This window comes from Salmo salar, chromosome 20 (genome assembly GCF_965601325.2).
Source record: "Salmo salar chromosome 20, fSalSal1, whole genome shotgun sequence".
In the NCBI taxonomy this organism is placed as follows: domain Eukaryota; kingdom Metazoa; phylum Chordata; class Actinopteri; order Salmoniformes; family Salmonidae; genus Salmo; species Salmo salar.
In genome coordinates, this window is record NC_138310.1 from 54474110 (window position 1) to 54534295 (window position 60186).

Below are 60186 nucleotides of genomic sequence, written 5' to 3' on the forward strand. Positions count from 1 at the left end.
ATCCCATTGAGCAAGACACCATCCCACATAGATCAGTAGTATTTGTGTGTATATTCACACCCAGTCACACACATGATGGAGTATGAGACACACAGACATACAGTATGGATGATTAGTGAAACAGTGAAAACATGGTTAGAGAAACACAATGCTCTGACAAGGTTACTTTTCTCAAAGTCTTAACTGATGACATAGCTGACAGACAGCCATATGTGTCTTCTGGCTCTGTACACTCAGGATTCCATCACAGGACTGACAGACAGACAGACATCCCTCTCAGTAAGGTGTTCCTCTGACTGGAACCCAAAAGCAGCGACAGTAAAGAGATATACTCACTGTGTTAAAGTATGAAGCGAAGAGTCTTTCCTCTGTACAAGCGCTGGGTCAGGAGGTGTGTGTGTGTCCGTGTGTGTGTGACTGAGTGTTTGTATACTTCTAGCTCCAGCAAAGTCCTCCCTCGGAAAAGTGCTGGCTTAAAAGGACCAGACAAGCTGAAATGACTTCACTTCTCGTAAGCCTTGTTTACACCTTGTGCTAACATGTGAGTTTCATGATCTCATCAATATGATCCTACCACTATCTGATAAAGGTTTGTCACGTCTACACATTATATTAAAATGTGTCTCCTATCCGTCCACTGTGTCCGCATTGTGACTATATTAGTTGGTGGCTCCCTGTATGCAAATTATTTGACAGAAATTATTTCAAAATAATATGATTTTATTTATTTTAAGACAATTACGGAAGCCATAAATCAATGGTGCTACCTGTCAATGATGGTATAATGATGAGTTAAATGCTTTGACCACTCAGATCTGTTGACACTTGATTGATATCCAGACATGATGCATGTCTGACTACCTCCTAAGATGGTCAGGAAGATCTGATCACTATCAGATCACAATGTGTCTTTTAATCTACACCAATCAAAACATTTGGGCACAATCGGAATGTGGACAAGAACAGGACTCAGGGCGCATGTTAGCACCATGTATAAACGTGGATTTAGCTAAGGAGAGAGGGAGAGAGAGAGTAAATAGGAAACCACAGCCTTAAAAGGGCATGGGCTTTCTGTCTACTCTCCTTCCATCCCTCCCTTCTTTTGTCTAGTGCTTTCCCTCTCTCCTCCCCTGTCTTTCTTGATTTTTATTTTTTTCTTGTCTGTTTAAAAAAGTGCATCCTTATTTGGGAAGGCCTGTTCAGTGCGAGGGGAGCTCTGCCAGGAGGCTCTGGTTTGGTCAGCAGGAATACTCCAAATACTTCACCACGCCACTCCATCAGCAGAGGGAGAGAGAGAGAGAGAGAGAGAGAGGCGCTGCCTGGGAAGAGAGAAAAAGAGAGGATGGAAAGGGAGGCTTGAGCTAGAGTAGGAGGCGGTGATGAATAGAGGTGGTCGTTAAGGGCCCATCAGGATATCAGGCCCATGGATAGTGGCACAGATTGTTTCAACAGACCACATCCGTTCTTTCCCCCCCTTCATATTTCGCCAAAGTCTGTTATTGATGTCAGAAATTTGATGAGAGGGGGGGGGGGGGTGACCACAGAGATGGGAGGAGGAGCGGGAGGAGTAGTAAAGGGAGGAGGAGGAGAGGGAATCTGAGGTTGAGAGAGATAAATGAGTGAAGACAAGAGTCATCTCACCATCAGAGCACAGCAGACCTTTTATGTCCAGGATGCTCCTCAACTGGCCTGCTGAGTTGTGTTTGGGCGAACGTGTGTGTGTGTGTGTGTGTGTGTGTGTGTGTGTGTGTGTGTGTGTGTGTGTGTGTGTGTGTGTGTGTGTGTGTGTGTGTGTGTGTGTGTGTGTGTGTGTGTGGTGAGAGAGAAATGGGGGTGGGCAACCGAGGATGCGTGGATGTCATAGTTAGTAACACATTCCCTTCTTATTACCAACACTCCTTCTCTTGCCAGACCCCAGTAGTGTAAACTCACTTTGCCTCACACCCAATGCCAACCATTGTTTCCTACATTAAGTCAGTTGTTGTGGCTTCTGTCTCAGTGTCTCCTCCTATCTAACCAAGGTATCACAAGCCCCTTTTAAACCTGGTGCTAACATGCACCCTTTGTTCTTATCTTGTCTACATTCTGAATGTGCACACATTTTTGGAGAGGTGTAGAAGATTAAACGATACATTGTGATCTGATCTTCCTGACCACTTCTGGAGGTAGTCAGGAATGCATTGTGTCTGGAATCTGGAAATCAATCAAATGGAATATTTCCAGAAAGATCACCAGTCTCAGTAACCAGACTTTGTAAAACACAAAAGGCCTTCAGGTATGTAAGTAAGCTTCGGACAAATTTACATTTTCAAATGTATTTATTTATAAAGCTCTTTTTACATCAGCAGTTGTCACAAGGTGCTTATACAGAAACAAAGCCTAACCCCCAAACAGCAAGCAGTGTAGATGTAGATGTAGAAGAACGGTGGCTAGGAAAAACTCCCTAGAAAGGCAGGAACCAGGAGGAAACCTAGAGAGGAACCAGGCTCTGAGGGGTGGCCAGTCATATTCTGGCTGTGCCGGGTAGAGATTCTAAGATTGCATGGCCATTAAGGCCAGATAGTTCATCAAGATGTTTGAGACAGATGGAAGAATTAGAGGAAGCATATAAGTTCACACAGGACACCAGATAAGACAGGATAATTACACCAGATAGGACAGACTGACCTTAGCCCCCCACACAGACTATTGCAGCATAGGAACTGTAGACTATTGCAGCATAGATACTGGAGAGTGAGTCTGGGGTCAGAGGACACTGTGGCACCGTTCTATAATACCCCTGGACAGGGCAAACCAGACAGGATATAACCCCACCCACTTTGCCAAAGCATAGCCCCAACACCGCTAGAGGGATATCAACAGACCACCAACTTACTACCCTGAGACAAGGTTGAGTATAGCCCACGAACATCTCCACAGCACGAGCCAGAGGGGGCAACCCACTCAAATCGAGCGAAAAAAGGCTGGCACGGAGTGACGCACCACTCCTACAAGTAAGCTTTGCCCTAGCCAGAATGGCCCATATGGCAGTAGCCTACAGTTTGCAGCACGAGGCAGCTTTAATATACAACTCCTGGACAGGATGGTAGTCTGTCGCAGGGCCTTACCCCCAATCCATCTATTTAATGCTGATTGCCAAGCAGGTCCCATTTTTAGTCTGGTATGACTCGACCAGGACCTCTCCACTCTCTCCATGTGAAGCAGTGCCGCAACGCCTTATATTTTAGCGTGAATGCTGCAGCAGAAGCTAAACTCCTTCGTCCCTGTGCGCCCACGTCAGTTTCCCGTCCAAATAATTGTACAAACCGCAACCGCTGACGAGTTTTGCTTGACTAAAAGACACACAGCCTTTCTATGCAACCAGAGTGTTCTTACGGTTGTCATCACCTTCGGAATGGTAAATGTACAGGGGTGCCTTAGCATATGATACTGTGCACTATGGATCTATTACCATTCAATAATCATCAATTCATTTATTGAAACAAGACGAACCTGTAACAGTATGCATATTGTCATGTCAAAGCAGCACTCTCTCATTCACTTTAAATCCCAGTCTCCTGGAATGATCGCCATGTCTCTGTTTAAACCCTCACACTCTGAGATTTTAATCTGATGTGTGCATGTGTGTGGATGTTCGGCATTTGTGTATGTGTGCGTAGGGTCATACGTCAGAGTGAGTTTATAAGAGTGGAGGAGTTTGCTTACATCTAGCCCCTCGCTGGTTTATAATAAATTAGGATAAACAGTGAGAGACGACATATGTTTACAGGGTTACACAATGCCGCCAGAGGACATGTACACTATGTCATCCAATATCCCCCATAATCTCTCGAGCTCAACATCTCATTGCTTTTTTTCCATTTCAGGAAATACAGTATTTGGGGTTACATGTGCCCTCTAGTGGGCAAAATGAGTCAACAGTTAAACAGTACACAGTGAGTGTATTATGTATCTGGAATGGCTACTAACATTACACTGGGGCCTATTCAATCAAAGCTGGTTTCTGGGTTTGTCTGGCATTCTTTTATACACTGCATGAATGAGCATTTGTATTATTTTGGTGAATAAAACAGTGTTAAATATGTTTAGGTTTACATTATTTTAGATTCTAAGATATACTTATTTTAACCAACTCAGTGGCCTTGTGGTTAGAGTGTCTGCACTGAGATTGGAAGGTTGGAGGTTTTATACCCGGTTTGAGTCATACCAAAAACTCAAAAAATGGTACCCGATGCCTTTCTGCTTGGCTCTCAGCATTAAGGAGATGGTTTGTTGGTAAGGCCCAGCAATAGTCTAGTGTCCTATCCAGGGGGTATACTTGTACATCAAACTGCGTCACGCTACAGAATCAGATAGGGTTACAGATAGGGTTCCTGCCCTATGGACCATTCTGCCTCAGGCAACGCTTACTTACTTATACCGTATCTGATTTAATAGGGCTCAAGGTGTTTTATCACACTTGGGTTCAAGCATACATTACCTTTAGAAGTCAAGTGCAGTGTGCTTGTTCGACAATGCTCCATTGATTGAATCCTGGCCCAAATTTGTTGAAATTGTTTTCAATTATTATGATTCGTTTATGTACTGTTTTGTAGCCTACTTTATCACACATGATTTGTGTACGTAATCGCCTCACATAACTGAATTTGGTACCAATGAACACTTTGATTATAAATTGTTTTGGTTTGATTCGTTTTTTGAGAACAATTAAAATGCTTCTACTTACATGTTGCGGTCCCTTTCACCAATATCTACATTCAATGCATCCCTCTTTTCAACCAGTTTACTGTAATACTCTCATGATGTCATGGGTCTCATCCCAGCTCTTGGTGGAATCCATAACAGATCTGTAAAAGTCCTCCAGGCAGGTAGCCTAGTGGTTAGAGTGTTGGGCCAGTAACCGCAAGGTTGCTAGATCAAATCCCTGAGCTGACAAGGTAAAAATCTGTTGTTCTGAACAAGGCAGTTAACCCACTGTTCCTAGGCTGTCATTGTAAATAACAATTTGTTCTTAACTGACTTTCCTAGTTAAATATTTTTTTTTACAAATAAAAACATGGTAGAGGCAACAACATCAAAATCATAGTCGCTCTCCTCACTGGCAATAGTGAAGATCACATTCTGAGATCTTCCAGTAGCTCCACAATGCTCATGAGGCAGTGAGTGGACTGTGTAACCCTGCAAGGGGCCCTTACCAGGTACGGACAGCCAGGCCAGCTGACCCTGGGACTTGCATAGGGCAGAGAGGTCACTCCCTGAAGTAGTTTGTTTGTAAACACTCACAAACTACCTGCTACTCAAAGAAAAAGCAACAAAGAAAACCTTAGAAACATAGAAAAACCCACAACCAGTAGTAGTACGTTTTTCTCATTGTTATTACTGTGCATAACATTATCATCTATTACACATGGAATACGTAAGAGGTATGAGCTGCATTATATTCCTTACCTAGTGGATCTTTCTTGACTCAGGCTTAACTGTCAACATCCACAGGGCGGCGACAGAGTCCATCAGGCAGAACGTGGTGAATAAACTCTAGTCATTCCGAGGAGGCAATATCCTTTTATTTTTTAGCCAACCACCTCTTTTCATTCAGACGACATTTGTTCTTTATTTGATCAAGCTGAATAAATATTTGTATGATAAAATGTTGCATTACGATTATAACTATTGTATGCCCAGCCTGATGGTCCCCAAGGTACAGTTCCACCGCTGCTGCTGTAGCGATTTTAGCAAACAGTGACAGTGCAACTCCTCTTGCAGATCTTTTGGTAGGGATTGCCTACGTACCCCATTATGTAGGCAGACCTGCAAACCACTGCGACAATGACAGTTAACCCTTTGGGGAGGGATTGAAACAGGTTTCCGGTGTATGGTTTGTTACACTATCCCCTCTGTTCGGTGGAGTGTGTTCCCATATGTCACTATCGCAAGTCCCTACGTCACGTAGGCACACCACTCCAATGGCCCCGAAGAGACCATCCCACCACTGCCACCAGTGTAGCGATTTTAGCAAATAGCAATAGTGCAACAATCCTTGCGGATCTCTCAGCCCATAGGCATACCTGCTACCCACAATTGGAGCAGTGGCGGTAGCTATTAAAAGTGTAGAAACGGGTTGCTGACTAATTGTAAGCACGTTGGCTAACTGTAGGGCGAAGCAGTTAACTTATTTACAGTTAATTAGAAACCGCACCACTCTTTGCTAGGAAACACGACACTATCACAAAAAAATACACAAACAAAAATGTGTTGAGGTGTTCCATGATGTCTGGAGGGTTTGTCTCCACGCTTCACAATAGCAAGTCGCTCACGTGAGCACACCTCTCCAATGGCCCCTAATAGACTAACTTCTCGCTGCCACACAGGTAGCGATTTTAGCGAACACCAATAGAGCAACTCCCCTTGGGGATCTCAAACCTGGATATCCCAGTACCGGGGGATTGTAAACTGGCCTTCCAATCTAGTTATTGTTATGTAGCCTACTTTACATGATTTGATGTTTGTAATCACTACGGTGGACTCCACAACACATTTGTAAAAACTCCTCCAGAGAAATGGGAGAAGCAACAAACATAACAATCATACTCACCTTCACTCTTACCTGTGCCAATGGTGAAGATCACAGGCTCAAACTTTCCAATGATGTTGAAATTGCAAGAACATAATTGATTCAAGTTGTTCCAATGACGCTCTGTAATAATCCACCAGAGAGACTGAAAAGTCAGATGAATATTAGCTTGCCCCAGTGAGGTTGAATTCAGATTTCACAACTTCTCTGCTTTTCTCGGTGTTCTAGGCATGATGCAACAATGCTACTACAATGTGGGCCATTTGCTCTGATCTGATCTATTTCTATGGTTCTATGGGTCTTCGTCAATGAATTTCAATGTCAAGACTTTAATATTAACAAAATAATCAATAGATAAGTGTTTAGTCCATTTTAAATTATGACACCAAGTCCTATAGGCCATTAACTAAGAGAAACTGCTCATTTGGCTAGCAGTAAATACATACAATTCCCTAAATCAGAGATAAACTTCTAAAAACATAGGCTTATCTCTCGCCTGTCCCGGGGGACAAGGTCAGGCGGATAAAGCCATATTATTTACTCAAGTAGCCTACTGCCAATCTTAAAGGGTCTCGAACCATTTCCGCAGCAGCAGGGCACTGTCCACCAATGAATTGACACGTGTCGAACTATAGCACACTCACACAGTTGATACCAATTGTATTGGTATTGTAGCCTATGCAAATATACACTGCTCAAAAAAATAAAGGGAACACTTAAACAACACAATGTAACTCCAAGTCAATCACACTTCTGTGAAATCAAACTGTCCACTTAGGAAGCAACACTGATTGACAATACATTTCACATGCTGTTGTGCAAATGGAATAGACAACAGGTGGAAATTATAGGCAATTAGCAAGACACCCTCAATAAAGGAGTGGTTCTGCAGGTGGGGACCACAGACCACTTCTCAGTTCCTATGCTTCCTGGCTGATGTTTTGGTCACTTTTGAATGCTGGCGGTGCTTTCACTCTAGTGGTAGCATGAGACGGAGTCTACAACCCACACAAGTGGCTCAGGTAGTGCAGCTCATCCAGGATGGCACATCAATGCGAGCTGTGGCAAGAAGGTTTGCTGTGTCTGTCAGCGTAGTGTCCAGAGCATGGAGGCGCTACCAGGAGACAGGCCAGTACATCAGGAGACGTGGAGGAGGCCGTAGGAGGGCAACAATCCAGCAGCAGGACCGCTACCTCCGCCTTTGTGCAAGGAGGAGCAGGAGAAGCACTGACAGAGCCCTGCAAAATGACCTCCAGCAGGCCACAAATGTGCATGTGTCTGCTCAAACGGTCAGAAACAGACTCCATGAGGGTGGTATGAGGGCCCGACGTCCACAGGTGGGGGTTGTGCTTACAGCCCAACACCGTGCAGGACGTTTGGCATTTGCCAGAGAAGACCAAGATTGGCAAATTCGCCACTGGCGCCCTGTGCTCTTCACAGATGAAAGCAGGTTCACACTGAGCACCTGACAGATGTGACAGAGTCTGGAGACGCCGTGGAGAACGTTCTGCTGCCTGCAACATCCTCCAGCATGACCGGTTTGGCGGTGGGTCAGTCATGGTGTCGGGTGGCATTTCTTTGGGGGGCCGCACAGCCCTCCATGTGCTCGCCAGAGGTAGCCTGACTGCCATTAGGTACCGAGATGAGATCCTCAGACCCCTTGTGAGACCATATGCTGGTGCGGTTGGCCCTGGGTTCCTCCTAATGCAAGACAATGCTAGACGTCATGTGGCTGGAGTGTGTCAGCAGTTCCTGCAAGAGGAAGGCATTGATGCTATGGACTGGCCCGCCCGTTCCCCAGACCTGAATCCAATTGAGCACATCTGGGACATCATGTCTCGCTCCATCCACCAACGCCACGTTGCACCACAGACTGTCCAGGAGTTGGCGGATGCTTTAGTCCAGGTCTGGGAGGAGATCCCTCAGGAGACCATCCGCCACCTCATCAGGAGCATGCCCAGGCATTGTAGGGAGGTCATACAGGCACGTGGAGGCCACACACACTACTGAGCCTCATTTTGACTTGTTTTAAGGACATTACATCCAAGTTGGATCAGCCTGTAGTGTGGTTTTCCACTTTAATTTTGAGTGTGACTCCAAATCCAGACCTCAATGGGTTGATAAATTGGATTTCCATTGATTATTTTTGTGTGATTTTGTTGTCAGCACATTCAACTATGTAAAGAAAAAGTATTTTATAAGATTATTTCTTTCATTCAGATCTAGGATGTGTTGTTTAAGTGTTCCCTTTATTTTTTTGAGCAGTATATTTTCCCTTTCTCTGAGCGAGACCTGCGCTTTTCCCGAGAGCTTTGCCGCCTTTTCCCCCCCATTAAAATTATATTCACCAAATTAAAATGTAGGCCTACATCACGTGTCTTGTTACATACTTAATTTGCAAACTTAAGTTATTGACTACAATCATTATCCTGCTGTTTTGATCGGAACTTGAGGCAAACACCCCTGCCCTGAGCCAGCCTGCTCTGATCTGACTTTCGGCCGCGACAACCATTTTGCTGTCAAATGAAAGCGTTATGAGTCTGTGTGGTCAAAACAGAGGTGGCCGTGGTTTTGAATCAGAATTCCCTTCTGCAGATGAACGAATGCGGTCTCATCTAAATTTGGTCTCGATTTGTTGTCTTAAATAAATGGACTGGTGGTCTTTAGCGATCCATATTAAACAGGTTTCCCAATCATACATAAAAAAGTTATTGACTTGCGAACTACAGATAAGAATTTTCAAGACGAAGACCAAAAGCACACTGGACAATGCAATGTGAAAAAACGACCGAAAATACAAGACAGGCTCAATTCATTTCCAAACAGGGATCCGTATGTAGACCTATAATTCCCCAATTTTCTGAAATTATTAAATTACATCGCATGACTTTTTCAGTCTGAAATGCACATTTAAAAATGCCAAGATATTACAGAAATTCCATGACTTGTCGGAACCCTGACTAAATTCAAAATAATAATGCTAACTACAACAAAATACAAGCCAATCATAATAACACTTAGGTTAGCTAGCCTAAGGCTCATTATCATCAACTTGTATACCTATTTGGTTGTAGGTATCATTATTATTCATTAACTCAGCATTCATTTAGAGATAAATTAATTAATTTAGACCCTATGGAAAGACCACACCTGTGAAGGACCATTTAAAAAAACAATAAACAGAACACGATGTGTCCTGCTTCATGTAACAAACCAGCTTTTATTTTGTTCAAAGCAATACTATTTCAAAGGAAGACTGTCTGAATTTCACTGTACATGGAATATTATTGGTTACAATGGTACACACACACACACACACACACACACACACACACACACACACACACACACAATAGACACACTTGGAACATTGTAATTGCATGATTTATTTGAGGCTCTGGCTCTTTGTAGAATTCCATTTGAGTTTAGATGTCGATCAATGTTTGAATATCTGCCTCCATAATTTCATCACATTTGTATTGTCATGCTCAGTATGCCAGTGAGTTGATCTGTTACAAAGAATGTGTATGTGTCTGCATGTATGTGTGCGTGTTTATGTGTTTGTGCGTGCCATATCCGTATGTCTTTGCACATGCATGTATGAATTTATGTGTGTGTGTGTGTGTATTCATGCATGTACTGTACGTGTGTGTTCATGTGTGTATGACTCTCCCCTCTACTCCTGTGTGAAGGGGTAGACCAGGTATCCACTGAACTTGTTGAACTCCTTGGTGTTGCCACACAGACTTCTGCCAGAGAGCAGCTCCACGTACACCTTGTCGCCCTGGCGCCGAGACACCAGCACCGACTGGGTGCCGCTGTCCTCCGTGTCCTCCCGGTTGTCCTCCCACACAGAGGCCACCACTTCGTTGTTCTTCATCAGCTGCACCTTGTGGTAGAGACGCTCGCAGTCCACGCCCACGTTGGAGAAGGAGTGGGGGGCGGTGAAGGTAACTGGATAGAGGACACACACAGGGAGATGTGAGTGTAGGTGTGTGTGAGTCTAGGTGTGTGTGGGGGTGAGTGCGAGTATGTGTGTTTTAGGTTGTGTTATGTTATTTATCCAGTAAGTATGTGGGGAAATGATGTGACAACGCAGTGTGGCGTCCTACCCAGAGCGTCATTGTATCCGTTGCCCTGGTTGAGAGAGATGAAGTAGTAGCGGATTGGCACGTTGCTGGTGAAGGGCCCGAAGCAGTCGCATCTAGGAGTCATCGCCACGGTAAACGTAATCTTATTGTTGCCTGAGTCACAGAAAGAGGGAAGGAAAACAGAAGAAGTTAGGAGCCTGTGACATGAACATTAGGGATATGTCAAGCTTTCTACCATGGTTCCTGACTTATTCTGACTAGGAAACAGACATATTTTCCAGTACCTGTGACTTCCTCGATGTCGTTGTCCAATCAGGTGAGCTGCTCCCATTTGTCCACCATGCGCGTGAAGGTGTGGTCCTCCAGCATACTCATCTCATTGGCCACACAGCAGCAGCCCGGCTGGCTCTTGAAGGCACACTCACAATCCCACTTCCCACAGGGCAGGGCCCCAGTCCAGCCTACTGGGGACAAGGGGGAGGAAGGTGGGAGGGGAGGTAGAGGGAGGATGGGCAGAGAGTAAGGGTCAAAAGTTGTCAAATGAGTCGAAGCAGGACCAGTAGTTTGACATTACGTTTGATTGTTAAGATATGTTTGGGGTGGATAACATACAAAAATAAAAGAGAAAAATTGAGGCGTCATGAGGTTTTCTGTTACCTGCTGCATCTCGCATCAGCTCTAAAGTCCCCATGCCCCCCCCCCCTCCCCCCACAGATCAGACACGGCAACTAACTTAATTCTCTGAAATACTTAAATAGTTACTGTTGGTCATACAGCATTTCTTGAAATTACAATGAAAAGAGACTTTGTTTAGCAGCATTGCACGGCTATGTTCTCTGCTAAGAACCAGCTGTATGTAACAGAATATCTTTGTAGTTCATGTTCTGGTCATGATGACTAACTTTCCCAGTCTACTCAACCAATTCCGAACTCTGAAGTTTATGGAGTATGCCTTGTCAAGATGGTGCTCTAAAGTTACATCAACTTCCTTAATTTCCATACTGGTTTAGTCAACCGCAAAATGGTTGACATTCATCGGTCATTACACCATCTTTGATCTATTTTTTTAAATTAATAGTTGATCTCAGTACCCAGATTTGATTTTCTGCGTATGAAGCCTTTTGCTAAAGCAGCCTACATCTATACTGAAACTTGTTTTTTTTAACAAATGGATTGGTTTCACATTTCAAATAACATATCATATTATTCTTGCTTATCCAAAGCTGTCTCTCATCAAAATAGACAATATAGAACTTCAGTATCATTAGCTTTATGTATATTCCATAATCATTGGATAGCTCCTATCTCACCAGACCTGAGAGCCTCCAGACAGTCTGAGTGTAAAGGGACCAAAGGCAGTAGGTACTTACTGTATTGCTGTAAGAAGCCCAAGTCTCGTTTCCTCGTTCTTACAGTAGGTGAGCAGACTTGGGAATCCTCCTAAGACTATGTTTGAGTTTAATGCAGGGGGGTGGTGCTGCCGCGCTATTGATTCGCAGTCTGAGGTCCCACTCCTCCGCAGGTGGATGAGGAAAGCTCCACGCCCATTCCCTGTACACAAACCCCAACCCCAAAAACACAGGCTGAGTGGAGTTCCTAACAGAGGGCACCTAGAACACATTCAATACCCTCCCATGTGACAAGTGAAAGATGATGTCATGTCAGTGTTTCTTCCTTGGGTGTGAAAGAGAAGCCAGCTCATCTTTGCTGTTGTGTGAAAATAGTAGGTTTTAATAGGACACCGGTGTCTGGTTACCCTAAAACTCCCAGTGGACACAACATTGTGTGCTAAACTTGAATAGATTGTTATGGAGGATTTCGAATGGAGTTTCCCAGAGATACGTGGGTTTATTGCTGTCTCATTGAGAGGAATGTTCAGTGGATCAGGAGACCCAGATATAAGAGAGAATGAGATATAGAGGGTCATCTGGTTCTCACACCTGGGAGTGGGCTGAGGTAGTGGGCTGAGGTAGTGGGCTGAGGTAGTGGGCTGAGGTAGTGGAGAGAGCTTCTGTTCTCCACTTAATGTTGACCACCATACACAGTATTGATTGTTGTTTTGTCGGCGTTGCTGACAGTCACATGTCCACTGTTGAGCAACCTGGTTATTTAGATGCTATGCATTTCCTTTGAGGGGAAATCAGAGAATGGAGGTCAAAGTATTGTGTTGGTTTATGTCATTAGATAACCTCATCCAACTGCGACTCTACAGAGAATAAACAGGGAGGTATACCCTCAAACTATTAAGTGTCAACTTAGTTTGAAAGTGTTTATGAATTTAAAAGCTCCAGTGTAGGTGATTATTTAAAAGTAGTTTGATATGAAAATGAAATGTATGTTTGACATAGGTTTGTAGAACCACAAAATAAGTATTTGTCTATGCAGGGTTGAGTACTGCAGCTGATGATAATTACTGATTACTTTTTTAAGTGCACATACATACAGTATATGTTTCTATAAATGTTGCATTGTATGTCTGTATGTTGAATTTGTATGCTATATGACACATACATAGAATGTGACATAAGAAAACCTGTAAAGATATTTATATGTCAGAGGCACGCCACTATTGTTTAGCCAAATACACATTGTGTTGTACTTGTGCGCCTCTATTGTCAGATTCATGCAAATTATATTCTAGTCCATATCAGACTCCTTCCTGGATGTTCTGTTACATTATCTCTGATTCACTGAGGTCACTGTCTCATGTGGAGTCTGATGGCAATAGCGATTGATACTGATACAGAGATAGATACAGAATTTGTATTTATTATGGATCCCTATTAGCTGGTGCCAAGGCAGCAGCTACTCTTGCTGGGGTCCAGCAAAATTAAAGCAGTTTTATACAACTTTAAAAACATTACAACACATTTCACAACACATTAAGTGTGTGCCCTCAGGCCACTACTCTACTACCACATATTTACAACACAAAATATATGTGTACGTGTGTTTTTTAAAACTTTTTTATTTAACCTGTATTTAACTAGGGAAGTCCGTTAAGAACAAATTCTTATTTACAATGACGGCCTACCCCGGCCAAACCAGAACCCGGACAACGCTGGGCCAATTGTGGGCCGCCCTATGGGACTCCCAATCAAGGCCAGTTGTGATGCGGCCTGGAATCGAACCAGGGTCTGTAGTGACACCTCTAGCACTGAGATGCAGTGCCTTAGAGTAAGTATGTGTAACGGCTGTCTGAGGAAGAAGTGGACCAAAATGCGGCGGAGTTAGGGTTCGTCATATTTAATTAAACGAACACTATGCAATTTACAAAACAATAAAACTGACAGCCAACACAGTCCTGTCAGGTGCAACCACAATGACAAGAACAATTACCCACGAAACACAAAGGAAACGTAGGCTTAACTTATGTGTGACTCCCAATCAACCACAACCCTCTACAGCTGTGCCTGATTGGAAGTCACACGGCCAAAATCAATGAAACAATAAAACACACACTCCCTTCTGCCACATCCTGACCCAACTACACCCTCTACTGGTCAGGCCGTGACAGTATGTTATCATATGTGTGCGTGTATGCGCATGTCTATGCCTGTGTGTGTTCGTCTCTTCACAGTCCCCACTATCCCATGAGGTGTCTTTTTTACCTCCTTTTTCGATCTTGTCTCATCGCTGCAAGTCCCAAACGGGTTCGAGAGGCAAAGGTCGAGTCATGCATCCTCTGAAACATGACCCGCCAAACCACGCTTCTTAATACATGCCCGCTTTACCCGGAAGCCAGCCGCATCAATGTGTCGGAGGAAACACTGTTCAACTGATGACGAGGTCAGCCTGCAGGCACCCAGCCCGCCACAAGGAGTTGCTAGAGCGCAATGAGCCAAATAAAGCCCCCCGGCCAAACCCTCTTCTAACCCGGACGATGCTGGGCCAATTGTGCCTATAGGACTCCGGATCACGGGCGGTTGTGATACAGCCAGGGATTGAACTCGGGTCTTTAGTGACACCTCTAGCAATGAGATGTAGTGCATTAGACTGCTGCGCCACTCGGGGAGCCGCATAAGGTGTATTATTATCTGTTTTTAAATCTGATTTTACTGCTTGCACGAGTTACTTGATGTGGAATAGAGTTCCATGTAGTCATGGCTCTATGTACTACTGTGGGCCTCCCATAGTCTGTTCTGGACTTGGGGACTGTGAAGAGACCTCTGGTGGCATGTCTTGTGGGGTATGCATGGGTGTCTGAGCTGTGTGCTAGTAGTGTGAACAGACATGCCACCAGAGACAATCAACATGTGAATACTTCTCACAAATACAAGTAGTGATGAATCTCTCTTCTACTTTGAGCCATAAGAGATTAACATGCATGTTATTAATGTTAGCTCTCCGTGTACATTTAAGGGCCAGTTATGCTGCCCAGTGGCGATTTTAGCATGTAAATCAGGGTGGGGCAAAAAAAAATTATGTTTTAGGTGCATGCCAGCAAAACCACAACACTAAACACTGTTACACCTGGCTATCAGCAGAGCCTTGTCTCGCAGCGAAACAGTTAATTCAGCCTCATTTGCTGCCTTTTAAAAAAACATAGCTGATATAGCTGACTTACTATTTCTGCTGACAATTGAGATGTACAAATTATGGCATAAGGGGACGACAAGTGGATACGAGGCAATCTGTAATTTCGATAAGACAATAATGAGTGAGCTAGGACCGACATAATCAATATAACTATTTGTTCAGTACTTTTGAAATGTACAGCGACAGAATTCAGAACATGGGTCATTCTTAAAGCATTCTCCCTGTAGGCCAAGTCAGAACCATAGGATTAAAAAAGGGGGCATATAAGCAGACAATGAAAGCTCGTACAATATTCGATGATGACCCCATGGCCGCAACACGCTCACATAACCGTGGTTACATACGTAACCTTCGTTATGTTTCACTATATTGGATCAGTCCAATATATTGGTATACCCGTACCAGATTTAGTCGGTGGTAGATGGACCTGGCCAGCCAGCGGCGAAGTCCCAGCGCGGGACTGAGACGCAGGGGCCGCCAATGTGTAAGGGGGGTCCTGGCACAGTCCCCAGAAGGGGAGGCGACGCCCAGGACCGCTGAACCAACCGCAGAGAGAGGTGCCACATTTACCCGATAGTACCTAGCAAAGGTGCAATAGGAAGCCCAGCTGGCCACAGCACAGATATCAGTGAGGGGCACTCATCTCAGTAGAGCCCAGGACGCAGCCACACCTCGTGTTGAATGTGCCACCACAGATCCCAGCACTGGCCTACCAGCCAGGCGGTATGCTATCGTAATCGTGTCCACGATCCAGTGAGAGAGCCTCTGCTTTGATAACCCAACCCCCAGGACTCAGTGGGAGCCCCCAGGACCGAGCCTGACCGACCCACTCGCGCATGGCCTCCAGGCATTCTGAGAACACCACACAAAACAGGCATCCACTAGGGCGTTCCACCGCCCTCTCCATGTGGCTGAAACCCAGGCAGTGCATACACGAGGTATGCAGATCCCCAGCGGGGATGCCACCATCACACCTGTCATAAAAGGAAGCCATGAGCTCAGCCAAGCCAACAAGGCCACGGAGCAGGGGTCCGACGCCCTGGGAGAGCTTATGTGGTGACCCGCCTGGAGGAATAGGAACCCGGTGAGGGATAAATTACCCAGTAACTCTGCCAAAAAATGGGGAAGACCCGTGTGGGAAAAACAGGCAGACATAAAAAACATCAAGCAGGTAAAGGATTTGATTTATTATTTTTACGCCAGCTGCAATATTACCTCGGGTTTAATATCAAAGCAGTAAAAACAGCAACGTATGATGGAGTAACTCTGTTAAGTGAGAAAACCACTCTGGAAAAGGGCGGAACAGCTCCTCCGGATGTGAGCATGAAAAAGATTTTAAATTCACTGTCTAGTGATATGAAGAACCAGAGAAGTGTAAGCAAGAGATAATAAAGAAATATTCCATCATTGTTGACAAAGATGGAATATGGAGTCTGTCTGATGAACAAAAAGCTTGGGGGAAAATACAGAGAATGTCTAACTCATTGACAAAAACAAGATGGTCTTTAACGGTATTAGCCAAAATAAGAAAAAGGATGAGAAGTTCTGTCTTGATAACCGTGATAGGACATTGCAGAGAGATAAAGATAGTTTGAGGGCTCTTGGTGAACAGATAAAAACATTTAAAAGAAGAAATTCAACAATTGCAGGCAAGGGTCGTAACAACAGACTTGGGCCCCAACATGTGGACCCTCAATCTACCCTCAGGCTGAGTTGCGCAAGGATGGTCGGGTTTCAAGCGTCTGGTTCGCATTGCCTGGCTTTGAGTCAATAGACTCTGACAGCGGTGACAAACGATGTCTTGACTTAGGCCAACCAGAACACAGGCTGTAAAAGGAAGTAAAGACAAACCCCCAGTGGCAGTAATCACATATAAATCAGCATCTCCAAATGTGTCCAAAAACCGAAAGAACCCTTTGTTGAATTTGAAGAAAGGTTTAGAGCAGAAGTGGTTGGACACAGTGAGTTACCCAACATGGAATATGAAGATGCACTCACGTCCTCCAAAAATGGGTCATTCACCCATCAGTTGATGCAACCCATACATGATGATTTGCGAAAAACTTTTGTTTCCACAACTACTGATTTGGAGAGACAAAACTACGGCGACATCATCGACAGGTTGTCACGACTGGACAAGGACATCAATCAACATAATAAACCTGCTGTCATCAGAGTTGTGCAGGTTCCAAGTGGAACCAACAGCATTTTTAGTTCAGCAGAAGAGAAACCTGGTGTATGTCATTATTGCGGGATTTCTGTTTTTATGAGGAATGGCCAGGAAAGCAGGGTCCGTCTAAGGGAAAATGGAAACAGGTCAACAGCCCCAATGACACACTACTGATGCAGAAATATAAGGAGCTCTCTCTGGCTCAGCAGCAGAGTTTGCTGGATGCTGTGGGGGGAAACTAATAGACCTCCTTCTTACGTCCCATCTCAGCTGGTGTACATATGAAATCGGATGGAATATATGTGAACATGATGGTTAACAACGTTGCAATAGATTTTTTAGTAGGGTAGGTAGCAACACATCTGCCACGCTGATCCTCAACACTGGAGCCCCCCAGGGGTGCGTGCTCAGTCCCCTCCTGTACTCCCTGTTTACCCACGACTGCATGGCCAGGCACGACTCCAACACCATCATTAAGTTTGCAGACGACACAACAGTGGTAGGCCTGATCACCGACAATGACGAGACAGCCTATAGGGAGGAGGTCAGAGACCTGGCCTGGTGGTGCCAGAATAACAACCTATCCCTCAACGTAACCGAGACTAAGGAGATGATTGTGGACTACAGGAAAAGGAGGACCGAGCACGCCCCCATTCTCATCGACGGGGCTGTAGTGGAGCAGTTTGAAAGCTTCAAGTTCCTTGGTGTCCACATCACCAACAAACTAGAATGGTCCAAACACACCAAGACAGTCGTGAAGAGGGCATGACAAAGCCTATTCCCCCTCAGGAAACTAAAAATATTTGGCATGGGTCCTGAGATCCTCAAAAGGTTCTACAGCTGCAACATCGAGAGCATCCTGACTGGTTGCATCACTGCCTGGTACGGCAATTACTCGGCCTCCGACCACAAGGCACTACAGAGGGTAGTGCGTACAGCCCAGTACATCACTGGGGCTAAACTGCCTGCCATCCAGGACCTCTACACCAGGCGGTATCAGAAGAAGGCCCTAAAAATTGTCAAAGACCCCAGCCACCCCAGTCATAGACTGTTCTCTCTACTACCGCATGGCAAGCGGTACCGGAGTGCCAAGTCTAGGACAAAAAGGCTTCTCAACAGTTTTTACCCCCAAGCCATAAGACTCCTGAACAGGTAGTCAAATGGCTACCCGGACTATTTGCATTGTGTGCCCCCCCCCCCCCCCAAACCCTCTTTTACGCTGCTTCTACTCTCTGTTTATCATATATGCATAGTCACTTTAACCATATCTACATGTACATACTACCTCAATCAGCCCGACTAACCGGTGCCTGTATGCAGCCACGCTACTGTTATAGCCTCGCTACTGTATATAGCCTCGCTACTGTTATTTTTCATTGTCTTTTTACTGTTGTTTTTAATTCTTTACTTACCTATTGTTCACATAATACCTTTTTTGCACTATTGGTTAGAGCCTGTAAGTAAGCATTTCACTGTAAGGTGAAATGCTTACTTATATTTAACACCTTACTTACATTTAACACCTGTTGTATTCGGCGCACGTGACAAATACATTTTGATTTGATTTGAGATTCGGGTGCTGAAGTCACTGTATTGATCATATCTTACGCAAAACATATGTCCTGAGTACACGGGCAAGAAGATAAGAGCAACAGGAGTGGGAGGGGGAGACAAATATGAAACAGACCAAACCAGGCTGGGCAGTTACTACAATGGACAATGTGAGTAGTACCAGGCACGTAGATTTTTAGAAAAGCAGACGTTCACTTTATGAGTGACACAATGCTTAATTATTGCATACAACTCTCTAATGCAGTAGGGGAATCAGACAGACAAGTAAATAAGGCGTGGGGAATAACTCCCGAGGGGGGACATGACGTAGTACCTGGACAGTGGGTGATGGTAAGAGAATATGTAACAGAGTTTTGCTCATAACGAGGTTAGCAGTGAAAGTCCAGGGAAAATCACGATGGATACATGTCACTCATTGCAAGGTTGTCCATTTAGGGAGTCGGCCCGAGAATTGAACCCTGTGGCACCCCCATAGAGACTGCCAGAGGTCCGGACAACAGGCCCTCCGATTTGACACACTGAACTCTATCAGAGAAGTAGTTGGTGAACCAGGCGAGGCAATCATTTGAGAAACCAAGGCTGTTGAGTCTGTCAATAAGAATGTGGTGATTGACAGAGTCGAAAGCCTTGGCCAGGTCGATGAATACGGCTGCACAGTAATGTCTCTTATCGATGGCGGTTATGATATCGTTTAGGACCTTGAGCGTGGCTGAGGTGCACCCATGACCAGCTCTGAAACCAGATTGCATAGTGGAGAAGGTACGGTGGGATTCGAAATGGTCGGTAATCTGTCCAACACCTCAGGGGAGATGGAGAATTGTTTCGAATAAATAATGTTAAACAGCATCCGAATGTTTAAAAAAATCATGTCTGTCCTTTATAAAGCCGGTTTGTTCCTGTGATATGAGTCCTGGTAAGACTACTTCCAGACGCCTCGCTATCACCTTCGCCAGCACCTTTACATCCACATTAACCTCTCTGGGCTAGGTGGGACGTTTGCGTCCCACCCTAGTCAACAGCCAGTGGAATCACGTGGCGCGAAATACAAATACCTCAAAAATGCTATAACTTCAATTTCTCAAACATATGACTATTTTACACCACTTTAAAGAGAAGACTCTCGTTAATCGAACCACATTTTCCGATTTCAAAAAGGCTTTACAGCGAAAGGAAAACATTAGATTATGTCAGGAGAGTACCCTGCCAAAAATAATCACACAGCCATTTTCAAAGCAAGCATATATGTCACAAAAACCAAAACCACAGCTAAATGCAGCACTAACCTTTGATCTTCATCAGATGACACTCCTAGGACATTATGTTATACAATACATGCATGTTTTGTTCAATCAAGTTCATATTTATATCAAAAACCAGCTTTTTACATTAGCATGTGATGTTCAGAACTAGCATACCCACCGAAAACTTCCGGTGAATTTACTAAATTACTCATGATAAACGTTGACAAAATACATAACAATTATTTTAAGAATTATAGATACAGAACTCTTTTATGCAAACGCTATGTCAGACTTTAAAATAGATTTTCGGCGAAAGCACATTTTGCAATATTCTGTGTACATAGCTCGGCCATTACAGGCTAGCTAATTTGACACCCACCAAGTTTGGGGCTCACTAAACTCAGAATTACTATTAGAAAAATTGGATTACCTTTGCTGTTCTTCGTCAGAATGCACTCCCAGGACTTCTACTTCAACAACAAATGTTGTTTTGGTTCCAAATAATCCATAGTTATATCCAAATACCTTGTTCACGCATTCAGGTCACTATCCGAAGGGTAACGCGCGAGCGCATTTCGTGACAAAACATTTCAAAATATTCCATTACCGTACTTAGAAGCATGTCAAACGCTGTTTAAAATCAATTTTTATGCTATTTTTCTCGTAAAATAGCGATAATATTCCAACCGGGCAACGTTGTATTCATTCAAAGACTGAAAGAAAAAAATGGAGAAGTCTCGTGACCGCGCATCTCAGTCTCACTGTCCCCAGGCTGACCACTTACAAACTCTGCTCCTATACTTTGCCCAGATACAGCAGACACCCCATTCCACTTTCTGGCGGCTTTAGAGAGCCAATGGAAGCCTTAGAAAGTGTCACGTTACAGCACAGATGCTGTATTTTCGATAGAGATGCAACAGAAGGACAACAAATTGTCATACAGGGCAATTCCTGTATGGAATCTTCTCAGGTTTTGGCCTGCTATATGAGTTCTGTTATACTCACAGACACCATTCAAACAGTTTTAGAAACTTTAGAGTGTTTTCTATCCAAATCTACTAATTATATGCATATTCTCGTTTCTGGGCAAGAGTAGTAACCAGTTTAAATCGGGTACGTTTTCTATCCGGCTGTGAAAAATACTGCCCCCTAGCCCCAACAGGTTAAGGAGACTTAGGGGCCTAAATGAAGAACAAGAAGTGGGGTCTTTCCCCTTCTTAAGGAGAAGCGCTATTGAAGCCTGTGTTAGGGTAAGTGGCAACGGGCCACGTTCAAGTGACTCATTATACATAGATAAATGTAAAGAGGCCAACTTGGTATAGAATTTCTTAAAGAATTCAGTTGGAAACCCATCAGGCCCTGGAGCCTTGCTGCTCTGCATTGACTTGATAGACTGAATAACTTCTTCAAGGCTGAGAGGAGAATCAAGGTCATTTGCAGTTTCAACTGTGGGAGTCTCCAGTTCACCCCAAAATGTAGTCATATTGGCAATATCTGATGGAAATTCAGACGTATACAGGGAGGAATAGAAAGTTTTGAAGGTTGATCCCCGTCATTGATCCCCATAGGGTCAGAAATCAAGCTATGAGAGGAATCTTTAATTTGGGGAATCAGATGGGTAGCAGCACTGCATTTTAATTGATGTGCGAGCAGGCAACTTGCCCTGTCGCGATGTTCGTAGTAGGTTCCATGTGAATGCAATAGTAACCGTTCTGCATCTGTAGTGGACAAGCTCTGGGGATGGCGTCAGGGCATATTGATGGTCTAAGTCAAGGATGGCTTTAGTGAGTTCTTCTAGTTTAGCATTCCGAGTTTTGTTTAAATGAGAAGAATAAGAAAACATTTATCTTCTAAGATAGGCCTTAAGTGATTCCCATAAGAGAGAATGAGAGGTTGAGCTTGTCTGATTTGAAAAAATACAATTATCAACAGATGTGTAGATAACATTACAGAAGTCTGCATCAGACAGGAGAAGAGAATCTCCAGAGAGGAGTACAAGTTTGTCCTGATAGGACTGTGTTTATTTTACCAGGTAAGTTGACTGAGAACACATTCCCATTTACAGCAACAACCTGGGGAATAGTTACAGGGGAGAGGATGAATGAGCTAATTGTAAGCTGGGGATGACTAGGGGACCATGATGGTATGAGGTACAGCTTGGGAATTTAGCCAGGACACCAGGGTTAACACCCCTACTCTTATGATAAGTGCCATGGGATCTTTAATGATCTCAGGACACCCATTTAACATCCCTCTACACAGGGCAGTGTTCCCAATCACTACCCTGGGGCATTGGGATATTTTTTTAGACCAGAGGAAAGACGGCCTCCTACTGGCCCTCCAACAGCATCTGGTCTCCCATCCAGGGACTGACCAGGACCAACCCTGCTTAGCTTCAGAAACAAGCCAGCAGTGGGATGCAGGGTGGTATGCTGAGGGCTAAAGGTCCATGGTCAGAAATTACAATGGGTAAATATTCAGAAGAGGGTGACATTTGGAAGTAACATGATCAATAAAGAAATAGTCAATACGAGAACAATAATGGTGTACATGTGAAAAGAAAGAATACTCTCTTGCCTGGGGATTCTGAAATCTCCAGGGATCTGTACACCCATTCTGAACCATAAAATCATAGTTCTGGGGTTGGAGCGGTCAAAAGCCGGGCTGATAGCACAATTCAGATCCCTGCCAAATATCAGAAGATGGGTGTTCAGAGAAGGGATTTTCCCCCGCAACCCATTTACAAATTCAACATCATCAAAATCGGGAGGATATACATTGACCAATACCACAGGTGTGTGCCAAATTGTGCCAATTATGATTAAATATCTCCCATTACTGTCTGAAATATCATTAGTAGTTGAGAAATGTATTATTTTAGTAACCACAATTGCAACCCCTCTGGCTTCGGAGTTAAAATCTGAATAGAAAACCTGACTAAACCTGGAGTTTTGTAGCCTTGAGTGATCTTAAATGCGTAAATGGGTCTCTTGTAAAAATAGCACATCTGCTTTTAGCTTTTTCAAATGAGAGAAGACCCTAGACCTCTTGACAGGATTGTTCATTGTCTTAGTATTCCAAGATAAAAACTTTATAGGATTAGGCCTACCTATAGTACTATTATTAGCGTTGTTTGCCATCTAAAATATTGAAATGAAAAAGGTGTGAAAACAGACCAAGCATTTGCAAAGAAAACCGAGAAAACTGATGAAAATAGCAAATAAAAAAACAAAAATGTTAAAATAGGACCGGAAATGGTCACTCTCACTCCCCTCCACTCATGCTCCCACCCAAACCCAAAGTCTCCTTCCCCAGCGAATGGAGACAGCAGGTTGAAGTTTGCGCAGCTTCGGTGCATATAAACAGAAAACCTTCCTATCCTAACACGGAGAGTCTCGATAGCACCAGTCGTGAAATACATTTGAAAAGGCATTCACAAAATGATAAAGTAGGTCAACAGATAACCAAAACAAACACCCCATAACAGAGAAATGGAACTGTCCTGACTCAGGGAGTCTTCAATCAGTGCAACACGTACAATGTGTTATAGACCTATATCCATCCTGCCCTGCCTTTCTAAAGTCTTTGAAAGCCAAGTTAATAAACAGATCACTGACCATTTCGAATCCCACCGTACCTTCTCCGCTGTGCAATCTGGTTTCCGAGCTGGTCATGGGTGCACCTCAGCCACGCTCAAGGTACTAAACGATATCATAACCGCCATCGATAAAAAAACAGTACTGTGCAGCCGTCTTCATCGACCTGGCCAAGGCTTTCGACTCTGTCAATCACCACATTCTTATCGGCAGACTCAATAGCCTTGGTTTCTCAAATGACTGCCTCGCCTTGTTCACCAACTACTTCGCAGACAGAGTTCAGTGTGTCAAATCGGAGGGCCTGTTGTCCGGACCTCTGGCAGTCTCTATGGGGGTACCACAGGGTTCAATTCTCGTGCCGACTCTTTTCTCTGTATATATATCAACGATGTCGCTCTTGCTGCGGGTGATTCCCTGATCCACATCTACGCAGACGACACCATTCTGTATACATCTGGCCCTTCTTTGGACACTGTGTTAACTAACCTCCAAATGAGCTTCAATGCCATACAACACTCCTTCCGTGGCCTCCAACTGCTCTTAAACGCTAGCAAAACCAAATGCATGCTTTTCAACCATTCACTGCCCGCACCCGCCCGCCCAACTAGCATCACTACTCTGGACGGTTCTGACCTAGAATACGTGGACAACTACAAATACCTAGGTGTCTGGCTAGACTGTAAACTCTCCTTCCAGACTCACATCAAACATCTCCAATCCAAAATCAAATCTAGAATAGGCTTTCTATTTCGCAACAAAGCCTCCTTCACTCATGTCGCCAAACTTACCCTAGTAAAACTGACTATCCTACCGATCCTCGACTTTGGCGATGTCATCTACAAAATAGCTTCCAATACTCTACTCAGCAAATTAGATGTAGTCTATCACAGTGCCATCCGTTTTGTTACCAAAGCACCTTATACCACCCAGCACTGCGACCTGTATGCTCCAGTCGGCTGGCCCTCGCTACATATTCGTCGCCAGACCCACTGGCTCCAGGTCATCTATAAGTCTATGCTAGGTAAAGCTCCGCCTTATCTCAACTCACTGTTCACGATAACAACACCAAACAGTAGCACGCGCTCCAGCAGGTATATCTCACTGGTCATCCCCAAAGCCAACACCTCTTTTGGCCGCCTTTCCTTCTAGTTCTCTGCTGCCAGTGACTGGAACGAATTGCAAAAATCACTGAAGCTGGAGACTTACATTTCCCTCACTAACTTTAAACATCAGCTATCTGAGCAGCTAACCGATCGCTGCAGCTGTACATAGTCCATCTGTAAATTGCCCACCCAATCTACCTACCTCATCCCCATATTGTTTTTATTTACTTTGCTGCTCTTTTGAACACCAGTATCACTACTTACACACCATCATCTGCTCATAATCATCTGCTCATCTATCACTCCAGTGTTAATCTGCTAAATTGTAATTACTTTGCTACTATGGCCTATTTATTGCCTTACCTCCTCATGCCATTTGCACACACTGTATATAGACTTTCTTTTTTTCTATTGTGTTATTGACTGTACGCTTGTTTATTCCATGTGTAACTCTGTGTTGTTGTTTCTGTCGCACTGCTTTGCTTTATCTTGGCCAGGTCGCAGGTTGGCGCAGGCGGCCAGGGTGACACTGGGGGCGCCTGAGTCGCTGTACACGGTCAGGGCCAGGCTGTAGACACCAGAGCGGGGCGCGGTGAAGATGCCGGTGCGGTTGTTATAGCCCTCGCCCAGGTTGATGAAGACGTGCTGGTAAACAATGGTCTTAGCTTCACGGAAGGGGCCCTCGCAACGTCGTGCGTTAGTCAGGGCCACGGAGAAGGCACTGCGGCTAGCTGCAGATGGAAAGAGAGAGAGAGAGAGAGAGAGAAAGATAAAGAAATGAATAAACAATTAGACAAAATAACAGCAAGTCAAATGGTTTCCAGTCAGAATGTAACACATTGGCCAGTGTTGAGGTGGTAATGGAGATGGTGGTTGATAGTGGTTGCGGTCAGGTGGTCTCACCGCGGACGTTGTTGACCACGACCTTTGCCTTCTCCAGGCCCCTCTGCAGCTCATTCAGACTCATGTTGAAGAACCGCTCCATCCTCCACATCTGCATCAGGCAGCAGCCGCAGGAGGCCTGGTCCGGAAGACACACTGTGTGAACACGGACACACAGATGGACAGACACACAGACAGGACGAAGGATTAGACAGTGGTTTTCAACACTCCTCGCTGTTTGCCATCCTCAATGTGTTCAGTGTGTATCACTTTCTCCCCTTCCCACTCTCTCTCTCTCTGTCTCTTACAGTTCTCTGTTTTGGTGTCCTTTGTTGACTCTCCAGGGCTATTCCAGCTGTATTCATTGGCCAGATTGGCCCCCAGCAACCACAGCAGTACGATAGCTGTAGGAGAAGAGAGCATTTTAGTTGATGGAGAGTGATGGAGAGAGTAAGCACACAGTTACACCACAGTATGCATTCTTCCATATACTGTACACACACCTGCCGCGACACACCATCTTAGACAAATGGTCCGTGCAGAGAGAATCAACACCACTCACAACTGAACAGACTATTTGAATAGGGAAAGTATAAACATAAGAGCCATGGAATAGTCGTTGTAACTTGAATCTCTCATAGACTACCTGATCTAGCAGCATGTTCCAGTGATATTTTAAATTGTTTCACCTCACAAAAAGCAGCAGGACTGCTGCCCTCCAGGACAGGATTGGTGCACTCCCTTGGCTACAGTTGGCACTATGCATGACAATGCCCCTGTGTAAAAGCTTAACTCCTCTGTCCTCATTCAACCACTCTGGAGCCTAAATCTGCAGTATGCTTTCCTGTCATATAGGAAACCATAGACGCCCACCTCTCATTTTGCAGCTTGGAGATGGCAATCGATGTTCACAGATAGCGGGATGGGATGGCTAGACTGTCACCAGGAGAGGAGCTCGGCCTATAAACTCTGAGTTAACCCCACCTCCCACTGTCTGTCCTCTGTGGGCTGGGCAGTGGCAGGCTTTGTGTCCTGCATATGTGACCCAGGTATTGTCTGTCACCCGGACCATGGAGTTGCCATTGAACTGCAACGACACTTTACCTGTGTTTTCAGGGGTCAGACAGCTCCCACCTGCTCATTGTGTATTTTAATGGGAGATGGAGAGAGTGTCAGGTAGTCGGCAGGGGACCCTTTCCTGATGCAACGGGTGATAGGCGTTTGTGTTGGATTTGCTTGGTGGGTGTGCTGATCAGCGAGAGTTGAAAAACAGTGAACTCATTCCCAGCAGAGCATGTTGGGAGGGGAGCGCAGAGGGCAGGGGGAGTAGGTTGTCAGGGAGTTTGGTGTTATGGTACACTATATATACAAAAGTATGTGGACACCTCTTCAAAATAGTGGATTCGGCTATTTCAGCGACACCCGTTGCTGACAGGTGTACAAAATCGAGCACACAGCCATGCAATCTCCATAGACAAACATTGGCAGTAGAATGGTCTTACTGAAGAGCTCAGTGACTTTCAACGTGGCACCATCATAGGATTCCACCTTTCCAACAAGTCAGTTTGTAAAAGTTCTGCCCTGCTAGAGCTGCCCCGGTCAACTGTAAGTGCTGTTATTGTGAAGTGGAAACATCTAGGAGCAACAACGGCTCAGCCACAAAGTGGTAGCCCAAACAAGATCATAGAATGGGACCGCCGAGTGCTGAAGCGCGTAAAAATAGTCTGTCCTTGGTTGCAACACTCACTACCGAGTTCCAAACCGCCTCTGGAAGCAAAGTCAGCACAATAACTATTTGTTGGGAGCTTCATGAAATGGGTTTCCATGGCAGAGCAGTTGCACACAAGCCTAAGATCACCATGTGCAATGCCAATCGTCTGCTGGAGTGGTGTAAAGCTCTCCTCCATTGGATTCTGGAGTGGTGGAAACGTTCTCTGGAGTGATATATCACGCTTCACCATCTGGCAGTCCGACGGACAAATCTGGGTTTGGCGGATGCCAGGAGAACGCTACCTGCCCCAATGCATAGTGCCAACTGTAAAGTTTGGTGGAAGAGGAATAATGGTCTGGGGCTGTTTTTCATGGTTAGGGCTAGGCCCCTTAGTTCCAGTGAAGGGACATCTTAACACTATAGCATACAGTGACATTCTAGATGATTCTGTGCTTCCAACTTTGTGGCAACAGTTTGGGGAAGGCCCTTTCCTGTTTCAACATGACAATGCCCCTGTGCACAAAGCGAAGTCCATACAGAAATGGTTTGTCGAGATCGCTGTGGAAGAACTTGACTGGCTTGCACAGAGCCCTGACCTAGCCCAACTTGTCACGTCCTGACCAGCAGATGGAGCTAGTGTTTTAGTTTTGGTCAGGACGTGGCATGTTTGTGTTTGTTAAATGTTGGGTTGATGATTGGGACTTCCAATTGAAGGCAGGTGTGTATAGTTGCCTTTGATTGAAAGTCCTATATAGGTGTGTTTGTTTGTCTTTGGGGTTGTGGGGAATTGTTCTGTGTTGAGCCTATGCTTTGCCAGACTGTTTGTTGGTTGTTCGTTCATTCTCATGGTTTGTTATTTTGGCATTCATTTTGATAGTGAATAAAAGTCAAGATGAGCCTGCACATACCTGCTGCGTTTTGGTCCTCTTCTCTCCAGTACGACATTTTTAAGGATGAGTACAACTATTTTTATGACAGAATTCCCCACCAACAAAGGACCAAGCAGCGGAGGAAGGCTGGCGAGGTAAGGGAGACCGAGAGGCACCCCCAAGAATTTTTTTAGGGGGGGGCACAAGGGCTGTTTGACGGGGCAAGAGCTGCCCGCCAGTCAGTCGCCAGAGCTGCCCGCCAGTCAACAGTCGCCATCAGAGCTGCCCGCCAGTCAACAGTCGTCATCAGAGCTGCCCGCCAGTCAACAGTCGTCATCAGAGCTGCCCGCCAGTCAACAGTCGTCATCAGAGCTGCCCGCCAGTCAACAGTCGTCATCAGAGCTGCCCGCCAGTCAACAGTCGTCATCAGAGCTGCCCGCCAGTCAACAGTCGTCAGAGCTGCCCGCCAGTCAACAGTCGTCAGAGCTGCCCGCCAGTCAACAGTCGTCAGAGCTGCCCGCCAGTCAACAGTCGTCAGAGCTGCCCGCCAGTCAACAGTCGCCAGAGAGGCCAGACTGCGCTGAACTGCCGGAGTGGCCAGACTGCGCTGAACTGCCGGAGTGGCCAGACTGCGCTGAACTGCCGGAGTGGCCAGACTGCGCTGAACTGCCGAAGTGGCCAGACTGCGCTGAACTGCCGGAGTGGCCAGACTGCGCTGAACTGCCGGAGTGGCCAGACTGCCCTGACCTGCCGGAGTGGCCAGACTGCCCTGACCTGCCGGAGTGGCCAGACTGCCCCGACTGTCCCGAGTTGCCAGACTGCCCCGACTGTCCCGAGTTGCCAGACTGCCCCGACTGTCCCGAGTTGCCAGACTGCCCCGACTGTCCCCAGCTGCCAGATTGTCCCGAGTTGCCAGATTGCCCCGAGTTGCCAGACTGCCCCGAGTTGCCAGACTGCCCCGACTGTCCCGAGTTGCCAGACTGCCCCGACAGCCTGGAACGGCCTGCACCTGAGCCACCTCCAGGATAGGTGGGTTGGGGAGGGAGGGTGTAGCACAGTGCCGTCGTTGACGGCAGCCACCCTCCCTTCCCTCCCTTTAGGTTTAGGGGTTATTGTTTGTTGGGGTATTGGGGATTTTCTTGTTTTTCTTTTTTAGGTGCATTCCGGGGTCTGCACCTTGAGGGGGGGGGTACTGTCACGTCCTGACCAGCAGATGGAGCTAGTGTTTTAGTTTTGGTCAGGACGTGGCATGTTTGTGTTTGTTAAATGTTGGGTTGATGATTGGGACTTCCAATTGAAGGCAGGTGTGTATAGTTGCCTTTGATTGGAAGTCCTATATAGGTGTGTGTGTTTGTCTTTGGGGTTGTGGGGAATTGTTCTGTGTTGAGCCTATGCTTTGCCAGACTGTTTGTTGGTTGTTCGGTCATTCTCATGGTTTGTTATTTTGGCATTCATTTTGATAGTGAATAAAAGTCAAGATGAGCCTGCACATACCTGCTGTGTTTTGGTCCTCTTCTCTCCAGTACGACATTTTTAAGGATGAGTACAACTATTTTTATGACACAACTTCAGTGTCCTACCTCACTAATGCTCATGGAAATGGAAACAAGTCCCCGCAACGTTGTTCCAACATCTAGTGGAAAGCCTTCCCAGAAGAATGGAGGCTGTTTTAGCAGCAAGGGGGGGGGAGACCAACTCCATATTAATAGCCATGAATTTCGAATGAGATGTTAAACGAGCAGGTGTCTTTTGGCCATGTCGTGTTCATCGGGTAGTAGTTTTTATATTTTTAAGTGACGACATTAGGGGGAATTCCACTACTACTACTCTGAATGGCCAGACACTCTACAGTGTAGTCTACACTGATGCACTCTTTTTCCACCATACATGTATCCAACATCTAGATCAGAGAAAGAGGGAGAAAGAGCAAAGTTGTGACACGTGTGATTTGATGTAAAACATAATACTAACTATTCCATAAAATCTACTGCACAATCCTCTCACAAGTTCTATGTGGTGAGATAGTCAAAACACGTGAGTGATTACTTGTATGTAAATGTAACTCTAAGCAACAAACTGAATAATAAAGTAAGCGGTGGAGAAGAGAAAATAATTGAGATTGGGTTACATTTTCCAGTAGGTATAGTTGGGAATGGATTGGCATGTCTTCAACACTGTATGTGTGACTTCCCCAAATGTTACAATTTGCATGTCTTGTTTCCTTCAAAGGCATGCAACTGTATTCATCCTTGCCAATTATGGTGCAGCGTTTAATAATATATAAGGACAATGATAGTCTCTTCCAAACAGTTATGTATCAATACAGATTTAGACAAAGATTTCTAAATATAGAGTGCATTCGGAAAGTATTCAGAACCCTTGACTTTTTCCAAATTTTGTTACGATACAGCCTTATTCTAAAATTGATAAAATGTTTTTTTTTACTCTTCAATCTACACAGAATACCCCATAATGACAAAGCAAAAAAGAGGATTAGAAATTTCTGCAAATTTATACAAAATAAAAACAGAAATACCTTATTTACATAAGTATTCAGACCCTTTGCTATTAGACTCAAAATTGAGCTCCGGTGCATCCTGTTTCCTCCATTGATCATTCCTGCGATGTTTCTACAACTCGATTGGAGTCCACCTGTAGTAAATTATGATTTGGAAAGGAACACACCTGTCTAAATAAGGTCCCACAGTTGACAGTGCATGTCAGAGCAAAAACCAAGCCATGAGGTTGAAGGAATTGTCCCTAGAGCTCCGAGACAGGATTGTTTTCGAGGCACAGATCTGGGGAAGGGTACAAAAACATTTCTGCAGCATTGAAGGTCCCCAAGAACAAAGTGGCCTCCATCATTCTTAAATTGGAAAAGTTTGGAAGTGTGGAAGACTCTTCCTAGAGCTGGCCGCCCGGCCAAACTGAGAAATCGGGGGAGAAGGGCCTTGGTCAGGGAAGTGACCAAGAACCCGATGGTCACTTTGACAGAGCTCCAGAGTTCCTCTGTGGAGATGGGAGAACCTTCCAGAAGGACAACCATCTCTGCAGCACTCCACCAATCAGGCCTTTATGGTTGAGTGGCCAGACGGAAGCCACTCCTCAGTAAAAGGCACATGACAGCTCGCTTGGAGTTTGCCAAAAGGCACCTAAAGACTCTCAGACCATGAGAAACACAATTCTGGGTCTGATGAAACCAAGATTGAACTCTTTGGCCTGAATCCCGAGCATCACGTCTGGAGGAAACCTGGCACCATCCCTACAGTGAAGCATGGTGATGGCAGCATCATGCTGTGGGGATGTTTTTCAGCGGCAGGGACTGGGAGTAGTCAGGAGAAGGATCGATGAACGGCACAAAGTACAGAGAGATCCTTGATGAAAACCTGCTCCAGAGTGCTCAGGACCTCAGACTGGGGTGAAGGTTCACCTTCCAACAGGACAACAACCCTAAGCACACATCTAAGACAACGCAGGAGTGGCTTCGGGACAAGTCTCTGAATGTCCTTGAGTGGCCCAGCCAGAGCCCAGACTTGAATCTGATCGAACATCTCTGGAGAGACCTGAAAATAGCTGTGCAGCGACGCTCCCCATCCAACCTGACAGAGCTAGAGAGGATTGGCAGAGAAGATTGGGAGAAATTCCCCAAATACCAAGCTTATAGCGTCATTCCCAAGAAGCCTCAAGACTGTAATCGCTACCAAAGGTGCTTCAACAAAGTAAAATACTGAGTAAAGGGTCTGAATACTTACAGTACCAGTGCAAAGCTGTCAAGGCAAATGGGGGTTACCTCAAATATAAAATATATTTTGATTTGTTCAACACTATTTTGGTTACTACATGATTCCATAGATGTTATTTCATAGTTTTGATGTCTTCACTATTATTCTAAAATGTAGAAAATAGTAAAAATGAAGAAAAACCCTTGAATGAGTATGTGCGTCCAAATCGGTACAGTTAATATATTTTTATTTTTAATAAATTAGCAAAAAATGTCTTAACCTGTTTTTGCTTAGTCATTATGGGGTATTGTGTGTAGATTGAGGAAAAAACTTAATCAATTTTAGAATAAGGCTGTAACGTAACAAAATGTGGAAAAAGTCAATGGGTCTGAATAGTTTCAGAATGCACTGTAAGCTCAAAAGATCATTGTCATGACAATGCATTGTGGGCTGGTGGGCCAAATCTTATCTCAAACCAGGAGAAAATAAGAACAGTGGGCAAATGATCCAGTGTTGCTCTTCCTATGTGGAAAGCTACTACTGGCATTTTGAAAACAATTCAAATTCACCTGAATCAACTTTGTTTATGCTTATTTTTTTTATTTTTTTTATCATGCATTTGAATATAATTCTCACAATCCAAAAGGGCACATGACAATAGGTCGGCAGCTGAGATATGGCTGGAACGAGCTATCAGCAAATCAGCATCTAATACTGGAACTTTCCTATCAGTTCTATAAACTGTTGTTAAGCACTGAGCACTGTATTGTCATTGCTGACTTCCTTCTCATGGCTTCCAGAATGGATCTGAACGACCAGATGCCAGCCTAGTCCAGTTGACATAGAGTCACAGACACCCCAACCCCTGACCAGAAGCGGAACCCGGGATAGAGGGGGCCAGTAAAATCTGTCTGGAGGGAATGGATGAGATGGGCCTGGTTGTTGGAGATCCTGTAGAAGGCCAGTACTCCTTCATGTTGGTCCAGGTACACCCCCAGCCTGCGAGCCTTGGTTGAACTTAGCTGGGTCTCCTTCCCAGCGTGCCACATGGAGAAGCCCGTCCCAGACCAGTTCAGGCTCCAAGACTGCTCGTTGTAGCCCAGCCTGCTGCTGTCGTCAGCCTCCTTCCTGCTCAAGTCTCTGTAGGCCACGCCGATAGTGATCTGAGTGACAAACAATAAAAACGAAGTAAAATACTCATTGCCAAAATAGTGAAAACTAGTCAATTGATGATAGATTCAAATCAAGGGCACCTCTCAAGAACATAACATAAGTTGATGTGATCTTAATGACGAGGGAGCAACCATAGAAATATAATTAGATTGAGTGTGTACCAGTAGAGGCTGCTGAGGGGAGGACGGCTCATAATAATGTCTGGAATGGAGCCAATGGAATGGTATCAAACACATGTGGTTGATAACATTCCATCGACTCCATTCCAGCCATTATTATGAGCCGTCCTCCCCTCAGCAGCCTCCACTGGTGTGTACGCATGAGTGTTCGAGTTAAGCGTGGTCGTAGCCTGGGACACTGGGTCCCTTCCAGTAATTATATTTCTATGCCAGTAATAACACACCTTCTGGCCCGTCCACTCTGTCTCCCAGTAGTAAGGGCTTCCAGCCAGGGGCTCCCTGCACAGTATCTGTCTCCAGTAGATGAAACGGTCGGGGTGCTCCGGCTGGTCCTGCTTCTCTGCTTTCAGAGTGGCTTTACGATCCCCATCACCCAGTTTCAGGTGGCGGTACGCAGTGTTGGGGTCGAATGTCGGATTTAAGCAAACTACATGGAGAAATACAGGAAAGACTGGTCATGCTATTGTCTTCCTTTGTAGTCCACACTCACTTTCGTTGTCTGAAGATCTGAAGACGCTTCAATGGTGAATTTGGCTACATTTCTATTACTATTTAAAGGGTGGAAAGCAGTAAAAAGGGTACTCACATTTGAGCATTTGTTCTCTGGTTTTCGGCTCTGGGTTTGCCAAACCAACAGTGGTCACCTGGTTCACTAAAAGTGAGAGAAAATAAAAATGTCTAATGTCAACATTTTATTGGCATTTTAATGCAAACTTTGGAACTACACTGAAAAATCCTCAGACTGCTGTTTATACATTTATCTTCAGATCCAGTTGGAGGTAATGGAGGTTGACGTAGAAAGTTTGTTGATGTCACCTCATTCACTAAAGAAAAGCAATAGAGGTGAGAAAATAAGAAGGCTGTTTTTACGGTTATTCTGAAACTTTAACTTTTTTCAGAATACTCATAATGCATTTACCTTGAGGTCTAGGTGGAGGTAGCCGACTAAACTCAACGATTTATGATCGAGTTGAGTATGGGTGGACTGGAGCTCCAACGTCACATAAAATGAAGTTTTTATCAAAAACGACTGGTTTCAGCACCATGTGTGTAATTGCGGGCTATTCTCTGGGAGCTGAAATCAGTCTTTTTTTAATAAAAACGTCTATATGTGACGTCGGAGCTCCAGTCCGCCGACACTAGTCGCCACTCAACTCCGTGGAGTTGAGTTTAATCGGCTAGGTGGAGGTAGAGGTGAAGGGTTTGATGTTATTTCACATACTAAAATGCAACAAAGGGAAAGCATCTTTAGTCTGTTATTAAAGGTTGATGTACTTGATAATCTTCTCATACAAAGACTGAATGAAACATTTACCTGTGTTCAGTCGAGGGTTTGATGGGACCTCGGAAGCTGCAGGGAGATTAATACAAATATAAAAAGACTAACATTCTGATAGGAAATGTCAGCTGCACCTTTCTGTGTTTTCTTTTTCTTTTAACATGACTTGTAGATGCTTACCTGTGTTTTGTGTAGCCACCTGATTGTTGTCAGTAGATGCTCCGTTCCCTGCAACTTGACCACTGAACAACTGAGACGGACTAAGAGTGGCATCATTCACTACAAGCAAGAAAACAGTTTCAGTAATATTAAGAAGTATATACTGGAAAATAGTAAAACAGGTCCTAATTTCCCTGTATATGTTTCAGGCCATTGAAAACGCCCATGAACTCACCAGTTCGGAAGATCTTGGCCATGCTGGATTTACAGAGATCCTGTAGTCCATCTCTTAGCTCTCCCATCACGGTTTGAATCTCAGACACAAGGGCCTCCTCACCCAGCCCTACCCCCTCTCTGCCCCCATTCTGTGTGAGGGGCTCCAGGGTGAAGAAATTCTGTGAAAGACGATAGATTAAGACAATAACACCTGGTGGTGAGGATGGTCATTGGCACTTGTCTGAATTAAACTGTCATCATCTCAATCCCATTATCTTGTCCCCTTGTACCTTTAAGAAGCAGATGTGATCCTGCATGCTGGCCAGTCTGCTGAGTTCCTGGTCTTTCCTGCGGAGCTGGGCCAGCTCCTGCTCCAGTTTATGGATGTGGCCCTCAGACCGGCTGCCCATGGAGTCCTCATGGGTACAAAGCAGCTCCCTGACCTGGGTACCCATCAGCTCCACACTCTTCACCAGCTCAGAGAAGAGCTCCACACCCTCCTTCTGTAGGACCTGGACTGAGCTCTGAGAAGAGAGAGGACACAGACATTGAGAGAAGCAAAGCAAAAATGGAGGGATGGATAGAGGGGGAGAGACGAGGAGGAAGTGAAAGAGGGGACAGAGTGTTATGAAACTGTGACTAACTACTAGGCTCTGACAACAAATGATGTAACCACAACATATTTTACTCATACTGCCATTGATGAGGGGTTTCCTTACTTTGTGGAGCTGGGCAGCTTGTGGGAACTCCTTGAGCTCCTTCTCCATCTCTTGGATCCTCCTCTGTGTCTCGGCCTGCATCGGAACTAGCTCCCTCTGCACATAGGGACACAGTATACAGAAACACAGGATTCTCTCAAGCACCCAGTATTTTATCAAATTCAAATGATGCCGTTATATTCAAATAAAATAGTTGTGGCAACAGAAAAAACACACAGTCATGGTTCTTTACCTGTCTCTCCTTCCTCTCCTCATCTGGCTTAACCACACGGTGGCCCTTGTGTCCATGACGACAACACTCGTCACACACACATTCCTTATCGTCATGGCAGTAGAGCTCTAGGGGCCGCTGGTGTTGAGGGCAAAGCCTGTGGCTGACGACTGGCAGCTGGGGGTACATCCCCCCTTGGCGAAGGCCTGTGTCCGCACACACCTCCAGGTAGACAGGCATGGATGGTGGGGCAGACGAGATAGAGAGGTAGGGATGCTCCTGGATACCCTTTCTTCTCAGTTTCTCCATGGCCTCCACTAGCACTGTGCTCTTGGCCAGAGAGGGTCGTGGGGTGAAGACCTGTCTACACTGGGGGCAGTTACACTGACCCTTGGCCTCATTCCGGTCCCAGTGCCCCTGGATGCAGGACAGGCAGTAGGTGTGACCACAGGGCAGCGTGGCAGGGTCACGTAGCGTCTCCAGACAGACAGAGCACACAAACTCCTCCTCAGGCCATGCGGCAGCGGCCATGGTGGTGGGAAATGTAGGTCCTGGAGATAGAGTGGACCACAGTCATTCTAAGTAAGACCAATGCTTCCCAAATGACACAGCATGCTGGTTAAAACCAAAAAGGGCTGGGCTTGGGCAAGGCAGGAAAAACAGGTAAGACCGGTAAGGAGTTTCCAAAACATTCTATCTGATGTGAGGGTTTGGCCGGGGTAGGCCGTCATTGTAAATAAGAATTTGTTCTTAATTGACTTGCCAAGTTAAATAAAGGTTAAATAAAAATGAATGTAAAAAATGGCACAGTCACATTGATGAGGTAGAAACACTGTAGTTGCAGGCCCGCCTCAGTTGTCTACATTTTTTAAATAATATCAAGGAGGTAGACCAACAGGTTTTTCATCTTCTACAAGAAGGAACCACATTTTCACCTTCTCTGTGGATATAAATAGCCTAGTTCTTGTTTAAAAAAATACACTGCCTTTTCTTTTGGGGTGTTTCTATAGGCCACCAAGTGCTAACAGTCAGTATCTAAATAATATGTGTGAAATGCTTGATAGTGTATGTGATGTTAACAGAGGTCTACTTTCTTGGGGACCTTAATATTGACTGGTTTTCTGTCAATATTTTTATAATCTGATCCTAGAGGAAAGTCCGCTCAAGAGGAAGCTTCTCACTGTAACCAGTGCCTGTAATCTGGTTCAGATTATTAATCAACCTACCAGGGTGTTTACAAACACTACAGGAACTACATCATCCACATGTATCGATCACATTTTTACTAATACTGTAGAACTTTGTTCTAAAGTTGTATCCGTACCCATTGGATGCAGTGATCACAGTACAGTGGCTATATCCAGGAAAGCCAACGTTCCAAAAGCTGGGCCTAAAATAGTATAAAAGATCATACAAAAGATTTAGCTGACTCTTATGTGGATGATGTTAAAAATATTTGTTGGTCTGATGTGATAAATAAGGAGCATCCAGACGCTGCACTTGATGAATTTATGAAATTGCTTCTTCCAATTATTGATAAACATGCACCTGTTAAAAAACTGACTGTTAGAACTGTTAAGGCTCCATGGATTGATGAGCAATTGAAAAACTGTATGGTTGTCACGTCCTGACCAGTAAAGGGGCTGTTTGTTATTGTAGTTTGGTCAGGGTGTGGCAGGGGGTGTTTGTTTAGGGTGTTTCGGGGTTGTTTGAGTTATGTTCTATGTTAGTGTATTTCTATGTTATTTCTAGTTGGTCTATTTCTATGTGGTGTTTATTGGGTTGACCTTCAATTGGAGGCAGCTGCTTCTCGTTGCCTATGATTGAAGGTCCTATTTATAGGGGTGTTTGTTCTATGGGGGTTGGTGGGTAGTTATTTCCTGGTTTAGTGTTTGTTGCACCTGATGGGATTGTTGGGAGTCGTTTGTTTTGTATACGTGTTTATTTTGTTTTTCCTTCTTCAAATAAAAAAAGAAGATGAGTATACATTTTCCCGCTGCGTTTTGGTCCACTCCTTACGACAGTCGTGACAATGGTTGAAAGAGATGGTGCAAAAAGAGTGGCTAATAAGTCTGGCTGCACATCTGACCGGCTAATTTACAACAAATTGACGAATTATATGACTGAACTCAACAAAAAGAATAAGAAACTGTATTATGAAGCCAAGATCAATGATATAATGATGATCACATTTTTTCTTGTAGAGTACTTTAAATGAAATTATAGGCAGAAAGACAAATTCAACTCCATCTTTCATCAAATCAGATGCCTTATTCATCACAAAACCATTTGATGTTGCCAATTATTTTAATTATTGCTTCATTGGCAAAGTGAGCAAACTTAGGCATGAAATGCCAACAACGAACAGTGAGACATCGTATTCATGCATAAAAAAAACGAAATAATGAAAGAAAAGCATTGGGTGTTGTAAAGTTAGTGTGGGAGAGGTGGAAAATTATCGTTATCTATCAATAATGAAAAACCTCCTGGCTTTGACAATTTAGATGGAAAGCTACTCTACTGAGGATGGTAGCTGACTCGATAGCCTCTCCTATCTGTCATATCTTTAATCTGAGTCTAGAGGAAAGTCTTTGTCCTCAGGCCTGGAGGGAAGCCAAAGTAATTCCGCTACCCAAGAGTGGTAAAGCGGGCCTTTACTGGTTCCAGCAGCAGACCTATAAGCTTGCAGCCAGCTCTTAGCAAACTGTTGGAAAAAATTATGTTTGACCAAATACAATGCTATTTCTCTGTAAACAAATTAACAACAGACTTTCAGCATGCTTTTAGAGAAAGGGCACTCAACATGACACAAATTACTGATGATTGGTTGATAGAAATTCATAAGAAGATTGTGGGAGCTGTACTGTTAAATTTCAGTGCAGCCTTTGATATTATTGACCATAAAATGTTGTTGAAAAACGTATGTGTTATGGCTTTTCAACCTCTGCCATATCGTCGATTCTGAGCCATCTATCTAATAGAACTCAAAGGGTTTTCTTTAATGGAAGCTTCTCTGTCAAACATGTAAAGTGTGGTGTACCGCAGGACAGCTCTCTAGGCCAAAGCATGTGTGTCCATGTATGCTGATGATTCAACCATATTTGCATCAGCAACCACAGCTAATGAAGTCACTGAAACCCTTAACAAAGAGTTGCAGTCTGTTTTGGAATCGGTGGCCAGTAATAAACTGGTCCTGAACATCTCTAAAACTAAGAACATTGTATTTGGTACAAATCATTCCCTAAGTTCTAGACCTAAGCTGAATCTGGTAATGAATGGTGTTTCTGTTGAACAAGTTGAGGAGACTAAATTACTTCGCATTACCTTAGAATGCAAACGGTCATGGTCAAAACATATAGATTCAATGGTTGTAAAGATGGGGATAGATCTGTCCGTAATAAAGAGATGCTCTGCTTTTTTGACACCACCCTCCAAAAAGCAAGTCCTGTAGGCTGTAGTTTTGTCTTATATTGATTATTGTCCAGTTGTGTGGTTGAGTGCTGCAAGGAAAGACCTAGTTAAGCTGCAGCTGGCCCAGAACAGAGTGGCACGTCTTGCTCTTCATTGTAATCAGATGGCAGATATAAACACTATGCATGCCACTCTCTCTTGGTTAAGAGTTGAGGAGAGACTGACTTCATCACTTCTAGTCTTTAAATAGAAACATGAAATCTGTTGAAATCCCAAATTGTTTGCATAGTCAACTTACACATAGCTCTGACACACACACACTTACCCCACTAGACAAGCCACCAGGGGTCTTTTCACAGTCCCGAAATCCAGAACAAATGAAAGAAAGCGTACAGTATCATATAGAGCCATCATTGCATGGAACTCCGTTCCATCTCATATTGCTCAAGTGAACAGCAAACCTGGTTTCAAAAAACAGATAAAGCAACACCCCTATTTGACCTAGATAGTTTGTGTGTATGTATTGATATGTAGGCTACGTGTGCCTTTTGTCATTTTTAAATTGATGTAGTTCTGTCCTTGAGCTGTTGTCTATTAATGTTCTATATTATATCATGTCTCATGTTTTGTGTGGACCCCAGGAAGAGTAGCTGCTGCTTTTGCAACAGCTAATGGGGATCCTAATAAAATAGCAAATACTGTGTGTCCACAATAATGTGGTTGTACCTACAATAATAAACAATACAATGGATACAGAAATTGTATTTATTTTTATTTTATTTCATCTTTATTTAACCAGGTAGGCAAGTTGAGAACAAGTTCTCATTTACAATTGCGACCTGGCCAAGATAAAGCAAAGCAGTTCGACAACATACAAAAACACAGAGTTACACATGGAGTAAAACAACATACAATCAATGATGCAGTAGAAAAAAAAATAAGACTATATACAATGTGAGCAAATGATGTGAGATAAGGGAGGTAAAGGCAAAAAAATGCCATGGTGGCAAAGTAAATAAAGTATAGCAAGAAAAGAAATACTGGAATGGTAGATTTGTAGTTTGAAGAAAGTTCAAAGTTAAAATATAAATAATATGGTGCAAAGGAGCAAAATAAATAAAATAAATAAATACAGTAGGGGAAGAGGTAGTAGTTTGGGCTAAATTATAGATGGGCTATGTACAGGTGCAGTGATCTGTGAGCTGCTCTGACAGCTGGTGCTTAAAGCTAGTGAGGGAGATAAGTCTTTCCATTTTCAGAGATTTTTGTAGTTCGTTCCAGTCATTGGCAGCAGAGAACTGGAAGGAGAGACGACCAAAGGAGGAGTTGGCTTTAGGGGTGACCAGAGAGATATACCTGCTGGAGCGCGTGGCTATACTGTGTAAGCAGCAGGTCCATATAAAAGGACACACATGAACAGGTGTTAGAGCTCAGGCCTATCGAGGACAACTTATTCAATAAAATAGCATGACCAACCATAGGAAAAGCTTTTGACAGCACCACAAACAAAGCAGACATTTCATTTGGGTGCCTAAAACATAGACAAGATCATTAAACAACTAAAGTGGTTGGTGTAATAGTGCTATACCGAAGCCTAAACCCTGATTTGGTTTACATTCAAAATACAACTCAGATACAAAAGTTGTACATTTACCAAGAATCTTGACAAGGAAGCCTTGAAATGGGACGATAATTATTAACATTACTAACCACCCTTATGGAGTGGCAGCACGAGCTGATTTCCATACTTTTTGAATAATTCCTGATTGATGTACATTGTTAAATGTTAAATAAAAAATGTGGGTTATTGAGCCAACAATGATGGGTGCTGCATACTTAAGCAGACTATGATCCAATCCGTTGGCACCTGTGGATTTCTTATCTATTGCTAGCAAAGCATCCAATACTTATTTTTCTGTAAATAGCCTAAAAGAAAAGCTTTGACTATCATTTCTCTGATCATTCAGCAGGTTTCCCCTATCAGTATCCAGCCCGATATCATTGGGCTTAGAAGTTCTTTCAAAGAGAGGGCCTGCTGAAATAAAATGGTGATTCAAACAGATGTATTTATAAAAGGTGTTTTTACAATCAGCAGATGTCAGTGTTTATACAGAAACCCATCCTAAAACCCCAAAGAGCAAGCAATGCAGATGTAGAAATACGGTGGCTAGGAAAAACTCCCTAGAAAGGCGGGAACCAGGAATAAACTTAGAGAGGAACCAGGCTGTGAGAGTTGGCCAGTCCTCTTCTGCCTGTGCCGGGTGGAGATTATAAGAGTAGGTGGCCATTAAGGCCAGATCGTTCTTCAAGATGTTGAAATGTTCATAGATGGCCAGCAGGGTCAAATAATAATCACAGTTGTTGTAGAGGGTGCAACAGGTCAGTACCTCAGGAGTAAATGTCAGTTGACTTGTCATAGCCAAGAATTTAGACGTAGAGCGAGAGAGAGCCTCTTAAATTCACACAGGACACCAGTAGTCCATGTAATGCTTTGTAGGTTAGCAGTAAAACCATGTATGTAGTCTAATCTAGAAGTGACAAAATCATGGATGAGCTTTTCTGCATAATTTTTGGACAAAATGTTTCAGATTTTTGCAATGTACAAAGATGTAAAAAAGCTGCCCTTAAAATATTCTTGATCAGTTCATCAAAAGTGAGATCAGGGTCCAGAGTAATGCAGACGTCCTTCAGTTTTATTTGAGACTACTGTACAACCATCAATATTAATTGTCAGATCAAACAGCAGATCTCTTTCTTTCTTGGGACCTAGAACTAGCATCTCGGTTTTGTCCGAGTTTAAAATTAAAACATTTGTCGCTATCCACTTCCTTATGTCTGAAACACACAGGCTTCCAGGGTAGGCAATTTTGTGGCTTCACCATGTTTCATTGAAATGTACAGCTGTGTGCTGCCCGCATAGCAGTGAAAGTTGACATTATGTTGCTGAATGAGAGGTAGAAAACAGTGATAAGTAGAATACAGTGCATTTGGAAAGTAGTCAGTCTCCTTGACTTTTTCCACATTTTGTTGCGTCACAGCCTTACTCTAAAATGGATTAAAAAAATCCCTCATCAATCTACACACAATACCCCATAATGACAAAGCAAAAACAGGTTTTAAACATTTTTGCAAATGTATATAAAAAAAAACCTGAAATATCACATTTACATAAGCATTCAGACCCTTTACTCAGTACTTTGTTGAAGCACTTTTGGCAGCGATTAAAGCCTCAAGTCTTTGTAGGTATGACGCTACAAGCTTGGCACAACTGTATTGGGGAGTTTCTCCCATTCTTCTCTGCAGTTCCTCTCAAGCTCTGTCAGGTTGGATGGGGAGTGTTGCTGCACAGCTACTGTATGTTCAGGTCTCTCCAGAGATGTTCGATTGGGTTCAAGTCCGGGCTCTGGCTGGGCCACTTAAGGACAATCTGAGACGTGTCCCGAAGCCACTCCTGCATTGCCTTGGCTGTATGCTTAGGGTCAGTGTCCTGTTGGAAGGTGAACCTTAGCCCCAGACTGAGGGCCTGAGTGCTCTGGAGCAGGTTTTCATCAATTATCTCTCTGTACTTTTCTCCGTTCATCTTTCCCTCGATCCTGACTAATATCCCAGTCCCAGAGAGACCTAAGACAACAACATAGAAAGGCAGCAACACATGACAACACAGCATGGTAGAAACACAACATGGCAGCAGCACAAAAACATGGTACAAACATTATTAGGCACAGACAACAGCACAAAGGCAAGAAGGTAGAGACAACAATACATCATGCAAAGCAGCCACAACTATCAGTAAGAGTGTCCATGATTGAGTCTTTGAATGAAGAGATTGAGATAAAACGGTCCAGTTTGAGTGTTTGTTGCAGCTCGTTACAGTCGCTAGCTGCAGCGAACTGAAAAGACGAGTGACCCAGGGATGTGTGTGCTTTGGGGACCTTTAACAGAATGTGACTGGCGGAATGGGTGTTGTATGTGGAGGATGAGGGCTGCAGTAGAGATTTCAGATAGGGGGGAGTGAGGCCTAAGAGGGTTTTATAAATAAGCATCAACCAGTGGGTCTTGCGACGGATATACGGAGCATTGGTGGCAAATCGGATGGCCGAATGGTAAAGAACATCTAGCCGCTCGAGAGCACCCTTACCTGCCGATCTATAAATTATGTCTCCATAAACTAGCATGAGTAGGATGGTCATCCGAATCAGGGTTAGTTTGGCAGCTGGGATGAAAGAGGAGCGATTACGATAGAGGAAACCAAGTCTAGATTTAACTTTAGCCTGCAGCTTTGATATGTGCTGAGAGAAGGACAGTGTACCGTCTAGCCATACTCTCAAGTACTTGTATGAGGTGACTCCTCAAGCTCTAACCCTCAGAGGTAGTAATCATACCTGTGGGGAGAGGGGCATTCTTCTTACCAAACCACACGACCTTTGTTTTGGAGGTGTTCAGAACAAGGTTAAGGGTAGAGAAAGCTTGTTGGACAGTAAGAAAGCTTTGTTGTAGAGCATTTAACACAACATCCGGGGAGGGGCCAGCTGAGTATAAGACTGTATCATCTGCATATAAATGGATGAGATGTCTTCATACTGCCTGAGCTATGTTGTTGATGTAAATTGAGAACAGCGTGGGGCCTAGGATTGAGTCTTGGGGTACTCCCTTGGTGACAGGCAGTGGCTGAGAGAGCAGATTTTCTGACTTTATACACTGCACTCTGAGAGAGGTAGTTAGCAAACCAGGCCAAAGACCCCATAGAGACACCGATACGCCTTAGCCGGCCCACAAGAATGGAATGGTCTACCGTATCAAATGCTTTGGCCAAGTCAATAAAAATAGCAACACAACGTTGCTTAGAATCAAGGGCAATGGTGATATCATTGAGGACCTTTAAGGTTGCTGTGACACATCCATAACGTGAGCAGAAACCAGATTGCATACCAGAGAGAATACTATAGACATCAAGAAAGCCAGTCAGTTGATTATTGACAAGTTTTTCCAACACTTTTTATAAACTGGGCAAAATAGAAATATGCCTATAACAGCTTGATCTGCCCCTTTAAATAAAGGATGAACCGTGGCTGCCTTCCAAGCAATGGGAACCTCCCCAGAAAAGAAAGACAGGTTAAAAAGGTCAGAGGTAGACTTGGCGATAATAGAGGCAGCAACCTTAAAGAAGAAAGGGTCTAAACCATCTGACCCTGATGTTTTTGGGGGGTCAAGTTTCAGGAGCTCCTTTAGCACCTCGGACACAATGACTGGCTGCAGGGAGAAACTTCGTAGCGGGGCAAGGGAAAAAGAGGGGACAGCATCGGGGATATTAGCATTAGAAGGGGTGGGAGATGAGGAAATGTTGGACGGGCAAGGAGGCATGGCTGAGTCAAATAGGAATCCTGACTTAATGAAGTGGTGATTAAAGAGCTCAGTCATGTGCTTCTTGTCAGTAACAACCACATCATCAACTTTAAGGGACGGGCAGATGTGAGGAAGAGGGTTTATTCTCCAGGTCTTTAAACGTTTTCCAGAACTTCTTGGGTTTAGACCCAGAGAGAGAGAACTGCTCTTGAAAGTAACTAACTTTGGCCTTCCTGATAGCTTGAGTGCACTTATTTCTCATTTGCCTGAACGAGAGCCTGTCAGCCTGAGAATGTGTGTGCCGGGCCTTTCGACAAATGTAATTCTTGAGGTGGAGTAACTCTGCAAGATCACGGTCGAACCAGGGGCTGAACCGGTTATTAATTCTAATTTTCTTTATGGGGACATGTTTGTTAACAATACCACTGAAAATATTTTTAAAAAGTGTCTTTGACAGAGGAGATCAAGCTGATTTTATACCATTTTACATAGGCCAGGTACAGAAGGAAGGCTTGCTCATTAAAGTTTTTTAGCAAGCGTCTATGACATTCAGGACATGTCGTTTCACTGAGCAGCCATTACGAACACAAGCTGTAAAACAGTGATCACTAAGATCATTACAGAAAACACCAGACTGATACCTATCAGGATTATTTGTGAGGATAACATCAAGAAGAGTAGCCTTCTCTGGGTGTTTGGAGTCATACCTTGCGGGATTAGTAATAATCTGAGAAAGATTTAGGGAGTCCCATTGCTTTAGGACTTGGTCAGGTGGTTTAAGAATGTCACAGTTTAGGTCACCTAGCAGGACAAATTCAGACTTAGTGTAAGGGGCCAGGGGAGAGCTTAGGGTAGGTAGGGTACAAGCCGGTGCTGATGGAGGACGATAGCATCCAGAAACAGTCAACAAAGAGCTATTTGAAAGTTTAATACTTAAAACCAGCAAATCAAATTGTTTGGGGACAGACTTGGTGGACACAACTGAGCACTGAAGGTGATCCTTGGTAAAGATTGCCACTCCTCCACCTTTGGAAGATCTGTCTTGCCGAAAAAGGTTATAACCAGAAAGGTTAACATCAGTATTCAAAACACTCTTCCTTAACCACATCTCATTAATGACCAACACATCTGGATTGGAGCTGTGAACCCACACTTTCAATTGATCCATTTTAGGTAATAAGCTTCTAGTGTGAACATGCAGAAAAACCAGGCTTTTACGAGAGCATAAATCAGTGAAGCAGATATCAGAGCACAAGTCAGAATTGGGGCTAGCAACAGTAGATGGGCCAGGGAGTACATCCACATTTCCAGATATCATCAACAGTAATACAATCAGGGCACAGCATAGGACAGGGAGAGCTCTGCAGTGCTGATTTATGACATCTGAACGTGCATCAGATGGCAACAAGATCATATTGTACAGCAATTTCATCAGGTAACATGAATACAAATCCGGCAAGAGGTGGTTAGAATGGGATGGGAGGCCAAAAGTCTGCGTAACCAATAGAGAGTCAGAGTCCCGAGTGTGGGAACAAACATAAGTCTCTCCCACGGTTGGGTAAAGAAAGTTTGTAGTCAACAAAGCATGCAGGCGTCATGAGGCAAATAGCAAAATGCCCAATAATTAAAAAAAATATAGAACGACTTGGGGCTAGCCTTTGTAAGTTCGTTCAGAGTCACTCGCCCTGTGTGCAGGAGTGTGAAATCTCGGGGGAGGGGGGGAATCCAAGCAGCAGTGCAGCAGATTACTTGTATAAAATGCCAGTGGATGGCCCTGAACAGCAGGAGGTGGCTTCAAGGCCTCTGGATTTGGGTGGGGTAGCCTGCCATTTGTTGGGCTCAAAGGCTTCGACATATCTTCAAATCAAATAAAATCAAAGTTTATTTGTCACGTGCGCTGAATACAACAGCATTTCACCTTATAGTGAAATGCTTACTTACAGGCTCTAACCAATAGTGCAAAAAATATATTAGGTGAACAATAGATAGGTAAAGAAATAAAACAACAGTAAAAAGACAGGCTATATACAGTAGCGAGGCTATAAAAGTAGCGAGGCTACATACAGACACCGGTTAGTCAGGCTGATTGAGGTAGTATGTACATGTAGATATGGTTAAAGTGACTATGCATATATGATGAACAGAGTAGCAGTAGCGTGAAAGAGGGGTTGTCGGGTGGGACACAATGCAGATAGCCCGGTTAGCCACTGTGCGGGAGCACTGGTTGGTCGGCCCAATTGAGCTAGTATGTACATGAATGTATAGTTAAAGTGACTATGCATATATGATAAACAGAGAGTAGCAGCAGCGTAAAAGGAGGGGTTGGGGTGGGGGGGCACACAATGCAAATAGTCTGGGTAGCCATTTGATTACCTGTTCAGGAGTCTTACGACTTGGGGGTAAAAACTGTTGAGAAGCCTTTTTGTCCTAGACTTGGCACTCCGGTACCGCTTGCCATGTGGTAGTACAAAAAAAATGAAATGTAAGCATTCACTACTGTAAGTCGCTCTGGATAAGTGAGTCTGCTAAATGACTAAAATGTAAAATGTAAATGTAAAATGATAGTAGAGAGAACTGGGCCGTACGCACTACCCTCTGTAGTGCCTTGCGGTCAGAGGCAGAGCAGTTGCCGTACCAGGCAGTGATGTAACCAGTCAGGATGCTGTCGATGATGCAGCTGTAGAACCTTTTGAGGATCTCCGGACCCATGCCAAATCTTTTTAGTTTCCTGAGGGGGCATAGGCTTTGTCGTGCCCTCTTCACGACTGTCTTGGTGTGTTTGAACCGTTCTAGTTTGTTGTTGACGTGGACACCAAGGAACTTGAAGCTCTCAACCTGCTCCACAACAGCTCCGTCGATGAGAATGGGGGCGTGCTCGGTCCTCCTTTTCCTGTAGTCCACAATAATCTCCTTAGTCTTGGTTACGTTGAGGGATAGGTTGTTATTCTGGCACCACCCGGCCAGGTCTCTGACTTCCTCCCTTTAGGCTGTCTCGTCATTGTCGGTGACCACTGGTGTGTCATCTGCAAACTTAATGATGGTGTTGGAGTCGTGCCTGGTCATGCAGTCGTGGGTGAACAGGGAGTACAGGAGGGAACTGAGCACGCACCCCTGGGAAGCTCCAGTGTTGAGGATCAACGTGGCAGATGTGTTGCTGCCTACCCTCACCACCTGGGGGCGGCCCGTCAGGAAGTCCAGGATCCAGTTGCAGAGGGAGGTGTTTAGTCCCAGGATCCTTAGCTTAGTGATGAGCTTTGAGGGTACTACGGTGTTGAACGCTGAGCTGTAGTCAATGAATAGCATTCTCACGTAAGTGTTCCTTTTGTCCAGGTGGGAAAGGGCAGTGTGGGGTGCAATAGAGATTGCATCATCTGTGGATCCGTTTGGGCGGTATGCAAATTGGAGTGGGTCAGGGTTTCTGGGATAATGGTGTTGATGTGAGCCATTACCAACCTTCCAAAGCACTTCATGGCTACGGACGTGAGTGCTACGGGTCTGTAGTCATTTAGGCAGGTTGCCTTTGCGTTCTTGGGCATGAGATGCTGTGAGATGTTACCCCACTCTTCCACCAAGGGACCTGCAAGTTCCGGGACATTTCTGGGGGGGAATGGCCCTAGCCCTCCCCCTCCGATCCAACAGGTCCCAGACATGCTCAATGGGATTGAGATCCTGGCTCTTCGCTGGCCATGGCAGAACACTGACATTCCTGTCTTGCAGGAAATCACGCACAGACCTGTAGATCTGTTTAGTTATTTGGATTTTTACAAGTTATCTTTGAAAGACAGGGTCCTGAAAAAGGGACATTCTTTTTTTTATATATGTAGTTTATATATATATATATATCAAAACAAAAATTATTACATGCCAAGGTTATGGCATAACACTTGCATTGTGACAAGGTTGGGGAAGATTTGGGAACAAATGTGTTAACAGAGTTCTTGGAAAACATGGTCAATTCTTTTTTTGTTGATAAAAGGAGATTTTACAGAAATTAGGTTACCAAACTTTGCATCTGCCCAGTTCTTCTAGTAAATGTTTTGTAAAATATTAGTGTAAATTGTTCAAAGTAGTCATTGTGAATTGTATGGTTTGTTAAACTTTTAAAGGCAATGGTTTTTGAATGGCTTACATTAAGTGAAAAATCTCCTAGAAATTCTGTCACCGTGGAATTGCCCTGCTTCAAATAAGAAATTAGTATTGTCTGTTAATGTTGCGACAGTTCGTTTCTGGTATCAGAACAAAATAGTCAGCACATAGTAACTTCTGATTTATTTGTACTTTAATTAATGCAAACACGTGTGTGGTAAATGGGTTGTTCGTATATACGGTCTCGCTGTTTTACCTCGCAGGGCAAACAGAGAAAAGAACGACACATCCTATTGTTCTCGCTTTTATACTCTGACAGAGATAGTTCCTGCTCAATGCTGGCCTATCAGAGGGAGGAGGAGCGTGGTTTAAACTTGCTCCTCCTGTCGTCTGCGTGCAGGCTGATCCCAGCGTCGTGACGCACTTCCTGTTGCCGGTTGTAGTTCTTGTCTTCAACAGTTGATTTACCCGTAGTTGATATACTTAATATTGTAACATAGCTTCCCCAGTATATTATATAAGTTATGCATACAAATAGTCAGTTCAACCCTAACATGTCCTAGCTATTTTATTTTGTAAATCTTAACGTCATACACGTTTATATGTAGTTAATGGTTTGACAGGCCTTATATTATTTGTGGTATGGCAGCTCTAAATGGTGATAACGTTTCACCTTGTAAGGGCAAGTGATTGACATGAAGCTTTTTCAGCGACATATTGGGTACTGGCGCAGTAGCTAACTGTCGATATTCAAGGTCAGTTGTCAGCGCTACGTAATAGTCATTTTAGTTGTTTAGGGAGGGGCACCGGGGGTTTCATTAACCTCCGTTTCTTACCGGACCTGGAATAAGATTGGGATCCTTGTGAGATGTGATTAACTTTATTTGTTCGTACTAGTTGCATGCGAAAACTTGCTAGCAAAATGTTTTTGACAGCTTGGGAACATTGCCTCACTAGCTAGAACAACGGCAACGTTAGCTATAGACAGCTAGACCCGAATTGGATTTGTTTGACAACTTTGATAATAGCTAACGTTAACTTTAAACCATTTTGAAAGTAGCTGACAGGTAAGAAACTTAACTAACGTAACCTTATAGCGTTGGTTATAAAACTAACGTTAGCTAGCCATTTGCCAGATTGAGTTTGCATTGTGCTAGCAGCTAACATTAGCAGACAGCAGCTTGAACTTTCAGCGTAGTTGCACAATGTTAGTAACAGAAAGGTCATTTAAGATTGCACAATGTTATGCTTTTTGTTTTCTTGGTATTGGTTAGGTTTTCTTGAATAACTGTTCTCAAAGCTCACCTCGGGGACCACCAGACGTGTCACAATTGTATTGTAGCCCCGAAGTAACGTTAGCACACCTGATTCCCTTAAGTTAATAGAGGGCATGATTAATTGGCAACTTGAATCAGATGTGCTAGCAGTGGAAATTCATGAGCTGCGGGAGATCCCCGAGGAGCGGTTTGAGAACCACTGCTGCAGTGAAGAGTGAGGAAAACCTATTTCTTTGTACTGTACTCATGTCAAAATAGGTTTACTTTTTAAAATTAACATAACCATTGAGCCTTGTTTTGTGGAGCAATGGAAATTATTATTTTGTCTCATCTCTGTTTTCTAGAATGTTCAGGAGTCCACAGATTCTGGCCTTGACATGCCCTGTCAGGACCCACAGACCCCTGCAGCTGTCTGGCAGAGACCCCAACGTGCCTGCCCTACCTGAGCACGCCTGTCAGAGGTGGACTGGACGCAAAACAGAGAGACGTCTCTGTCAAGGGGATGGAGGGGAGGAGGCAGTATCCCTCTCTTCAGCCATTTCTTCACAACTTGTTAGCAGAGGCACCTCCTGTTGTGGGAGTTGTCTCCTAAACGCTGCACCTCAACACCCCTTACTAAAAACCACCCGTCCCAACCGCCATCAATTGTCTCAGGACTCTAGCTTTGTTTCTTTGAAACGTACACCACGACTGCCGGTGCTTGTAGCATGTGACCCTTGGAAAACCACTTTATTGGAACATTTGGACAATTCTAAAGTCCCTGAATGTTTTAGTGACCTCAAGTGCCTTCTACAAAGGAGGCAAACTGACAATGGTCGCCAACGTTTATCTTCTGAGGAGAAGGTGAACGTCACATTCAGTGTTAAAAGTAATAGTTACAGTCCTGTTCAAAGTGGCAAGGACATTTTTCACAGACGGCTTGCGTCCACACCCAAACTGTGGACTGTGGATCCCCAGAGATGCCTTTCACTCCAGAGCCGCGGCCTGCGCCAGGCTGCTGCCTCCTGCCCAGTGGGTCCTCTGAGGGAGTGCCTTTCACTGGTGAACGAGGCGCGTTGCCGGCAGAGCCTGGGGCCTAACGTGGCTCTTTATGAGAAGGACGTCCAGGGGAAGAGGGGGTCCAGTGAGGCCCAGGGGAAGTGGGCATCCGTGCTGGTCTCTCTTTGCTCTGTGGAGGGAGAGCCCGCCTTCCTCTTCACCCTCAGATCCACAGCACTGAAGGGCAGACACAAGGGTGATGTCAGGTAACCAGACTCCTGCACCATTCCCACTGCTTTGGGGTATTTAATGTTTGACATATGTCATATGACAGAACTTAATTACTCTGAAATTGACAACTTTATTAGTGTGTTTTGACAATATTGTCATGTAAATGAATGTATGACGTAATACATAAGGCTGGAAATTGACAGTGCTGAGTGAATGTCCAGTTTTGCAGGGGGCAAGCGTGACCCCTCGGACAAGGACGTTGTGGACACCGCCCTGCGAGAAGCTGGTGAGGAACTGGGCGTCACTGTGGCAACAAACCAAGTGTGGGGCGTGCTGAAACCACTCAGGGATATGGTGAGGACCTTAACCCTACCCATAATCCTTCATGATCCCCATCCCTTTCTGTGTGACGCACTGACAGTTAGTAGCTCCCCTCTGCTCTACACCATTTGAGATGGGTAGTATTCTTTCAATGAAACATTTTGTTAATATGAGTATGTCTTCACTATGTAAATTGTTGATCTGCTGCTTTTTCTAATCATGGCACATTTTCTCTCAGTCTGGAATGATGATAGCCCCTGTACTGGCCAACCTCGGCCCCCTGGAGGCGCTGTCGTTCAAGCCAAATCCTGCCGAGGTACAGTTACAAGAACAATTTTTTTCAAATGTTACAATCACACTTTTTTTCTCTCCTTTGGGCTCAAATAACACTATTAACGCCTAATGTGGAGTTAAAATTACATTTACCTTTGTCTCTCAGGTAGAAGAGATCTTCACCCTGTCGCTCTCCCATGTATGCAGCCCACAGAATCGGGGATATACCAACTTCCGTACCGGTGAGCGATATGGATACACCTTGCCCGTGATCCGCAACGGGAAGCACCGCGTGTGGGGCCTCACTGCCGTAGCCCTCGAACACACACTCAAACTCATCATGCCACCATGTCAACCAATCATGCCAGCCATCAATACTGTTTTTTTGTAAAGTATTTGTGATTATAGAATAATTGATTATTTGTTTCATATGTGAAATCAGTCATTGGGGGTTATAGATCAATTGATGACTTCTTATAGTCAATGTATCTCTTATAATGTCAGTGATATATATTGAATATATGAGATATCAGGTAGGGTCATGTAAGGAACAATTACCTTCCATGTCAAAGCCACTGGATTGTAATGTCACTGTATTTTATAATGCTGACATAATAACCTGCAGTACTCCCTAGAAAGGTCAAATCTCGACAGTTCATTCATTCACTAACCTTATGAAAGCAACGCACAATGTTTTGGGTGTGTCAGAAAATGTTTTCCGATTCTATCCTTTTTTTAAAATGTTATTTCCATAGGATTCTGGACAAGATCAATCATTATTTTATGACATGCAGGCAGAAATAAATATAGTGCAACAAATGTGCATTTACTGTACAACATACAGGTATTGTCTCTGGTTGTTGAAAAGGAAAACATAATTCAGTCAGATTCATTATACAGAAAATGCATGGTCCAATCACACACATTTGCAAAACATCAAGCTACACTGTCAAATTCCATAATGCTTTTGTTAATATGTACATTTATTTTCTATTCCCACGTAAACTCCAACCAGTTCTGTTCCATACATCTGTATTATGCTGTACAAAGCTAGCACTGTATTGAGTGCAACATTGTGATTCTTTATTGCATGTCTCCAAGGTTCCTTGAAAAGATTGGCGCTTTGATGGTATTCTTCCGAGTTTTTCTAGTCAGTCCTGTGTTGGCTTCCTCTCATTACTATGGTTGTACTGTAGCACATTCAGGGGGCAAGTGCTAAGCTACAGAGGCATCAGGGACTGGAGCACTCCATAGGGTCTTGGGAGTCAGGCAGCAGGTGGCAGTTGAAGGGCCAGCTGAAGGTGAATACGTCCAGGGCCTGACTACACTGCTGCTCTGCCCAGGAGCACACTAACCGGCAGGGCTGCAGCACGCCACCCTGAGGGCTGCAGTGTGGCATGAACATCCCACATACCAGCCGGCGCAGGGGCTGGAAACACGCCAGCTCCGTCAGCACCTAGTAATAACCACAGAGGAGAGAGTTAGAGAGCGGCTATACAGTATCTAGCTCCATCAGAATCAAACACTTAAGGGAGGTCCTGCACATCCCATTTATGGTATTTTTCAGTGTGTAGTTGATTTATCGTGGTAGAAACGAGTGTAATGGCTGGAATGGAGTGAATGGTATCAAATACATGAAAACCATGTGTTTGATTCCATTACGGACATTATTATGAGTCGTCCTCCCCTCAGCAGCCTCTACCGCTATGCACCTATATTATGTTACAAATAATGTTCAAGTTAACTGAAAACCCATTAAATAAAATATACATTTCATGTGAAATTGCTATTGTTCGGTGTGGTTGTGTGTTGACAGGCCAGGTGTGCGGTCTCACCATGTACTGGCGGAGCAGCGTGGCTGCCTCTCTCTGGTCAGCAATGGACAGCCAGATGTTGGGGAAGGAGGTGAGGTTGTAGCTCAGGCCCTGGCACATTTCCACCTCGATGGGCTCACAGGACGAGCCTGGGGGAGAGGCATGGAGAGACGGATCCAGAAAAGGCTACTAGTCTGTCATAATGGAGTCATTCTACTGAAGGCTTAGCAATTGTGTTACAAATATACAAATAAACTCAGCAAAAAAGAAACGTCCTCTCACTGTCAACTGTTTATTTTCAGCAAACTTAACGTGTGTAAATATTTGTATGAACATAAGATTCAACAACTGACACAAACTGAACAAGTTTCACAGACATGTGACTAACAGAAATGGAATACTGTGTCCCTGAACAAAGTCAAAATCAAAAGTAACATTCAGTATCTGGTGTGTCCACCAGCTGCATTAAGTACTGCAGTGCATTTCCTCCTCATGGACTGCACCAGATTTGCCAGTTCTTACTGTGAGATGTTACCCCACTCTTCCACCAAGGGACCTATAAATTCCTGGACATTTCTGGGGGGAATGGCCCTAGCCCTCACCCTCCGATCCAACAGGTCCCAGACATGCTCAATGGGATTGAGATCCGGGCTCTTCGCTGGCCATGGCAGAACACTGACATTCCTGTCTTGCAGGAAATCATGCACAGAACAAGCAGTATGGCTGGTGGCATTCTCATGCTGGAGGGTCATGTCAGGATGAGCCTGCAGGAAGGGTACCACACGAGGGAGGAGGATGTCTTCCCTGTAACACACAGCGTTGAGATTGCCTGCAATGACAACAAGCTCAGTCCGATGATGCTGTGACACACCGCCCCAGACCATGACGGACCCTCCACCTCCAAATCAATCCCGCTCCAGAGTACAGGCCTCGGTGTAACGCTCATTCCTTAGACGATAAACGTGAATCTGACCATCACCCCTGGTGAGACAAAACTGCGACTCGTCAGTGAAGAGCACTTTTTGACAGTCCTGTCTGGTCCAGCGACGGTGGGTTTGTGCCCATAGGCGACGTTGTTGCCAGTGATGTCTGGTGAGGACCTGCCTTACAACAGACCTACAAGCCCTCAGTCCAGCCTCTCTCAGCCTATTGCGGACAATCTGAGTACTGATGGAGGGATTGTGCGTTCCTGGTGTAACTCTGGCAATTGTTGTTGCCATCACGTACCTGTCCCGCAGGTGTGATGTCCAGATGTACCGATCCTGTGCAGGTGTTGTTACACGTGGTCTGCCACTGCGAGGACGATTAGCTGTCCGTCCTGTCTCCCTGTTGCGCTGTCTTAGGCGTCTCACAGTACAGATATCGCAATGTATTGCCCTGGCCACCTCTGCAGTCTTCATGCCTCCTTGCAGCATGCCTAAGGCACGTTCACGCAGATGAGCAAGGACCCTGGGCATCTTTCTTTAGGTGTTTTTCAGAGTCAGTAGAAAGGCTTCTTTAGTGTCCTAAGTTTTCATAACTGTGACCTTAATTGCCTACCATCTGTAAGCTGTTAGTGTCTTAACGACCCTTCCACAGGTGCATGTTCATTAATTGTTCATGGTTCATTGCACAAGCATGGGAAACAGTGTTTAAACCCTTTACAATGAAGATCTGTGAAGTTATTTGGATTTTTCTGAATTATCTTTGAAAGACAGGGTCCTGAAAAAGGGACGTTTCTTTTTTTGCTGAGTTTATATGATGTGTGTGTTGTGTATTGTTGGCTCACTGAAAGGGGGATAGGTTGAGTTGTCACAGTCGTGCTCATCTGTCCCATCTGCACAGTCATTCCAGCCATCACACAGCCACTCCTGGTGCAGGCACTCCCCACTGCTGCAGGCAAACTGAGGAGGACTGCATGTTCCTGTCACAAACAAGGAAACGGGTGATCCACTCCTCATATTTCCAGTGCAAATCCCTTAAACCACTGTTAGATGTTTTAATAAATTGGCTTATTTTTTACGTTAGAAGAGCCATAATAGACTAGATACAGGGAGACCGATCTGGGTCGTGTTCATTAAGAAGGAAACGTTTTGAAACATGAATGGAACCTTGTTTATTGTTGCTAAACTTTTTGCTACAGTCTTTCCTACTGAACACTACCCCTCTGTGTATGGGGGGGACTCACTCTCGGAAAGGGAGATGGCCTGGTAGGAAGCGTTGAAGCCACTGTCTGCTACACCCTCGTCAGCCAGAAACACCACGGTTATCCGGGGCCCAGAGGAGGTCAGCTCAGGAGGCAGGCTAGTGCCACAGTACCTGGGACAGGATAGAGAAGGAACGCTAGAGCTGCCTGTGGTACAGTAACAGTAGTACTGTGTTACAGGCTGTGGCACAGTAGGGTACAATTAGCCTGATTCCAGATCTGTTTGTGACCATCCTCTGTTTTGCAACCATAGGAGTCCCCACCACAGGCTACTACAGTACACCGTCTTATCAATTAAAAGTGCTGTTACTGTTTTGAATGTTTTATGGTACACATATAGTGTCATATAGTGTCATGCAACAGCTATGCTTGATTTCAGAAAATGTTATTTGACTGGATGTACTTGCTTTGAACATTCCTTTTTCAACCCTTCTGAGCTCATTTATAGGTAGTGTATGAAAGAACACATTGTGAGCTGACATAATAGATTTTACCGTCCGAGTACTCTGCCGGTCCCGCTGTCAGCACTATCATGCACCTCCACATAGTCAAACTCACACACGTCCTGGGTCTCCAGACTGAAGTTGAGGAAACTCAGCCTGATCACATGACCCTCCTCGACAGAGATCCGCCATGTGCACAACTGACGGAGAGATAAGAGTAAATTAAACATAATTTACCATGGTAGGATTTCATGAAGTCTATTCGGGCTATATGGCTGGGTATGTCAATTAGATATGATGCATGTTGGTGATTTTGGTGATGGTTTGCTAGACCAAGTCTAGGTAGGTACAGTACCTGTTGATGCGGGTAAGGCTTTGGGTGGTTTGGAGTCGCCAGGTAGCCGTAGGGTCCAGTCTTTTGGCCCCCACACTCTGTTCAACAACATAGCAAAAAACGAGGATAATTTGTTTTGCATAGATAAGCAAACAATTGCCCTTTTACTATAATGGATTACCAGGCTTCCTCACAACTTTGTCCACGTGATGAACGAGACTTAGACGAATGACAGTGCGAGTCTACCATTTTACATATCAGCCTTATTTTGCTTGTTGCTGCTGTGTGTATGCAGATAAGTCACTCTGACGCTGAGTGTGTACTGTGCTGCACACCCTGTTCTTACCTTTGTGCTTGTGGCTGCAGTTGGCCTCATCAGAGAGGTCATGACAGTGGGGCTGACCATCACACACTGACACGGGCAGGATGCAGCGCCCGTGGTCACACATAAACTCCTCCCTGGAGCAGCTCTCTGAGAACAGATGCACACACACACACACACGTTGCTGATGTTACATATCTGTTTCCTAAGGCAAAGATCAGTTCAGTGTACCTGTTGATTCTACCTCTGGCCCAGTACTCACTCTGTTCAGGTGTGATGGCGTGGTACTGGGCGGTGAAGCCACTGCCTCCAATGCTCCCGTCAGAGCGGAAGGTCACCCACACAGTGCTGCTGTTGGTGTTCACAGTAGGGGGTGCCACGTTGCCACAGAACCTAGGGTGGAGAGAAACATTAACTTTTAAAATGTCAGCCCCAAAAGGCAACCATAATGTATCGTTATTCTTCACCTAAAATCCCTGAACAGCAGAACTGCAAAACAAAACTTATGGGACATAAAGTAGAAAGCGTTGCTACCTATACTGAACTTGTATGCCACCTAGCTGCCACAGTGTATCATAAAGAGGATGCTTTTTCAAGAGGCTGCCACGCACTAGGTTCAGAAGTATGTAAAACGTGTCCATAGTCACTATATGTTACCTCCCCTTCAGTATAGGTTCATCTGATCCTAGATCTGTGATTAGAGGCATCTTCTACCTCGAAACAGGTTTAGATACAGTGCGTTTGACCCACCTGGTGACAACAGAAGGTTGCTCCGTCTCCTCCTGAAGCTCCAGCCAGTCAAAGAGGCAGGGGGACGGTCCTTCTATGGTCAGAGAGGACACATGGATCTGGACCAGGGATGGGGGATGCGCCCGGATCACCCAGACACAGAGAGAGTCTGGGGGATACGACCCAGGGTGGTTGGGGGAGCTAAAGCTACCCTCTGAGTCTGTCAATACGCCCCCACATCCTGAGACAGACAGACAGACAGTGAGAAAAGTACAGGGTAGTGTATCACAGTATTATTACTGTGTTGTACGTACACTATTTGTAGGTAAGTACGCATCTGTAAGGTACAATCATTGGAATAGAATTACTTAGTCTTTTCCTATGGATACAACTGTAGTAGAAAAATACCCACTAGTTTCAGGGGTAGGGAATCTGGCTGGCTGTGGGGCCACTGTACTGTCCCTCTGACTGTGGTTGGTGGGGGTTGTGGGTAGACCACGAGGCAGTCCATCTCCAGTCAACAAGTCCAGGGGATTGGTCGACACCACTTCCCCATCCACACTTTGCCCCTTTAGTTCTGTGGGGTGAAGAACCCAGTGAGAGATAGAGTAAGAGGACATTAGTGAATGACACAAGTTTGTGATGTGCATATAGTGTATGAATTGGCAATATTTGTTTAAATAAGGACATTGTGTCCATAATTACGTAGGTCTCTATGACGTTGAGATTTTGTTTGAGAGATGAGTGAAATGTATGTACACCATGCTCTGTAATCAGTTCCTTTTGAGGATCAGAGGTCCCACTGTTCCACCCATAGAATTACATCGATTTACAGTATCTGTGTGGTCCCACTCCTCCCACTGTCCCAGTCCCCGTCCCGTCCCATCACTCACGTGTGAAGATGAGCACCAGTGCCAGGCCCAGGGCTGCTACCAGGAGCACAGCAGCAACAGAGACCACCAGGGCCCCCCAGCTACACCATAAACCTCGCAGACGCATCACACACACACTGAACACACCTCGGCCTGGGACACATACACACGTACGCATGCACACACACACACGCAAACCAACACACACACACACACACACACACACACACACACACACACACACACACACACACACACACACAGGGAGGAAGATGGGAGGAAAGACAATGGTGGTTGAGGAAACTTTAAGTTGCTGTAACATTCCTGTCCCTCAGAGAATTCTTGTTTCCACTTTCCTATTGTGGAAGACAACAACTAGGTCAAATTGAATAGGTCTTGGCATCTGGAAACAACCAATCCTATTGCATATCCAACTCCGGTGTTATATGATGTTATGGAACGGAGAAACTAGGTTGTCAGACTCACTGTTTGCTGCTGGGTTCTTTACTGGCTCTGGGGACATGACAGTACTGGCAGAACTGAATCCTTCCACTTTCTCCTCACGCTCACCCTCAAGCTCAAACGTGGGGTTGCAGAAAACATTCTGGGAAAAGAAAAGACAATTGGTATAACATGAAACGCCAAGTAACTTCCCACCATGAAATACAAGGTTGACATAAAAATTGAAACCAGAATTCCAGGCCCACACAAGCTGTCGCTGTCCTCACCTTGTAAATGTCAGAGGATTCTGAGTAAACAGATACTTCAGTGAGGTCCGTCATCTTCGGTTAAAGTTCAGTTTCAGTCTTCCAGGGAAACATTGAAAATCCACATCCTAATACCCACTCTACCCACTATGTAGTTGTGTGTTGTTGTTGTTAAGAGCACATCAACAACATGTTTGTTGGAATGTGAAAAGTGAAAAGGTAACGTTTCAGCAGGAAATCTCAATGTGACAGATAAAAGAGGCCTGTATCTTTCCAGAGTGATCGATTCATCATTTTGTTACGAATACCCCAAAATTATTTGGGGTAAGAACAAAATATTTAGTCCACCAATTTGAGGTTTAAAATCCAGTGAAAGTGCCCCAGGTGTTTATAGTCCGGTTCTCCTTTCATCACTTCATTAAGTCATGGTGTGTCTGTGTGTGTGAGGTAGGTAGATGTGCAGTCTGTTCTTGTTTGTTGAGGGTGAGTGATTTGTTAGAAAATATGCCTAGAACTCCCTTCACAGTGTTCCACAAAGCCGAGTCAGCTGAGAGGACTGAGCTCTGGGGCAGGAGGGGGGTGGGGTGTAGTGGGGTGTGGGGGGCGCTCAGAGTAAATTCTCTATAATATGCATAATGATCATCTAATCTCCTAAAGCGTTTCTCACACACTAACACACACACAAACAATGGCAAGCACAAACTGTGTAATTTACAAATCATATAGTGTATTGGCAACATGGCCCTAACCTCGAGTGAAGTTGGGACCCTGTAGTGGAACTGGGTTAAAAAGATTTGATCTCAGATTTAAGTTTTTGTTTTACAACCACATTTCTGATTCTCATTCATAGTTGCCCC

At 44.5% G+C, this 60186-nt stretch overlaps 5 protein-coding genes across 7 annotated transcripts in view; 1 reads left to right on the forward strand and 4 right to left on the reverse strand.

The window, feature by feature from the left end:
- LOC106580821 (transgelin) overlaps positions 1-550 on the reverse strand; it is a 5776-nt gene extending 5226 nt beyond the window's left edge. The window contains exon 1 of one of the 2 annotated variants that reach the window (XM_014162281.3): positions 337-550. The gene's annotated coding sequence lies outside the window, so the exon portion shown is untranslated. The remainder of the gene's footprint in view (positions 1-336) is intronic. The other variant, XM_014162282.3, reaches the window with a different exon arrangement.
- Positions 551-9734: 9184 nt separating this feature from the next.
- Positions 9735-12279, reverse strand: LOC106580900 (complement C1q-like protein 4). Its single transcript, XM_014162432.3, has 4 exons — positions 12033-12279; positions 10947-11126; positions 10684-10815; positions 9735-10525 (listed from the first exon to the last, which is right to left on the reverse strand). Exons 3-4 carry the CDS (start codon positions 10784-10786, stop codon positions 10248-10250), a joined length of 381 nt encoding a protein of 126 aa, XP_014017907.1. The 5' UTR covers positions 10787-10815; positions 10947-11126; positions 12033-12279; the 3' UTR covers positions 9735-10247.
- An 18315-nt stretch (positions 12280-30594) lies between these two features.
- On the reverse strand, positions 30595-36626 carry ftr86 (finTRIM family, member 86). Its single transcript, XM_045703625.2, has 9 exons — positions 36025-36626; positions 35793-35888; positions 35364-35597; positions 35093-35252; positions 34879-34977; positions 34735-34770; positions 34006-34071; positions 33644-33846; positions 30595-33230 (listed from the first exon to the last, which is right to left on the reverse strand). The coding sequence occupies exons 1-9, from the start codon at positions 36532-36534 to the stop codon at positions 32895-32897; spliced, it is 1740 nt and encodes a 579-aa protein (XP_045559581.1). The 5' UTR covers positions 36535-36626; the 3' UTR covers positions 30595-32894.
- Positions 36627-49604: 12978 nt separating this feature from the next.
- On the forward strand, positions 49605-52762 carry LOC106580825 (uncharacterized). 2 transcript variants are annotated; one of them, XM_082966527.1, is made up of 6 exons: positions 49605-49910; positions 50118-50334; positions 50465-51364; positions 51551-51683; positions 51889-51966; positions 52090-52762. In XM_082966527.1, the coding sequence occupies exons 2-6, from the start codon at positions 50234-50236 to the stop codon at positions 52312-52314; spliced, it is 1437 nt and encodes a 478-aa protein (XP_082822653.1). In that variant the 5' UTR covers positions 49605-49910; positions 50118-50233; the 3' UTR covers positions 52315-52762. The 2 variants fall into 2 exon arrangements, with proteins under 2 accessions (XP_082822653.1, XP_082822654.1); XM_082966528.1 differs by having other exon boundaries at positions 52131-52762.
- Positions 52688-59862, reverse strand: LOC106580824 (membrane frizzled-related protein). The gene is made up of 13 exons (XM_014162287.3): positions 59351-59862; positions 59109-59226; positions 58644-58775; positions 58163-58327; positions 57772-57991; positions 57284-57414; positions 57046-57171; positions 56721-56797; positions 56417-56565; positions 55905-56035; positions 55506-55640; positions 53759-53886; positions 52688-53379 (listed from the first exon to the last, which is right to left on the reverse strand). Exons 1-13 carry the CDS (start codon positions 59402-59404, stop codon positions 53155-53157), a joined length of 1791 nt encoding a protein of 596 aa, XP_014017762.1. The 5' UTR covers positions 59405-59862; the 3' UTR covers positions 52688-53154.
- Positions 59863-60186: the final 324 nt, after the last annotated feature.

Excerpts from the sequence above, each read along its gene's own strand:
- LOC106580900 (XM_014162432.3), bottom strand. The coding sequence starts at position 10,786 with ATGACTCCTAGATGCGACTGCTTCGGGCCCTTCACCAGCAACGTGCCA. Across the intron at positions 10,526-10,683 it reads CGGATACAATGACGCTCTGG|TTACCTTCACCGCCCCCCAC; the intron begins GTAGGACGCCAC and ends TCCTCTATCCAG.
- ftr86 (XM_045703625.2), bottom strand. The coding sequence starts at position 36,534 with ATGGCCGCTGCCGCATGGCCTGAGGAGGAGTTTGTGTGCTCTGTCTGT. Across the intron at positions 34,771-34,878 it reads GGTGGCTACACAAAACACAG|CTTCCGAGGTCCCATCAAAC; the intron begins GTAAGCATCTAC and ends ATCTCCCTGCAG. Across the intron at positions 34,072-34,734 it reads AAACCCTCGACTGAACACAG|TGAACCAGGTGACCACTGTT; the intron begins GTAAATGTTTCA and ends TCTCACTTTTAG.
- LOC106580825 (XM_082966527.1), top strand. The coding sequence starts at position 50,234 with ATGATTAATTGGCAACTTGAATCAGATGTGCTAGCAGTGGAAATTCAT. Across the intron at positions 51,365-51,550 it reads AGACACAAGGGTGATGTCAG|TTTTGCAGGGGGCAAGCGTG; the intron begins GTAACCAGACTC and ends GTGAATGTCCAG. Across the intron at positions 51,967-52,089 it reads TCAAGCCAAATCCTGCCGAG|GTAGAAGAGATCTTCACCCT; the intron begins GTACAGTTACAA and ends TTTGTCTCTCAG.
- LOC106580824 (XM_014162287.3), bottom strand. The coding sequence starts at position 59,404 with ATGACGGACCTCACTGAAGTATCTGTTTACTCAGAATCCTCTGACATT. Across the intron at positions 58,776-59,108 it reads AAAGAACCCAGCAGCAAACA|GCCGAGGTGTGTTCAGTGTG; the intron begins GTGAGTCTGACA and ends TATGTGTCCCAG. Across the intron at positions 57,415-57,771 it reads CAACCTTCTGTTGTCACCAG|GTTCTGTGGCAACGTGGCAC; the intron begins GTGGGTCAAACG and ends TCTCCACCCTAG.